This window comes from Crinia signifera, chromosome 7 (genome assembly GCF_055691185.1).
Source record: "Crinia signifera chromosome 7, ASM5569118v1, whole genome shotgun sequence".
NCBI classification, from domain to species: Eukaryota; Metazoa; Chordata; class Amphibia; order Anura; family Myobatrachidae; genus Crinia; species Crinia signifera.
In genome coordinates, this window is record NC_139223.1 from 148150742 (window position 1) to 148222830 (window position 72089).

Genomic DNA, 72089 nt, shown 5'->3' on the forward strand with positions numbered 1-72089 from the left:
ACTGAGCTGCTTGATTGATCAGAACACAAGCCAATGTTTGGGGCACTGTTGAAGTGATAAAAAAAGTTATAAATAACATTTGCCTCATGCTCCGCAGATGACCCTTACACATCATAAAATTTCAACACATAGCCTTTAGAACATGCCAAGTCAATGTATTTTACTGTTTAGAATATTTTGTTACAAATCGAGACACACATACCCAATAACTGTTATAGCATTACTCGTGTACTGGAGTATCAGAGCATAAATAGCATACGCAAAACGTTACAATTTATTATTTATTTATAAATTAACAGTTTCTTATATAGCACAGCAAATTCCATAGCATTTTAAAATTGGAAACAGTGATAAAACAAACTGGGTATTTACAGACACTTATAAAGGTAGGAGAGTCCTGCTCGCAAGCTCACACTCTATAGAGAAATAGGCTTTGACACACAAGGATAGGTGTTAAATATTAACCAATGTCCAGGAAATTATGGAAGACTCCTGTAGTGCTGTGGTTCCCAAACTGTGTGCCGTGACATCCTGGGGTGCCACCCTCAGGACACTTTCAGGGGTGCCTTGGTTTGGTGGATGATGGATCAGGACCAATTCTAATTATTTATGATCAGTGTAATGGTCAAAACCTTACAGAGTTATTTTAGATCAGGTGGAGTGGACGCTTGCCACGCTTTGGTCACGGTGGCTCACTTCGCTCGTCACACATTTATTTCCCCCTGTAGACCAACGTGGACCCAGTGTATCATGGAAAGGTCCTCTCTGCAAAGGGGCTTAAGCTGCTATCTTAATGTTCCAGAACCATATGCCATAATACCAGGTCAGAGCTTTGTGATTATGGCCAGGAGAGTCCTTTATTTATTATTTATTACCAGTTTCTTATATAGCGCACACATATTCCGCAGCGCTTTACAGAGTATAGTTGAACATTCACATCAGTCCCGGCCCCAGTGGAGCTTACAACCTATATTCCCTACCACATGTACACGCACACAGACATTCTAGGATTAATTTTGTTGGAAGCCAATTGTCCTACCAGTATATTTTTGGATTGTGGTAGGAAACCAGAGTACCCGTAGTAAACCCACTCAAATATGGGGAGAATATACAAACTCTGCACAGTTAGTAATGCTAACAATGATTACACCATGCATGCCCGATCAGTCCGCCAGAGCCCTTTGCACTTCAATGGCTCTTTACCCTAGCCAAAATGGCAGAGCCACATAATTCCCTTTCATAAACACCAGGAAGTCAGAGACCCTCATGTTCAGCACTGCAGTAAAACATCCCCTTTTCCTGTATGACAATAATTAAAATAATAAGGAGCTCTAGGGGTATAATGTGCATCAGTAAGAGTGTGCAATAGAAAAATTGGTTAAATACAATGTTTACACTCCTTTGGAGTGGTGGAGTCCCCCGCTGGAAAACCTTACTGTCCCTACCTTCTGGGAGCCTGGCTCGGTGGCTGTTTGTACTTTAGACACAGTTTCTGGTGTGTAGTCCCGCTACTACAAGCAGCTGAAGGAGGAGACCAGATGACAACTGAACATACCTCGGGAATACACACGGGAATACAGACCGGAAGCCATGAGTGAAGTACAAACAGCCGCCGAGCTGTGCCGCAGCCAGGGACCCAGAAGGTTTTCCAACATAATACCCCTAACACTCCTTTTATTATTTTAATCTAGTTTCCTGAAAACAGCACATTTCCAAAAATCTTACTATTTATTTGATATGGTCAAAGTGAGACAATTTGTTATGAAGAGACATGTACATACTAATGTGCTCTCCTGTAAGCAGTTCTGTGCACCTAAATGGTATATTCTTATACAATATTCCACACAATTTATGACACTTAATTTGAGCCTTATTATACCTCTCAACTTTGGCCGCCAGGCAATCAGGACTTGCCGTGTCTGAGACGTGACTATGGCTGAAAAATGGATAAGGTATCCAGTGGGTCGTGTATTGGGAGGGAGGCTTTGGTGGGGGAGCATGGCCTGGCTCTGCAGGTCCCCGTTTTTTGTAATTTCGGGGGTGCCGTCACTGACCATCGAATGATGTGGTGCGTGCACGTATATATAAGTGACTTTTAAGTTACTTACATATGCGTGCATGCTGGCGTGGATATGGATGGGCAGCTGACATCGGGTGATGTCAGCTACTCGCCCCCCCGCACACGCGTCACTGCCTCATTACCATGAGAACACCCAGCGTTCTCATGGGAACGCCCATGGAATGCTGGATGTTCCCATATGGTAATGGGGCAGCCCGGCAGACCCGCTCATCTCTGCCCCTCGCACGCCGCAATGGGTGCGTGCACCCAGCGAACCGAAAGTTCACCGTGGGTACACGCACCCTACGTCTGCACATACGCAGAAACGTGCAACATCGCCCCTCCGTGCAAATGCACAGTGGACCGAATAGATATGAATAACCCCCAAAATCTGAATAATTGCTCTGCTAAATCAAAGAAACTTATTTTAAAGTTATTGCTCTTAAGGCTTGGCATGGCAGTGTGCAGTGCTGCTAGTGGTGTTTCTAAATCTTATTTTTTTAATTGGAGCAATAGCAATAAAGATCCCCTGGCTGGGACCTAAACAAACACAGCAATATTTCAAGTGCTCCTTTGTATCCAAAGATTTGCAGCCATTTATAACTTAAACCAGCCAGGGGATCTTTATTGCTATTGCTCCAATTTAAAAAAATAAGACTTAGAAACACCACTAGCAGCACTGCACACTGCCATGCGGCCATGATGCCATTATGAGCTCCAGGCTCCTTGCCTCCTTCCCTCCACTAGTCTCCTTACCTGGCTATTTTGAGGATCATCCAGGGGGGGGGTCTTTTATTCAAAACGTGCTTCTGGGAGACTGGGACTGGCACAGGAGGACGAGGACCCGATTAAAGCAGGCAGCGGGGCAGACCAGTTTCAAAATCCTGGGCATCCAGATTCCACCGACGTGCCCTGCCCAGTGACCTCACACTGACCGTCACCACAGACAGTCAGTGCGGAACGCAGAGCAACTATGCCGCACATGTGCAGTCAGGTCAGCGGTGCGCAGTGCAGCATAGTAGAGTGCAGACAGCCGACTCAGGCTCAGCCTCCGAGCGCTGAGCCGGCTGACTGCGACACCGACGGCAGCCGGCAGGACCTGGGCTAGCTGGCTGGCTGGCGGACCGTGCGGTCGGGCGGAGACGGAGTGAGTGACAACAGTCTGTCACTCACAACAAGTTGTCACAACAAGCACCGCTGCGGGAGATACCCGGCGGCACGCACGGTACGGTACCGGCGGCCGCGGCGCAGCAGCGCTGCATAGATCAGCCTGCACAACACATACGGCTACGGGGGTGACAACACAGACGGGCCCTGGGGCCCCTCAGATCGCCGGGGCCCGTCACACATGTCCCCTTTGACCCCCTCTGTCGCCGGCCCTGTGTAATGAGGGTTAAAATGTTGTTTTATTAGGGTCTTTATTAAGGTAGACAATTGAGTTAATAGAAAACAATTATTGAATAACAGTTAGAATATTAATTGATTGTCTTAATTACAGTTGAAAGGCAAGATTTGCAGTGCCATATATGTGAAGGGTATGCCACCGTGCACGGACGTACGCTCACTCTCACGATCGGTGACACACGCTGAGTTTTTTATTGAAAAAAGGCGAGACCCGTCCATGCACTGTGGCGTACGCTCAGATATACGGAAGATGTCGGTGTGAAAACGGACGAGACCCATCCATATAAGGTGGCGTACGCTCTGTTGTACGCCAGTTAACGGTGTCTAAGAGGAAACCCGTCCGTATAGGGTGGCGTACGCTCAAGTGTACGCCACTCCCCATTGTCGGTGTTTGTGACCGTCCGTATGCGGCTGTTCTGTTGGCGGACTTTTCGGTCACGAGTATAGTGAAAATAATGAAATCTATTACATAGACCAGCGGTTCCCAACCTGTGGTACGCATACCCCTGGGGGTACGCGTCCACCCGCTCGGGGGTACGCGGTGGCCCGGCCTGTAATGGCGGCCGCGGCAGAGAGGGGAGGCTTTTCCAGTCTCCTAAAAAAGCCTCCAGGCTCCCCCAACCCGCCGGGGGATCAAGCGCCAGCGGGGAGCCGCCGGCTCATCAGGCAGCAGAAGCAGAGAGGGTGGCGGTCACAGAGCTCACTGTGCGCCGCAGACAGTCCCTGAGCGTCTGCCGAGAGCAACAAGTGCCAGCAGTGGGGAGCAGTAACCCCTCCACCTCCACCCAGTGACGTCGCTAGGGGGGTGCGGGCCACACCGGGTGTCACCCTTCTGTGGGGTGACATCAAATAGAGCTGCTCTAACACCCGCACCCTTGCGTCCACTGTCCACCATTAACACTGGCAATTAACACTCGCTGCCACAACTGCATGCGCAGCCGTCAGTCCAAACGCTGCCCGGCACACACCTACTTATGCTCTCTCTCCGCTCTGCAATGCATCTCCCCGACCCTAACTGGCTCCTGAGTCCTGCTTTTCGTCACATCACATTTCCTGACACAGGCAGTGGTGCCGGCAGCCAGAAGAATCAGGGGTTAATCTCCCACAGTCTGACTCCGTCCGCATAGGCTGACACTGCATCTCCTTTGCTAGTTCCTGTTCCTGGCTGCTTGTGTTGTTAGGTCTCTAGGAAGCATGGATTCGGAAGTACTCATGTACTCCGTTACTGAGCCCTCCCCCTCTGCTGCACGGAGAGTGACAAGCAAACTGGTGAGTTTAACCCTCTGTAATCCTGGTTACATTTAGGAAATCGCATGTGTGCATTTATTATACAAACCCAGTATATAGTATTGATCCCAGAGCCACTGTCCAAGCCACCCACTCACCCACCCTGTGTCAGCTCTTTCACCCTGCGTCAGCACTCTCACCCTGCGTCAGCACTCTCACCCTGCATCTGCCCTCTCTCACCTGCATCATTCTGCCCTCTCACCCTGTGCCTCTCCCCCTAATATGTCCTCCTCCCACCCTGCACCCTACGTCTCCCCTCTCACACCCAGTGTAGTAACACATGGTGTATCGAGAGATATATATGTACTGTATATATATCTATAGAGATACACCAGCACCTTGATAAAAAAAGCCTGGGGGGGGGCGCCAGACGATATTTTGGCTGGGGGGAGCAATATTTTTAGTTACACCAGTCCCCCCTCAGTGTGTGCCGCCGTCCCCCGGTGCATGCTGGATATTGTAGTCATCCCTCCCTCCCCGGCTTTTACTTCCTGTAAAGTGACTGCCCCGGTGCTTAAAGTGACTGCCCTGGCGCGTAAAGTGATTGCCCCGGTGTGTTACACTTGAGCAGCGGCTGGGGGTGAGGGAGAACCCGCTGTTCCAGGAGCACCTCACCTCATTTACTTCCATGGACGGTGTCGGCCGGGTCCGCAGCTTACAAGAAGACAAGTCCCCAGCTGCCTTTAAGGTATCTGTTCTACTGACAGGTTAGTGGGGTTGGGTAGGTTACACTTGTACTGGGGATGGCAGCGGGTAGAGAGATATACACACAGGGATACCTCTCTCTCTCCCCCTCTCGCTCGCTCTCTCTCTCTCTTCCTCTCTCTCTCCCTCTCTCCCCCTCTCGCTCGCTCGCTCTCTCCCTCTCTCCCCCTCTCTCTTTCCCTCCCCCTCTCTCTCCCCCTCTCTCTCTCCCTCCCCCTCTCTCTCTCTCTCTCTCTCTCCCTCCCCCCTCTCTCTCTCTCCCTCCCTCTCTCTCTCCCCCTCTCTCTCTCCCCCTCTCTCTTCAATTGAGGCCACACCCCTTTTTAGGCCACGCCCCCTAAAAAATTTCGCGAGGGGGTACTCAGAAATGAAAATCCTAATCAAGGGGTACGGGAGACAAAAAAGGTTGGGAACCACTGACATAGACAATAAAGATTTTGAAGTCACCATACAGGCCAAATTCAGGTACTGTACCACGGTGCAGTAGCACTGTCACTCCCAAGGCAGTGGTGTACCGTCAGTCGGGATTCAGATGGTCGTTTCAATGACACTGGAATCCTGACTGTTTGGAGCACCACAGGGAGAAACGCATTTGAACATCTTGTGGGCACGCTGCGCTCACCACGCAGCGGGCTTATGGCGAGCTGGGCTTGCTCACCACCTGTTCTATTCTCCCACTATGGGGGTCGTGGACACCCATGAGGGAAAATAGCCTTTGTAAATTGTGATTCCGTAGGGCTCATGATAGTTGGGATTCTGATTTAAAAGAAAGGACCATCAGAATCCCGACTGTCAGTGAGTCATCCGGCACCCAGGCACTCCGCCCTAACACCCCCCACCCATCCCTAGTTACAGCCTTGGCTTTACTGAATATTATCATGTTTAATAGATTGGCTAAAAATTTTATATAAACATAGTCAGTCCATCCACTAAAATATAAGGATAACTATTACAATGCTATCACTCTTAAATGAAATGTTTATATGTGTGTATATATATATATATATATATATATATATATATATATATATATATATATATATGTTATAGTATAAGAATGTTCTGCCACAGACTCAGCTGTAAGAGTTTCCATGATATGTATAAATTGTGCAGTACTATTGCCTTGAGGCTATATGCATTTTTAGTCAGCTTAAGATTTACACAAGGCAATTCTTCATTTTTGATAAACTTCTGAAGGCTCCCACAGTAGCCGCTTAAGGTTCATTAAAATGTAATTAATTAATGATTTGCTGCTGAATAGCTGCTGACTGTGGTTTTCTTTTCACTTGTCCAACAGTGTGAGTCACAGTTGCCAAGCCGACACTGAAACTATTTGCAGACTGTAGCACCTATTGATGGGTTTTTCAATCTGCAGTCATTTGCATAGAAAATATGCTGGATTTGTGTTTGTGCTAAGGATACCTACACAGCCGCTAATGACTTGCTCTAGTGGTCATTTTTAGCTAACATTTATGTAATCTGCATAAATCCTATGCAAATGTAGCTCTGACAGTCAGCTTTATATAATGATTCAGACTCTTATGTGACTAATTGCACACTACAGGGCCAACAATTAATGGTTCCTTATATTTGTTTTACTTGCACTGTTTTCTGTCTTTATTTTTTTTGTGTGTGTGTGTTCTTTGAAATGGAAATCAACTTAATGCAAAGACTTCAACAACCTCATTTGGCAGACAACTATAAAGTGTTTTATTGATAGAGAACCATTGTCTGTAGAATAAAAGCAAAGTGAGTACAGCTACTATGCCATATGTTTTTATATTTTGAAATCTCTTTATTTAATACAGAACATAAGATGAGAGAAAAACACACAGTAAACAAAAGCATATTGCAAATATGCGTGCGACACTAATACAACATACTTGAGAACAATAAAAAGAAGAGGAGAAAAAAAAGGTAAGAATTTGAATGCCGTGATGATTTTAAATGTTTATTGGGGAGGAAAAAAAGGGTTAAAAATATCCCAAAGCATAAGCTCAAGGCCAAAGTCAATGTCTTTAATTCTTACCATTGAATAAACAAAACATAAACCAAAGCAGAAAGAAGGGTACTTGTGTATTTTGGCAGCGCCCGATTTCAGCATCGTACGATGAACGTATCGCATCGCATGCCATGTACCCGATGGCATGCGATGCGATACGATTTTGACCCCCCTATGCGATGAAAAATCGTATAAGCACCCTAAAGGGTGCTTTTGAGCACCCTAATGGGTGCTTACAATGTTAAATGCACCCCCACGCCACCCCCCCCACTATAAACGTGAACCCGAAGCGTGGCGAGCGCAGCGAGCCCGCGTGGGGCGGCGGTACGCGTCCTACGACCTTTTCATACCCCCACTATCCACGTCGGCGTGGAGTTGAGAATAGAAAGTGTGGCGAGCCCGAAGCGTGGCGAGCGGACGCGGATACCTTCACAGGTATACACGTCCCCTGGCGGGCTTCACAGGTGTCCGCGTCCCCTTGCGTGGCTCATCACGCGGACACCTGTGAAGCCCTCCAGGGGCTCGGGCTCGGTGGCTCACTGCGCTCGCCACACTTTCTATTCTCAACTCCACGCCGACGTGGATAGTGGGGGTATGAAAAGGTCGTAGGACGCGTACCGACGCCCCTCGCGGGCTCGCTGCGCTCCCCACGCTTAGGGTTCACGTTTATAGTGGGGGGGTGGCGTGGGGGTGCATTTAACATTGTAAGCACCCATTAGGGTGCTTAACATTGTAAAAGCATGCCATTAGGGTGCTTATTCAATTTTTAATCGCATCGTATGGCATTGTATGCCATGTACAATGGCATACAATTTGAAAATTGTATGCCATCGTACACTATGGCACGAAATTGCGTCGCATCGCATACCATCGCATGCGTTATGGTATACGATGTGATGGGCGCCGCCAAAATACACAAGTACCGAAAGAAGTGGCTTTACAGAGAACTAAAATGCGTAATACACTTAAAAGTCCAAAAATTGTAAAGAACTTGTTTGCTTAATTAGAGAAATCATGTCACCTTTTGTATTCATCTCAGTTACCCGGCGGCAAGATAAATATTGGTACTCCCATCCTCACATATAGATTCAAATAATAATAATAATAAAAATAATAATATATATATGTGTGTGTGTGTGTGTGTGTGTGTGTGTATGTGTTATAGCAATAATTATTATTATTTTATGTGTGTGTGTGTATATATAAGCCAGCGGGAGGGGTAAGTTATGTATGGGGTATTTAACTCACAGTGTGTTCACTTTGCTTTTGTCCTGAAGATGGGTAAGCCACCACGAAACATGTAGACCAATAAAACTTCACTTTTGTCACCATTCATCAAGTCTCAGAGTGCCGTCGATGTTACTGGAGCCGTATATATATATATATATATATATATATATATATATATATATATATAGTCCAATGTAAAGAGCACTCACCAGTCTTCCAATCTTACTGCCAATAAAAATTTAATACATCACCAGAGTTTCACAGCAGAATGTCGACGTTTCGAGCCACTGCGGGCCCTTTGTCAAGACAGTGGTGGATGGGTCACAGCTCCAAAAGTACTTTTGGAGCTGTGACCCATCCACCACTGTCTTGACAAAGGGCCCGCAGTGGCTCGAAACGTCGACATTCTGCTGTGAAACTCTGGTGATGTATTAAATTTTTATTGGCAGTAAGATTGGAAGACTGGTGAGTGCTCTTTACATTGGACTATAGATTTGGCTGTACCCCCGGGATCACAAGCCTAAGTTGGCACCCCAGCAGTTGCTAAATTGAAATTTGTGTGTGCTGGCCCTACAGAAATATATATATATATATATATATATATATATATATATATATATATAAGGAAAAAGGGGTGATTGGAGTGCGCAACCTAATAGTCTCTATGGTCACGTGTATGACATGTACCACCCAGTTTGTCCAATCAGTATTCAGAAGTCCTTTCTGAAGGTATTTTCTGTGTGTCCAATATTGAGTTTGTTTGCAGTAATCATGCGATTTTCTTTTTTGAAAAAACTTTTTATTTCGAAAAGCAACCCGACGCGTTTCGTCTTTACGACTTCATCAGGGGTACAACTGGGAATGGTACAGAAAGAAAGAAGGGTACTTTTAAGTACATAAAATACAATCTCTTTATGTTAAAATTTAACAAAATAAAATAATTATTATATTACATACCCGATGTATGATTATATAAATGACAATCCATACAGTAGGTATTGCCGATTGAAATGGATTTAAATATATCTGAAATATTAAAAAATATATATATAATTAAAATAATGTTATTCAATAAGAAAGAGGGGGGAGGGAGAGCTAGCTAACATAGGGTGAGTGAGGTTTCACTTACCAATATGGTATTGAAGATATAGCCAACCTTTTATAAAGAGTTGGATATTCCAAAAAATAGTGGTGGATCTATTTTGGATGTTCACAATTGGAGGGTGATTAATCGGTCACCAGTTTAGATCTGTTTTAGAATAATTACCATTAGAAATTATATCCATACATTATATGAAAAAAAGTCAAAAATTGGAAAGTATATAAAAGAATTTTCCTAATTTACATAAAATATTGGGTGACTCTAAATAATTATATTTAATCTTAAAAATGGATTAGGGTTCTTATCACTCACCAATATAGTACTGTGGGTGTGTCCCACCTTTTACAGATTGTTGAATATTCGTTGGTTTGTGGGTGATCAATCGGTCACCAACTTGGATCTGTTTTAGGAATAGTAACTACCATTAGCAATCTGTTTCTACATTATATATAAAAAAATAGTAATAAAAATATTTAGGAAGGTTTCCCTTATTAACATAATAGAATTTATGGCTTTATGTAAGGATTGTATTCTATTGAATAAGAATAAAAATAAAAAACTGCCCCAGACCACACTGGATATACATAAAAAGTTATTTAGAACTCTAAATTAAATTGATCAGCTCTAATATATAGATTCTTACAATGTATACCATCCATGTGGCATTCTCTAATCAGCTGCAGTATAGTTTACAGGAAGGATCCAAATAATTTCAATAATACAAATATGGAGTGAAAATTCCAGCATGGATACATAGTGCAACAATACATGAATACCTGGGCTCGATAGATGAAATTTGACACACATGTGAGACTTATACACAATGTAACAGTGCATGAGTGGCTAGGTTGAATAAACAAAGCCTGATGTATATACATGATAACATTTCATTGTTAGATACAAAGTATAACAATATGCACTTGTTGGCTTACCAGGAACTCTTCCAAATGAATACCTCCTCCTCGCTCACTCTGGTGTATAGTGAGGGACGTGCTTGCTGTGTATTTATAGCGATGCAGGCTCTAATTACTTCCTGTTTAATGTGAAGCTAATTATGTGCTTTTCCCCATAAATAATAAGTGTGAATGCGTTGGCTAATTGGTGATAGAATTGTCTGATATTAAAGATTCACTGGCTTGTAACATTGCTAAAATAACTGATCTCGCACTCTGTTTTTATTACTTTCTTATAAGTGGAACGCACGCTGGAGCTGTGTGCGTTCCAATTGCCAAATATGGTAGTTCCGTTTCTCAGTATATGGAGCGCACGTCACCGTAACGTGTGCGCTCCATCTATATCTGCCAGGCGCTCTGTCTGTAATTCTCCGTGATGACTTAATATGGGAGGCGCACAGTTTGATCGTGTGCGCTTCAAAATACTTAAATGTGCGTTCCATAGTCCCGAGTTGCCGGGTGGTGTATGGGGTGTATAAACCTATATGACACATATTCATTAGAACTATTTATGCGCATTGCCAAGATATCTCCGCTTTTAATAGCTAATTATAAAAACAATTGCTGACATTAGGTGATGTGTTAAATCTGGTGCTTCCTAAATATAAAAAATACTGGGATTAACGGAGAATATATCTATAACCTGAATAATAGTTCCAGATAAACGGAATAATATAAAATTAATTAATATAAGTGTGATATTTAATAGCGTATTCATATACTCCTACAAGTGCTGATAATTAATATTTAATACGTACATATAATTAATGCCTCAATAATCTGAGTCATACATTCCAGATAAATAGGTGTAAAAAATTAGTAATAGGTGTGACAATTGGTAGTGTATCTTATTCTCTAGTAGAGTGCTCTTGTGTATTAATATACACCTATAATAACTGATAATTACATTTTTTCTATATATTGCTCACTCAGTGAATTTATATAATAGGTCTGTGGTTTAGAGGAGTGGGTAATATTCTTTGGGGTGATCGAGTGCCAATTTCATTTTTACTATATAATTGCTCACTTAATGAATTTATATAGGTCCGTGATTTAGAGAAATAGGTAATGTTCTTTGGGGTGATCAAGTGCCAATAAGACAACCTGTGCATTTACAGAGTAAACAATTACACCTTGTATTTGTCCCATATCTATATATATAAATGGTCTGTATTTGTTCCCAGAGTCAGTCGATGCTGATCTCTTTAGAATGACAAAAATCATAGATATTAATATTAACAATACGTTATTGATAAGGCTGTACAGAGTATATTACATAGTCTGTATCTGTTCCCAGAGTCAATCAGTGCTGATCTCTTTAGAATGACAGAGATCATAGATATTAATATTAACAATACGTAATTGATAAGGTTATACAGAGTATACAGAATAATTATAATATATACCAGTCCTTATGTGCATAGATTCTTATATCCTTAAATCAGAGTTTATAGGATAGGTCATACAATGAATAAAGGAATGCAAGGGCATATTATACCATAAATAAAGGAATACATTTGGTCTATAATTAATAAAGATAAGTGTATTAACTATGTGATAAAGATAAGTGAATTAACTATGATTCAATAATTTCCGTTGTTGAGGACAATAGAAGTGTTTTACTTTTATCGCTACATTATTATAAGAATGAGACTATGTCGATATTCTCATTTAGCCCATTTGGAATAAGTGTGTTCATGGTAAAGATCCAGAAACTTTCTCGTTTTGCCAGGGTTAGTTCTCTATCACCCCCTCTGGGATCCAACTTGATGCATTCAAGAACTGTAACCGAAAAGTTTTCCTTGTCTATTTTAGAACTATGTTTTTCGGAATAATGCCTTGACAAACTATGCAACATGAATTTATTCTTTATGTTGCGCATGTGCTCCTGAATGCGTATTTTTAGCTGTCGTTTCGTTTTTCCTATATAGGAGTGGCCGCAGTTGCACTTAATTCTGTAGATTACGAAGGTGGTATTACATGTACAATTTGAATTTAATTTTAAGGTTTTCTTTTGATCCAGCTTGTGTTGGAATGGACTTTTTTCCAGAAATTTACAGCAAATGCACCGATTACAAGGTACACATCTATTGGAGGAGTTTAGAAACGTTTTCTTCGGTAAGGGATCAGGGTTAGAGACTTTTAATCTGCTTGGGGCAATGATGCTCTTTAGATTAGTGGCCCTTCGGAAGGTTACCATGGGCTTGGCTGGTAGACTCGGTCCTTTTTATTCTTATTCAATAGAATACAATCCTTACATAAAGCCATCAATTCTATTATGTTAATAAGGGAAACCTTCCTAAATATTTTTATTACTATTTTTTTATATATAATGTAGAAACAGATTGCTAATGGTAGTTACTATTCCTAAAACAGATCCAAGTTGGTGACCGATTGATCACCCACAAACCAACGAATATTTAACAATCTGTAAAAGGTGGGACACACCCACAGTACTATATTGGTGAGTGATAAGAACCCTAATCCATTTTTAAGATTAAATATAATTATTTAGAGTCACCCAATATTTTATGTAAATTAGGAAAATTCTTTTATATACTTTCCAATTTTTGACTTTTTTTCATATAATGTATGGATATAATTTCTAATGGTAATTATTCTAAAACAGATCTAAACTGGTGACCGATTAATCACCCTCCAATTGTGAACATCCAAAATAGATCCACCACTATTTTTTGGAATATCCAACTCTTTATAAAAGGTTGGCTATATCTTCAATACCATATTGGTAAGTGAAACCTCACTCACCCTATGTTAGCTAGCTCTCCCTCCCCCCTCTTTCTTATTGAATAACATTATTTTAATTATATATATATATTTTTTAATATTTCAGATATATTTAAATCCATTTCAATCGGCAATACCTACTGTATGGATTGTCATTTATATAATCATACATCATATGTAATATAATAATTATTTTATTTTGTTAAATTTTAACATAAAGAGATTGTATTTTATGTACTTAAAAGTACCCCTCTTTCTTTCTGTACCATTCCCAGTTGTACCCCTGATGAAGTCGTAAAGACGAAACGCGTTGGGTTGCTTTTCGAAATAAAAAGTTTTTTCAAAAAAGAAAATCGCATGATTACTGCAAACAAACTCAATATTGGACACACAGAAAATACCTTCAGAAAGGACTTCTGAATACTGATTGGACAAACTTGGTGGTACATGTCATACACGTGACCATAGAGACTATTAGGTTGCGCACTCCAATCACCCCTTTTTCCTTGTATTTCTTGTTATTCCTCACTAACAGGAGGAATTTTGGAGGTGCTGCATTAGTATTTAGCGCAATACAGAATCCAAACCCCCAATTATATATATATATATATATATTTATATTTAAAATTGGAGGAGGGAGGTGCGCTGGTTTTTTTAGGTTTCAAAGTCTTTCTAAAAAACCACTACACCTGAGTGTTAGGGTCTAGTCACAGTTCACAGTCCTTTCTCCGGGTCTGTAAAGGGGCACTAGATTCTCATTTAGAACCGCAGCTTCCAACTCATGGGGAATCCCTGGATCCAAAGGGATTAAAACAATCTGCAGAAAAGGTACAGAGGGAAGCGCTTCTTAGTGCAACAACGTTTTTTATTTTAAAAGGCAGACTGCCAATTGATAAAAGATTCAATAAAATACATATGCTCGTACCCCACTATTCATCAGTGTGGGCTTGAGTACCACATGATATGTATGACAACCAACAACACGTCACCGTCGGAGTACACAGCTGGGGAACCGCGCTGGTCAAGATACACCGGATGGATGATTTTTACCAGGATCTTTTCAACGGCAGCAGCTCTCCCTCTCCCGATCAGTGTCAGTGCTGGGTGTAGATTCTTGCGTCAGGTGAGGCACGCCCAAACGCGTTTCGTCGTCAAGGACTTCGTCAGTGGGCTGTCTCACCAGACGCACAGCTCACAGTTATACATCTCCCTTGGCAAGCTTCGCTCGCCACCGAGCCCGAAGCGTGGCGAGCGTAGCGAGCGGACGCGGATACCTTCACAGGTAAACGCGTCCCTTCGCGGGCTTCACAGGTATCCGCGTGCGCTCGCCACGCTTCGGGCTCGGTGGCTCGCTGCGCTCGCCACACTATTCTATTCTCAACTCCACGTCGACGTGGATAGTGGGGGTATGAAAAGGTCGGAGGACGCGTACCACCGCCCCTCGCGGGCTCGCTGCGCTCGCCACGCTTCGGGTTCGCGTTGACCGTGGGGTGGCGTAAAATACTTTTGGGGGGACAATTCACTGTTCAGGGGTGTTTTGGGGGGTTTATGGCCCATTTAACATTGTTCCCTATGATGATTTGGGTAAATTGACCCATTTAACATTGTTTCCTATGGGAAATCGGGGGCATCGCGGCTAAATTGAGGCATTTAACATTGTTCCCTATGGGGAAATCGCGGGCATCGCGTATAGACCATCGCACCCGATTTTTTAGTGCTTGCGATGGCCGCGATGTCCCCGGTTTTTCCTCACGATGCCCACGATCATGATCGTTGTGGCCGTGCTAGGAAACAAGTACCTATAAATCTAAGTTCAGACCACTGTGGTCCAAATAGAGGGCACTCACGAGAAATCCAAAGTTTGAAAAGTGTTTAATATATTACCAAACAAAGTCGACATTTCGGACCAGCTGGTCCTTTTTCAAGACAGGCAAAAGACAACTGTGCAGCAGGGCGGAAAGCAGCATAATGAGCTGTGCCTGGGACACCCCTTAAATGGTCTTGCTAATGTGTTAAACCCCTACAGGTGTAGAAGCCAATAATGGTGACCCAAATACACCATAAAGACAACAAATTCTTACACATAACTTGCATCCATAATGCGGGGCATCTGTGAACAGTACACACGACAAAAGTCTTGTACGGTGGAAGTGTCAAGGCCGTGTGGTTCCCCTAGCTGGAAACAAGTGTCGTGAATTCCACAGCACCGAAAACCAGCAAATGGAATGCACGCCATTATACAGATATTTAGTGTTGGTGGCAATTTATACCCCTTTCACATTACAGATAAAACACAGTACTGTATATTGCCGATTTTAAATGGGTTTAAAACGTTTTTTGCTGTAATGTGAAAAGTCCAGAAGAATTTACTGGTTTTAAAATACCATTAATTCAAAATGGGTTAAAAGTAATGTCCTACCCATTTCAGAGCCATCCATTTGTAGTTTGAATGGCTCTGAAACTGTATTTACAAGTCATTAGCAGGTCACAGAGGGTGATAGGCTATCTCCCTGGTGATCTCACCAGGCACAGGCAGGATGTAAAGAGCAGAGAGGAGACTTTTTAACCCAATGCATACTGTGCAGGTGTTGGGATCATTTGGTCAACAGTCCTTAGGTCGACACTGTTGGGTCGACATGCTGGAAGGTCGACAGGTGTCTAGGTCAACATGGCAGAAAGTCAACATGAGTCTAGGTCGACGGGACAAGGTCGACAGGTGTCTAGTTCGACGTGGGTAATGTCGACATGGGGTTTTTCACAGTTTTTTACCCGAATGTCGACACAGTCGACATGGACACTGTTTTAAGTGCAATGCGTCCCTTCAAATGGCTCGCTGCGCTTGCCATGCTTTGAATAGTGGGGTTTATTCTAGTTCATTCTTTCTGACAAAATCCTTCTTAGATGGACAAAACCATGTGCACTGCAGGGGGGCAGATGTAACATGTGCAGAGAGAATTAGATTTGGGTGAGTTATTTTGTTTCTGTGCAGGGAAAATACTGACTGCATGATTTTACACTTCAATATAGATCTCACTTTGAAGAAAAACCCCACCCAAATCTAATTCTCTCTGCACATGTTACATCTGCCCCACCTGCAGTGCACATGGTTTTGCCCATCTAAGAAGGATTTTGTCAGAAAGAATAAACCAAAATAAGGCCCAGTGTTTTTTATTCTCCCACCATGCCCTGGTGGATGGTAGGGCATGAAATACCGCCTGTCGGCACATGTCACCTCAAAAAAACGTGAAAAACTCCATGTAGACCTAACCCATGTCAACCTAACGCATGTGTCAACCTAGACAGCTGTCGACATTGTCCCCTGTCGACCTAGACTCAAGACGACCTTCTGCCATGTTGACCTAGACACCTGTCGACCTTTCAACATGTCGACCCACTAGTGTCGACCATCTTATGATCGACCGTATCCTCCGTGCAGAGAGGAGACTTTTTTTCCTTATTTATTTATTTCTACTTATTTATTTTACCTTACTTTATTTTTATTTTTACCCACCCACTCCTTTTTATGCTGTAAAAACCTCATATGTGAGCCTGTGTCCCAGAAATGTCCATTTAAAATGACATCCACTGTTTTCTATGGGTGAAATGGGTTGAATGTGAATGGTACAAAAACGGTATTGAAATGGTAATATACCAGTTACAACATCCAATGTGAAAGGGGTTTAACTGGCTTTAGACCCGTTTTAAGAAATGTTTACAAAAAAACGGGTTGAAAGCAGGTTTGCAATGTGAAAGCAGCTTTAGAAACATAAGTGAAAAATACAGAATATATATATAAGTTAGGGCTCACCATACTAAAATTACAAAATATAACAACGATGGGCTAAGCCAGTATAATAACACTGACTACTGTTGCAGTCCTATTGATTGAGGCAGAAATTACCATTTAAATGGGCAGGGGCAGATGCACCATGGCAACCAGCATAATCAAGTACAATATTATCCATAATTATTGTGCAAAAATGTACATCGATAAGCAGAATGGTCAATACTTTCATTTGGTTTGACCTTCATACCTACTATGGAATTTGATCCATTTGAGTGGATGGTGGACAATTACCGCTTTGTCAGGAAGTTTCGCTTGTATGCACATTCTGCCAAAATGACTTATGCTAGACCTCCTGGTCAGTTTTCTAGACCAAGTACATTTCATCCCCCCCCCCCTCGTTTAATACCCATATAAACACATTTCAAAGAATAACTGAATTTGATATGAATTCCAAAGTCACGACTTAGCCCAAATATCACAACTTAAGCTTTACTCAGCAGCAGGCATTGACCAAGCTACTCAATAACTCAGTGATTGTCATCTGTCCCACCGACAAGAACGGGGCACTGATTTTACAAAATTGGGGCGATTATGACCATGAGATACTATGCCAACTTGCGAATTCATCAACATACACTAAGTTGGAGTTCAATCTTACAGCCTCTATTAAGAGACAGATTGATAATGTAGTTGATATGGAAACTAAAACATCTTTGTTTCTGAACATTTACTTCCTCAGTACACCAATTATTTACACCCTTCCTAAAGTTTATTAGTGTTTGGACAAAACCCCTGGCTGACTCATTATCTGAGCCAGGGGGTCCTTGTTACAACCCTTGGCACTTTATGTGGATCGATTTTTTGCAACCCTCTGTACACCAGACCCAGAGTTACTGTACCTTCGTGACACACCTGACTTTATAGCCAAGATTAAGGATATTACTCTACCACAGACTGAGACCTGGCTTGTTACAATGGACATACAGTCCCCTTATACAGTGATACCTATTCATGTGGGCATGGAGGCCACATCCCAGCAGTTTATATCCAACCCTCAGACTAAACCCCCCACTGAATTTTTACTCACACTGATTGAGCTGGTTCTTACGCAGAAGTTTTTAATGTATGGGAAAGACTATTATGCCCAAATCAATGGCACAGCAATGGGGTCCAATTTGGCACCATCCTATGCCAATCTATACATAAACTCGGAAGAGCAGACATACAGTATTCTGCCCAGATTTAGCGCCCATCTCATCAGCTATCTACGTTATATAGACAACATATTTTTAATTTGGTTGGGAACAGAAGATACGTTTTTGTCAATGGTTGGCTGGCCTAATTCACCTATGCCCTCAGCCACCACTCAGTGGACATTCTTGATGCCACACTGTTCCGCAATTCTAATAAATTAGGATATACCTTATTTTGGAACAAAATGGATCACAAAATGCTATTGCAGGTGAACAGGCAGCATCCGGTTAGATTAAAAGAAAGCCTTCCCATATCTCCGTTCCTGCGCATATTATGGACTAACTCCTCTACAGGAAATGAAGGAATGATTCCGGGTTAGAGGTCTACTCACAGAAGGTTACTCTCATCATCTACATCCCATGGACCAGGTGGGCAAAGCCAAGGAGACACCGCAGATTGTCAGGGTCAGAAATTATGATCATACCTCCTATTCAGCGCAAAAAGTTTACAATAAACATTTGGCATCGATTGCTAGTGATTCTGCACTGAAACAGCAGAAATCATGTCCACCGATGAACTCATATCAGTGTGGACCTAACCTAAAGCAGATGCTGATGAGACCTACTCTATATCCACTACTCGGGCCAACACAGTATTACAGCCAAAGGAGGATGCTACCATTGTGCTGGCTGTACTATATGTCACGCCATGATCAGCGGCACATTGCTTGGTTATCAACACAATATTAGCAGAATCAAAATCCGACACCAATTAACATGCACCAGTTCTATTGTGTATGTTTTGATGTGCCCCTGTGCATTATATTATGCTGGAATGACCACTAGATCCTTCCTGGACAGAATGGCCAATCATTGGAGCTCTATCAGAGCGGCCTTATAAACAGGTTCAACCGACAAGCCAGTCTCCAAACCATGTACCCAAACCAATAAGGGGTGGTGACCAAGTCCTGATGCTTTGCCGACTTGAGTCCCATTGGATACATAGATTAAGTACCAAATCTCCCAGTGGACATAATGAAAACAATCCTCTCATTTGTTTTCTTGTACCCTGAGTGCTGTTTGTGGATCATGGGTGCCTGTAGTTACCAAGCTAAAAATGTTTTTGCAAAAAATTGTTTGTAATTTTTTGCAACTTTTTGGCATTGACCATCATTATAATATTTACTATTGTGGTTATAGATGATGATTACTGTGTATATATGTTTATACTTTATTTGTGTATGTTTTTCTTAGTATTGTGATTATTATACTGTGCATACTTATCGGTGTACATTATTGTGCATTATATATGGATAATATTGAACTTGATTATATTGGTTGCCATGGTGCATCTGCCTCCGCCCCTTTAAATGGTCATTTCTGCCTCAATCAACATGACTGCATGACTGCAACAGTAGTACTTGGTGTTATTATACTGGAGTAGCCCATCACTGTTATATTTTGTAGTTTTAGTATTGCGAGCCCTAGCTTATATATATATATTTATTATTTATTTACAGTTTCTTATATAGCGCAGCAGATTCCGTTGCGCTTTACAGTAGTAGACAGTGATAACACAAACTGGGTAACAGACAGACTTGGGGGTTAGAGGGCCCTGCTGCAAGCTTACAATATATATATATATATATATATATAAACAATCCACATTGTCCGGCACAGCCTCCTTACGTGGTTTACTGCATGGGTGCCTGCATGAAGATGTAGACTAACTTGAAGAAAGGATGCGGCAAACCATTCACCAAAAACGAGTTAAATTTATTTAGCACAAAGGCAAAGTTTCAAAGCCTATAGCGGCATTTTCATCAGGCTAACAACATATAACAGAACAAATCTTACCTAAAAGCTGGCGCGTTATCGCTGGCGGGACCACGCACCCGGGCGACGGCGCTGGACGCGTGACGTCATCTCTCCGACGCCGATCCCGGCTCCTGTGAGGATGCGTCACGCGGCCGTATATAGGCAACCACCTAACAATAACAACATAGGATAAGAACAGACATTTAAAATACATAAATACATATATAGGAGCAGCAGCATAGAGATAACAATTAAGATATATAACTAGACTATGCATATTGGGGTTTAAATCACCGAAGTGAAAAAGATTACGGAACTGTAACCATACAAAAATATATACACAGAACCAGAAAAGATCATTTCACATTTAGATTTGAAAGTAACAGTACTCCCAAATCCATATAATCATTTAGGACCCATTAGGACTGTAGTTACCAGTACAAGAATATGCACATATCAAACAAAGATCATTGCAGATATGCATTTCAGATTTTTGAATATTTAAAGTGACAGTACACTAATACCAGTGTGGTCATTAAGACCTTTTGGGACTACAGTTTCAAGTCTCAAAATCCATCTTGCTTCTCATTTTAATAAGGATAGACCCCTGTTGCCTCCCCTGATAGAGGCAGGCACATGGTCTATCATGCGGTACTTCAATTGTGCCATCGTATGACCTGCCGGGTAACCGGTTGTTCACTGGTACCTGATGCAAGTGCTGATTTAATTGATGACCTGTGGGCTGCCATACGTTCCTTAAAGGACCGCTCGGTTTTACCTATGTATGACAACCCACTGGGACAGACAATTTGATACACCACATACTTGCTATTGCAAGTCAAAGTATGTTTAATATACATTGGCTTGCCAGACTGAGGATGTGGAAAAGTAGTACCACCAATAAGAAAGCGACAGGTAGTGCAAATACATCAAGTGGGGATGTACACCCTGTGCTTCACTGACAATATTCAAATAATATACAAACACATTGGTTATGATAAAAATTGAAGTAACTTTTATTACAACAGGTTTAACAATATAAAAAGTCAATTTAAATGGCAATGTATAGGTACTGTATTTGTTAAAAATACACTATATTATGCTCAATACAAATAATAATAATAATAATAATGATAGTAAAAAATAATGACTGCTACTACCGGTATACACACACAAAAGGACAGGGGGTCACAGGACAAACATATATAGTCCTGGTGCACTGGCCAAGTGGGTGTAAAAGAGTAGCTTTGTTCAAAGTCTTGTATGCTCGTTTGAGCGGTTAGGAGAAAATACCTGTTCCCAGGGTACAAGGGGTCTGCCGGCAGACTTACCCGTCAATGCCGTGTAGCGCAATCGGCATAGGCGGGATCTCCACATGCATATATATATATATATATATATATATATATATATATATATATATATATATATATATATATATATATATATATATATATATAGCAAATGGGGGAACCCTTTCTGCGCTTGAAAAAGTGGGAGCAGCACCTCTGGGGGGTCCTCTGTTAGACAAGACCCAGAATAGAAATGGAAAAAGGGGGGGTTTTCAGAGGGCGCTATCCAATATCAAACAAGTACAATTCGGATTTAACCGTTTAATATAAAAGTAGAAAAAAACCCTTAATGGGGTATCACAAATTCATATAGTATACACATACAAATAAAACTGCTTAATACAGAAAATGGCGCATAAGCTGTACAGATTCACATGAATATTGTTCAATATTGTTCAATTCAGTAGAGAATAGACAAAGCACTGTTGTGTGAAACGCGTTATATGAACCAGGAAGCCCCCCAGACGGAGACGGAGACATAGAGCAAGCCGCCCGCCAGTGCCGCTACAAGCGCAAGGTAAAAGCCGGCAGGTGACGTCACTTGTAAAAGAAACTCCGGAACTCCGGCAGAACGGTACTTAGCCTGCGTCTTGCGGCACTACATAATTAGTGCAGGGTAAGCCAGCCTAACGCTCTCCTACTCTCTCATACTACTGGACTGCTTCTACAAACTCCAAGAAGGAGTGTAAACATTTAGTTGTTAGCGTTTATTGTTTTTATTTTTATTTTCATTTTTATTTTTATTTGTGTTTTATTTTTATTTATATTTATTTTCATTTTGATTTTGATTTATATTTATTTTTATTTTATATTTATATTTATTTTTATTTTTATTTTATTTTATTCCATTTTTATTTTTATTATTAATATTTTTTTCTTTTTGCTTTATTTATTTACCTTTACTTTTAATTTCTTTATTCTACCTACTCCTCTTACTGCTCCTATCAGTATACCTGCCTCTGTACTCTACTTACGGTACCCACCCACCCTCATCCCTCCAGCGCTTGTAAAAACCTACTATATTTTTTACCGTCCTTACCGTCAGTAGAGAATAGGGGGTTACACACTCTTGCAAATATTCCTCCTCCATCTTGGTCGTTTCTCCTCCTCCATTTTGGTCGTTCTTTCCTCCTCCATCTCCTTCCCTTGTCCTTGATCTCTCTCTTATGAGTGGCAATAAGTTATGTATTGTTTTAATTGATTTTCTGCATTGTTATAACTTACAGTGTCTGCTGGCTATGCTATCTGCCCCTGATGAAGTCAGGAACTGACGAAACGTGTTGGACTATTCTCTACTGAATTGAACAATATTCATGTGAATCTGTACAGCTTATGCGCCATTTTCTGTATTAAGCAGTTTTATTTGTATGTGTATACTATATGTATTTGTGATACCGCATTAAGGGTTTTTTTCTACTTTTATATTAAACGGTTAAATCCGATTTCTACTTGTTTGATATTGGATAGCGCCCTCTGAAAAACCCCCCTTTTTCCATATATATATATATATATATATATATATATATATATATATATATATATATATATATATTATAATTATTGTTGTTATTATTATTATTACTCTTTCAGAACATTCATAAAAAAAATTTGGACAACAATCTTCATTATATTGTATTAAATTCAAATTTGTTATCATTTATTTTAAATCACACATTTCTTAGTGACTAGCTGTCACACCTTATTGATAAAGCTATTTGCTCCTGCATAGCAAAACTGCTAATTTCTAACTATATGCAGTGACTTTTGCGACCGCTAAAATTGAAGGATTGATACAATTGCCATAGGTAGGTTGAATGAGCGGCACTACATCTGTAGTTATCCAGCTACCTCCGTGCAACCTTTTGCCCTAAAAACAATATTGTGAGGTTTGAGGTGTTCAGGATAGACTGGAAATGAGTGGAAATGAATGTTATTGAGGTTAATAATAGCGTAAGAGCAAAAAAAAAAAAACATTTTTAGCAGTTTTTATGATTTAAAAAAAAAAATCAGAACCCAAAACCCAAACCGTTTAGGGGGTGTTTTGGCAAAACCCATTAGAACCCAAAACCTGAATCAGAACTCAAAACCCAAAATGCGAAAAGTAGCCGATGCACATCCCTACTATTTACTGTAACATTCGGTTTCCAGCAGCAGCACATATGTACTTTATTCCATTATTTTGTTAAATACTGTAAGGCCCTTTGAGTATTAACAATTACAATAACAAGGTCATAATCTTCCTTAGGAAACAGGAACACTGTAAAATCCTGCTTTATTGACACTTAAAACATGTAACCTCTATTCATCTTAATTTTATTATATTTTTTTAATCTATCTTCTGTTTTAAGAAATATTTATATATATTTTTCTTTTTCTTTGTATTTTAATTTCAATTCCCTATTTTTTAACTAGAGCTTCAAAATGGGTTAAATACATCTTAATTTTGGAACACAATTGGTATGGTGTCAAAACATGTTTTGTGTTTAACTAAAACTCCAATGAGTATAATTTGAAACAGCAGTTGTTCCATTGCTTGAGGTAACCAATAAAGTTGCACAGCCTCCAGGCATATGAATTCTATAAACCTCAGTCAGGCAGCTGTCCCATCTCAGGCTGGCTAGCTACAGGACATTTTCTGAATACTGCTTATTACCAGCTGGGCAAAGGTGAAAGTACCTCAGCTTATGCGCCTTACAGAATAAACTTTTTGTTTCCTATTTCCTCATCATCACTAGCCATTAGTTATCCTTCTACTTGACTATAAGCAGCTATGCATACAGCACCGTAGTGTGAAAGCAGAAAGGGTATTCATTCACGTGTAAATGCCACTGTGAAATGACTGCTCTGATAATGTCAACAAGTGCTTGAAAAAGCATATTGTGGATTTGTACCAACAGAATGAATGAGCTATACGCTAGCAGCCAAGGAAGTCTTAATCCATGTTACTAGCGAATGGTCTGGTGTAACAGAAACTCCAAGTTAATCATAATCATCATTTGTATAAGTCAGCCTTAAGTAATTGCGACTGAAATCAACTTTCAACACAGCTGCAATATTTATCTGCCAGCAAGTATTTTTAAAAAGCATTGGGGAAGATGTATTAAACCTTAAGAAGAGATTAATGCAAGGGTGATAAAGGGGGAGATTCTCTAAGCTAAAACTGCGGTAAAAAACCCATTATCGGGGGAATGCGATCCCCCACCGCCCCGCACCGCCCCACCGCCGCCCCGCACGGACCCCCGCCGCCCCGCGTCCTTTGCGATAGACAAGTGTCCTTTGCGATAGACAAGTGTTTTATTGGCGCGCCCATACAAATGGTTGGTGTACCCCTGTGAAAGCAGGGGTGTGCTTGGGGTAGGCAGCTTACATCACATGATGTCAGAGCCCGCCCCCATTTCGGCCATCTCCGTCCAGGATAAAAGTGATATAGACTTATTTTTATCCACAAAGGGAGGAAAAGTCATTAGATGGTGACAGACCACTGAATGCTTTTTGCTCCATGCGTCCATATGCAAGTGGATGTGTAAGCGTGCACATCTGATCGCATGCTACTGTGGGGATTCGGTCAGTGGGGGTGAAGACATTGTGCATTTACCTGCTCATTAGACAGTGAATATACGCAAGTCTGAACCAGGCCCATACTTACAAAATGTAGGTTAAACAAATGATTAGGATAATGTAATCTAAAACTGAATAAAATGCATACGTGCTATAACAATGTAGAAACAATGACATAAAGGTACACATGATAAAAGTAATTAAAAAAACGAAAATATATCTATCAAAAGCGTTATTGAATGTTATGCAAATAGTACATGGAGTATGATGATATGGTATGAAAAGTCATCATTCAGCGTGTCAACATCAAAATGTCCACATGTCCTGAATGTCGATATTAAGAATGTCTACATGGATGAGAAGAATTACAACGTCAACATTGCCTGAATGTGAACATTTTGATTGTCATTATCCAGCATGTTAGCCATTCTGTTTCCTATAGGGATGTTAACTAACCCCAAACCTAATCATAGCCAAATGCTAACTCTAAAATTGGCAAAAATCAGATGACGACATTCACAATGTTGACATTATGTCATCACTGTGTAATTGTCAACATTATGGATATAAACGTCAGTCTCGACCACCTGTTCATGTCATACATTCAGACCACGTAGGCTTTATGGACATATACTGAGCCACTATTAGCAATCTACAATACACGTACAGAAAGAGATTTTACAGTAGCTAGTGCACAAAACACAGGTATTAATGTACCATCATACAACTACCTATATTGCACCATACAGTGGTGGATATTTGGCGCACCTTAGATGATCTGCCCTCGGGAGTGATTCTTTCATACTTTTTCCTATTCGCATTGTAACCACATTCAAAGGGGGTTTACAATTAGCTCTGAAGAAACATCATATTTTTCTTGATCTTTCTCTGATATTTTTGGGGGGTTGAACAATTTGGTCCTCAAAACAGACAGGTGGAAATTTATTAAAATGGGAGTTCTCTTTCAGATGGGATGTTGCTATAGGCAACCAATCATATGCTTTCTATTATCTTCTAGAAGGTGCTAAATAAATAAGAAGTAGATTCTGATTGGTTGCCCATGGCAACATCCCATGTGAAATAGAACTCCCATCTTAGTAAGTTTCCCCCACAGGGTCAGTGAAACCTTTTGTCTTTGAAAATGGGACTGATTTAGGGATTTTATTTTGACTGCTTGAGGCAGGTGAAACAAAACTCCTGGTAAGCCATGGCTCGTGATGGCTTATCAGGGTTAATTGAATAGCTCATGGGGATATAGTTACCCATGGAAAATTTATTCTGGTAATTAAATTCCCCAGTGTAACTTCCAGTGTCCTAGTAATTTATGGAAATAGTATTTTGTCACAAAGGAGTTGATATTAAGTCATAGATGAATGCAATAAATACTCAGAAATCTGCACCAAACAAACTGTAAGGGTACCAACCCTTATACACATTACAACAAAAGAAACAAATGTTCCCCAACACTGTCTCATCAGATATGAAAAACAAGTAAAAAAAAACAATTAGTGTGTAGGACAGTGGTTCCCAAACTGTGTGCCGCGGCTCCCTGGGGTGCCTCGGGACACATGCAGGGGTGCCGCGGGTTGGTGGTCCAGGACCAACTCAAATTATTAATGGTTAATTATTTATGAGCAAAACCAGTGCTGGTGGCTGCCAATCATAGAATGTGTACAAACAGAAGCAAATCCTGCCCTTTACCACATAACTGCCGCTAAGAATCACATATAAACCCAATCTACTTAATTTTTTTGGGACCTAGGGGTGCCGTGAAAACAATTCAGATTCTCTAGGGTGCCGTGAATCAAAAAAGATTGGGAACCCCTGGTGTAGGATATTTTGTTATACTGGTTAGACACTCGTTAACACGTATGTGATTGAAGTTCACATAAAGGTTTCTTTATATGTTCCACATTCAGATAGAGATGGATCTAACTCCTCTCCTTCACTCACACCCCTATATTCATATAAAAGTATCTTTGTTGTGGATCCTCTGTATAAGGGCCTCAATAAAATCTTGCCCGAAATGTGTCTCACAAACAACAGTACAGAAATAAAGGTTATAATAAGAATAAAATCCAAAAAATAAAATACAGGTGGCACTTGACATGGGGTACCCGCTGAAGCAAACATCATCCCAAATACTGTAGATCTCACCCGGAATAAGTCCAGAGGGGGATGATGTTCTTGATATAACCAGGAGGTCAGCAGGGCCCAGCTGGTATCCTCCACCAAGTTATGTCCTTCCTCAGGGTGTAGAGGACACTGAAATGGCAACTGTTATATATACCAATACATTAATTGTATGTATTAAAACATAAAACTGAATTTTAAAAAAACATATATCTACATAATTAAAAACAAACTTATCTCTCCATATCTAATACATAACCAATCCTATCTTTCCCTTCCACAATAATTACACTATATGAAATCCCTCAACATGATTGAAAATCATACAATTGCACAATATAATAAATTCCTGCACATTCCTAGTTGACAACCTTTCTATAATGCTGGATGTGTAGGAGCTATGTCGTAACATGACAAGCGAGAGACCATAGTGGAGCTGTGAAATGCCTTCCAGGCTCATACTGTATATGACAAGGGAGACTCTGCAGTCAGCAGTAATATGGATTTGGTCTAGATGCTGCCCCCTCTGAATAGTGATAACTACCCTATACTGTAAACTCTTTCCTGTTAGAATCTTAGCAGGTGCTGTGGTGCTGAAGTAACATTTCTTATTGTCATAAAGAGCAGCGATATGTGATATTATGTAACAGACAAAACTATACTTACCTACCCTCCCGAAAGGTGCAAGAGGCTCCTGATTTTTGGTGTGGGTCCCCACAGTGGTCAGTATTGTATGTTACACATGGCAATCATGGAAGCTGCTGGGAGTTTCCATATATTGTGTATGTGGGTGTTGGGGAGGGGGGGGGGGTAATAATGACACCATGTGACCCCACTCCCTACAGAAAAGTGCCCTGCAGTGTGTCCTCTCCAGGCTACTCCCAAAGAGGAAATGTACAAAGTAACAGGCATACTGCCCTGCTGTACCTCTAATGACTTCACCTCTCCTGCTCTTCCATTGATAATAGGTGTCCCCCAAAATTTTATTCTTGGTCCTCTTCTTCTCTATCTCTATATGTCCTCTCTGGGTGAACTTATTTGCTCACTTAACTTCCACTATCACCTCTATGCTGATAATACTAAAATCTACCGCTCCTTTTCTGATCTCTCTCCTTCCATCCTCACTCATATCTCCTACTGTCACTCTGCTATCTACTCCTGGATGACCCAGCGCTTTTTTAGACTTAAAATATCAAAGACTAAGCTGACCTCTTCCCACCCTCCAGCATAAAACCTGACCATCTCTCATCCTAACCTACTGTTTATGCCCAATTCTTTCCCTTCTGTGTCACCCCGTCTGTCTAACCCTCCCCTTTTAGAATGTAAGCTCTCACGGGCAGGGCCCTCTCTCCTCTTGTGCCTTTCTTAGAATATATAAACCTCTGCCACCCTGATGATTGCTTCAGTGTCCTGTCCCCTGATGCAACTATCCATATTTACCATGTACTTGTCCTAAACTGTCTTGTACTGTAATTTGATATGTGTTTTTGTTCCTAATTATGCTTTGTAAAGCGCTGCGGAATTTGTGTGCGCTATATAAGAAACTGTTAATAAATAAATAAATACTGTATTTTACATTGAGAATAGGTGTATTTATATTTGCAATGCAACGTTCTCTCATCATCCATTTTAGGAAGACAAGGGGCTGACTGTAGAGTCCTTTATTGGAATTACTTACACTACTCAGGTTCTATTTCATATGAGATATTGGGCCGTATTCAATGTCGGTGGTGACAGACGGCGAGTTGGTTAAACAGCGAGGATCGCAGAAAACCAGCGATCCGAGCTGTTTAACCCCCTCGCCGGACGATCATCCTATTCAACGTTCCGGGGGAATCCTCACCATCATGTGACAGCGAGGATTCCCCCGGAACGTTGAATAGGGCAATCAGCGAATGAGCTGCATTTCACCACGGGTTTCACTGCTACGCCTATTCACAGTCGCTCCAAAAGCGGAGCGAGGGGGAATCAGTGTATCAGGGGTTTTCAGTTGAATACTGTGGGGACGAACGTAGACAGTGAGTAGGCAGCTCTGCTTGCTGTCACCGTTCGCCCCCGGCATTGAATACTTGCCATTGTATACATAGGAATAGAACATATGATAATACTGTAAATTGTAATCTCACAAGCAGGGCACTTCTGTTGCTCTGTGTTTTGTTAATATAAATTCTCAATTTATTTTTGTGTGATTACAATTTTGAGGGAACTAGTTATCACTGGTGGCAGTGGGGTGGGGGTAGGGCATTAACCATAATGCCTATTAAAGAGATAGAACACACATAGACATGCTACAGTACAACTCAGGTCAGAACACATTTACTTAGACATCATTTTTACAGGACCCAAATCTTATTATGCAATTGTGTCTGACTACTTGTTCTGTTAAACCTTTAACTGCTTATCAATAACTGCTTATCAAGTATGCATATGTCAGATCTGTGTCTGTCAGAACCACTGAGGTCAGGGGTGTAACTCCTAGAGACAATGGAGTTTTCTGCCACCAGGCTCCGAGCCCTTAATGTGCACCTACATATATATATATATATATATATATATATAGCAGCACATGTGTAGTTCACAGCGGAATCCAAGTGTGACCACAGCTCTTCCAATGGAGTTAATCAACTCTGTCCCAGGAAACACCAATATGGAGCAAGATGTCTCCTGCCTGGTACCTCTCAGCCTGTTCTCCTGCAAGCAATGATGCACCCACAGCTGCTGCTGGACTGAGAGATGGGATGCTGATTCATGCAGCATAGTGTTGAATTTGACCCTGACCAACCAGCCGTTGTTACATCTTTTTCGGGTGCCAAATTGCGGCTTGACTCCAGGTGACTAGGAGGAACTTACGCCTCTGCCTGAGGTATAATTCTACATTAAGCCATTACCTCTGAGCAAACTGTGGAGTTTGACTTGTCACATTCGGAAATCATCCTTACATAAAGTAACTTGTATATCCTACCAATCACAGATGGCTCCACAACTGTGCAATTCTATATTATTATTTATTACTGGGCAGCTAAAGCCATTAACACAATGCTAAGCAGGTTATCAGCATTGCAATCATAAAATGCTAATGCAAAGAAATGACTGTTTACATTGAAAGGATAAATACTGGCTGCATTTGCATGTATTGTAGCTGACAAATACCGGGTAGCTTTATTGTTATGCTGCAATTTAGATTTGAATTTGGGATCATCTCTCTCACATCTAAATCTCTCTTAACATTTTACATCTCCCCTACCTGCAGTACAGCATGGTTCTGCCAAGGTGCCCAGTAACTTGCTCTTCATTGCTTTACTCCCTCCTCAGAATCGGGCCCAATGTCTTTCATTCTCCATGAGAGAGTTTCAAAGAGAGTTTCAAAGTATTTCTATTGCATCCGCTACTTTTGTACTTTCTAAAGTATTACAGAACTATACAGAATCATATACTATCTTTAGACAACGTCAGTAGTACTGTAGAATAAAATATGTGATTTTATATACTATAGAAAAGTACATAGCAGTAGATCTACAATATATCTAAAGGTCCATACACACACTGAGCGATTATACCCATCGTGTAAGGATAGTATGACCGCTGTCATCGATGGGGGGAAAGCCCTGATTTCCCCCTGCCCCGGTGCTGACAGCCATATAAAAAGCCATCCCAGAAATTATGCGGGAGCACGCATCACTGCTCACCGCTCATCGCCAGGCTGTGCACACTGGGCGACTTTGAGCTGAAATTTGGTGTTTTGAGCGGCTTTCAGCTCAAAATCGCCCAGTGTGTATGGGCCTTATGTGTTATATTATAAAGCCATGTTGTTTACATAATCTAGCAAAATATATTACTAATTAACCCCTTACCGACGCAGCATGTTTTTGCCTTCCTGATAGAGGCCTTTTTTTCAAATCTGACAGGTATCACTTAAGTGGGGATAACTTTTTTTTGCTTTTACTTATCCCAGTGATTTTGAGATTGTTTTCCCGTGACACATTGTACTTTAAGTTAGTGATAAATTTTGGTCGATACAGTTTTTTTTTTTTGTGAAAAATACCAAAATGTCGTAAAAAAAATGAACATTTTGCAATTTGCATTACATTTTCTGCTTGTGAGACAAATCATCATACCACTCAAAATAGTTAATAACTAACAAAGACCATATCTATACTTTATTATTACATCATTATTTCAACCTGCTTTTAATTTTTTTGGACACTAGGGGGCAGCAGAGTCAAAATTATGCACATCACACAGTAAACGCTGCTTTTGGCTGTTCACGTTTGAACAGCCAATCGCAGCGATCGCCCATGGCGGGGGGCATCGCTGCCCCCCCTGGGCAATGATGGAAGATGTCTGCTGTCAGGGACAGCAGACATCGTCCCTCTGTCACCGCGTCCCTAGACGCGGTGACACTTTGAAGTCATGACGTACATTTACGTCATGTGTCGGGAAGTACATCCCGACCATGACGTAAATGTACGTCAAATGTCGGGAAGGGGTTAACTTTTATTTTCAATAGCAGAATATTGAATCCCCAGATTTCCATTTCTAATACAGCATTGTCTAAGAATTGTCTATGTTATTATTATTATTATTATTATTATTATTAGTACAGGTTGAGTATCCCTTATCCAAAATGCTCGGGACTAGAAGAATTTTGGATAACGGATTATTCTGTATTTCAGAATATTTTTAGATTTCAATGATGTATCTTGAGGTATCTTACATTTATGTTGTACAAACACATCAAATACATAAAATACACATAAATATATTTTATTTGTGCATAAAACAAGGTTTCAAAACATGAAACAAAGTGTGTACTATCTCAGGCACTGAATTTAAATGCCGAGCAATCATGTCATTGCACATATTTAGTGCCAGTTACATATCATGTCCCCAGTAGTGCCAGTTACATATCTGGTTCCCAGTAATGCTGGTACAGATGTCACTAGTAATGCTTTTAGCACTTACTGGAATGTTTGGTTTTCGGAATAATTTGGATAATGGATATTCGGATAAGGGATACTCAACCTGTATTATTATTATACATGTATTTGTCAGGAAAAGCATCATAGGTACAAGTCTGGTGTTAAATATAAAACTGTAATGTAATTTTTATTATACTTGGAAGATCATTATTACTTTTATTGTGAATCAATATAAGAGACTTTATTTTATACTTTTATTGATACTTTTCAATTCAAGAGACTTCAGTCAATAATGCTGCAGTCAAGAGAGCAGCATTAGCCATCTCCACTGTCTCTATGATGTGGGAAGGGTAGTGTGCTATTGGACATACTCTAGTATTCCTATTCTCCAGGAGGCTTTCATGCTAAAAGTTAAGATGGCCACCAATAACACTACTAGTCATTAGAAGGGGGCATCTTGTTTTTTTTTTTTGTGTGTGTTAGAGCATCACAGTAGAAGACACATGTTTTCACAATGATCCAGTGTTCCTGCACCAATGCACAGTGCCTACATACAATCACTGACTGTGAGCTACAGTATAGTATATGACACCCACTATTGTTTATGGTAAAATATTACTTTTACTTTGTTCATAGCTATATGAAGCTATGGCTGTAAAAAACAGATGATGTGGACTTGACTGTCTGCACTCTAATATTTTTGGCCTCAGCAGGGCCCAAGACCACTTCAAATGATGTGCGTGGACCCCCATGTTTTGATTCTAATTTATCATCATATTTTGGTTCTGTTTTGGCAAAACCAACCTCAAGTGTTTTGGTTTGGATTCGGTTTTTAGTTCCATTAAAGATCAATTAAAGGAAGTTGATAATCATTAATAAAAATCAATAAAAATCGATTAAAACAGCTAAAATCATGAAATTCAACAAATCAAAACCAAAAACCTTTGGGAAGATCTGTAACAGGACTCTATTTGGATTTGGATCTACTCCGAAGATCCGGACCTGCCTTTGGTTTGGTTCAGATCCACAAAATTCTGGTGAATTCAGATTTCCAGAGAATCAAACTGCACATCCCTATTCTGTTCTCTTCTCCAGCATCTCTGGGGCAGGGACCAATGGTTTGTTTGTGCTCACCGGAATCTGGTACTTGGTGGCTCCCCCTCACTTCCCTACCTGTTGATTTACTAATAAATATTTGCACTTGAAAGGCAGTTGGAGGCTGTAGGCAGAGCACTGCATCTACTATAATTGGACAGCAATGATCGTGCTGCTGGGAAAATCTTTCATTTTAATCCAACTCATCCTACAGCACTTATTTAGGGAATTTGCCAGCTATTCACTAGCCATTTTTAGGTGGTAATTTAATTTGCAGATCATAGATATCTGCAGATAGATTTGACAGTTTATTATTGAAATTATTATTATTATTCATAATAATAATAATAATAATAATAATAATAATAATAATAATCATCATCATATTTATGAATAGAATGTACTTTTAAAAAAATGGAAAAGAAAATGTGTCTCTTCTTGGGTCAGGTTTGTTTCCTCACATGTTTTACAAACTCTTAAGGTGCATACACACTGTATAATTTTTTTGACCAATTCCATTGAAAGATATTGATGACCAATTTTTCCTTGAACACAGTGTCCTGGATGAAAGATGTTGACGAAAGACGAAAGATCTACCTACAGTTTATAGGCCTTTTTTAAAAAAAAAAGATATCCAAATGCACAGTTGACGAACAACCTTGCTGAAAAACTGGGTACTTGTGTATTATAACGGCGCCCGATTTCATCCAAATCGCATCCGATATCGCATCCGATTTATCGGCCGATTTGCGGCCGATTTTCTGCCGATTTTGGTCCGATTTGATCTGCGATACGATTTTGCGTCCGATTTGCGCCCGATTTTCGGCCGATTTTTTGCCGATTTTTGGCCATTTCCTGATGATTTGCATGTTATTCCATCCTTGCACACCCCCAGGTACTATGCGATGGTATGCGATGTGATTTTCGGGAAAATGCCCCTGATTGTACAATTAAATATCGCATAGCAACGCATAACAGCAAGTGGCATGCGATGCGATGTGATTCGCAATGTTAAATGCACCCCCATTGTTAACGCCACCCCCACTATCAACGCCAACCCGAAGCGTGGCGAGCGCAGCGAGCCCGCGAGGGGCGGCGGTACGCGTCCTCCGACCTTTTCATACCCCCACTATCCACGTCGGCGTGGAGTTGATTTTAGATAGTGTGGCGAGCGCAGCGAGCCACCGAGCCCGAAGCGTGGCGAGCGCAGCGAGCCCCGCGAGGGGACGCGGATTACTTTACATGTATTCCGCGTCCCCTCGCGGGGCTCGCTGCGCTCGCCACGCTTCGGGCTCGGTGGCTCGCTGCGCTCGCCACACTATCTAAAATCAACTCCACGCCGACGTGGATAGTGGGGGTATGAAAAGGTCGGAGGACGCGTACCGCCGCCCCTCGCGGGCTCGCTACGCTCGCCACGCTTCGGGTTGGCGTTGATAGTGGGGGTGGCGTTAACAATGGCGGTGCATTTAACATTGTAAGCACCCATCAGGGTGATTGTACAATTAGAAATCAAATCGCTTCACATGCATCGCATGGCATGCATCACATGCCACTATATTGCATGCGATGCACTACGATGGTATTCGGGGGTGTGCAAGGTGTGCAATAATGGAACAGCATGCAAATTGGCCGTAAAAAGTGAAAAATCGGTCGAAAATCGGCCGAAAATCGGCCGCAAAATCGGCCGCAAAATCGCATCCGATTTTTTCATGCGATTTGCGGCCGATTTGCGGCCGATTTTCGGCCGATTTCGTGGGCGCCGTCAAAATACACAAGTACCAAAAACTGTGTCGTTCATCGCATACACGCTGAAAGATATTTTGACCAATATTGTTCAGAAGGGCCAAAATTAACGAAATTGGTCAAAAAAATTCTACAGTGTGTATGCACCTTTAGATCAGGCTAATGTGATCTTCACTTATAGCACCTTTAATTTCCCTTTATAATTGTTGTACTTATAATTACATCTCATGCATGAAATCCAGGGGTTCTCCCCTAAGGAGTCAGATCCATAAAGAGGTAAATAATAATAATAATCACAAACCAAATACTGAGTTAGTTAGTATTAACTGGACAGGCAGTAAGGTTTAGATTTAGGAAAGTATATCCACAAGAGAAATGTTGGGTAATAGCAATATGCCAGTTCTTACTGTAGGTACATTGGCACCTGAATCTAGGGATATGTAATCACAATGTTCTCACATTAGCCCACTCCATATGGTCTCTCCTTTTACTTCTGCCTCCAGATTATATGCTGCGGCATTAATACACATGAGATGACTTGGGAGAAATATAAGTCTATGAAATTGCTAAAAAGATTCAAGCTTATAGAGAAACATTAATTTCCAAAAACGTTTGCCAATTTAAGTGCAAGACTTAAGGAAGTCAAAAAGATAATGTTGTGTAGAGCCCTCCTCAGTAACTTTGAAACCCACCAGAGTAGTAATTTGTAAAATTCATCGTTGTCAAGTGCAGCCACAATTTTGAACTTTTAGATAATTAGGTAAAGAAGTTGCACAGCAGCAAGACATTCTATTAACCATGTTCTATAAATGTCAATGTCACCAACACATTATGCTATAAAATGAAGTAAAGCATTAATGGACTACGTAACATAAAAAGCACTGTATGGTTTCTCTGAGAAGTACTGCAATCGCAGCTATCCTATTATTTGCATGCGATAATTCACCATAGGGCTTATCACAAATCCTCTTCCCCTACACCGAGCAGGTGAAAAGATGGTGTAATCCCTATTTTGGGTAAAAATATCAGGCCTTGGTTCTGAACCTCTTGGCTACCCACTAATTAGGCACTTTGACCATTTTTATTTAGCCAATAAAGAGATATCAGTTTTAGGGGAGAAAAATTTCAAAGGGATGGAAATGGGTGTATAAGGTGTGAGACAAATATATTGGGGTGCTTTATGAGTTGTACAAGTGATTTTAGGCTTGCAGGTGGGAGTAATCAAGTGTTTTTGCAAGCTTTTTGAAAGTACCTTTAATTGACCCAAAGACCCATTTCCTTGTCCCCCGTGTCTTATTTTTTTTCCATTGTGTTTTCAAATCCACATATTGCAGCTCCATTTAACACATTTTAAGTCACCAATTTTTTTTTTTATTATGCATTCTAATATACTTCTAAACTGTAATTTTGCTTTTTTCAGGGGTTACAGCCTAGTCTTTCCATTTCCTGCTGCACTTTTCACTGGTTAACACACATCACAGGCCACCCATTTTTGCCATATTCAAACAGGATAGGTCTAGAAACGAGAAAGCACATACCTGCGATAAGTGGCTTTTTCTGACGATAACCTTACACGTGATCAAAGGTCGATTTAATTATTGCCACTAACAGGATATCGCCCTATGTATCAGTCATATCAGCCACATCTACAAAGGTACTGTAGTGGTATGTGATACTGCTGAAATTGGTGGTGTATTTTGGGAGTCTAAGTATGCATTATCATACCATGCTCTCCACTTAAGAAAAGAAAGACAAGAATAAGTACAGTAGTACTTATTCAATTGTAATTATGGGTTTCTATGGATTGAGATTTAGGTTGATGCTTTATTCCAGGTTCATTTTACCTGGTGGTTTGAGAATATCTACATAAAGAATGTACAGGAGTACTGGAAAGAGCGGAGCTGAGAAAAGTAAAGGTAAGAAAAGGAAATAATAAATAATAAACATACATTAAATAATAAATACAGGCAGTTGTATTTTACAAAATGGGGCAGATTAATAATGGTGGTGGATGGAAAATCAGCTCTAGGATTCTCCATAAAAATTGTCATCATCATGCCAGCATATAATGGCTGGTCCTGCTGTCTCCAGACCATTCACCATCTGCTGCTTTTTAGTCATTGCTGAGAAAGTGGTAAGTGTGTCAAGAATACACCATGGAACTTATTCTTGTCAAAGCTGCGAATTTTGCAGTTTTGCGTGTGAGCCTAAATGCCGCCTGTCATCCGCACTACCGGCAGCCCCCTCGCCCACTGAATATCCCTGTATGCATGCAAATGGATATTTTGCATGTATATCTATTCGCAGGCTTGCGTGCGGGGAAAAAAATCAGGCAAAGAGTATTCTGAGGGATCCTTTGCACCCTAGTGGAGAATTGTTCTCTTTATTACCATCAAACAGAAGATATCGCTCAATTTTGTGTAGAACAAGATGGTTTGGAGAGAGTTTCTTCCCAGTGGCAATTCGTGCTCTGAATAATTAGCGGGAATAGTTGAATTTGTGCATTGATCTTGTACTCTGATGTTGTTTTATTTTATTGTTCTCCTACGCTGTACTGTCCATATTTGAATTTCGTGTTCACTGCATGTGGGCATTTGATGACAATAAAGATATATTTGATTAGATTTTGATTGATTTTGTAAGCGCTTGCGGATCTAAGACACCTCTGTGGTGTCTTAAGTCTGTGGGCACCCTGTACGGGAAGCAGGTGGGCAGCTCACATTCTCTGAAGTCAGCTGCCTACCCCCCGCACCTGCATCACTGGTGCATATACATGGGAACGCCCAGTGTTTTCATGGGAATGCCGATGAAATGCTGGGTGTTGCCATGGGTGCGACCTCACGCCCCCGCCCCCCACCCACACTGCTAGGTGCAAACGGGATGGAGAAACATAGAATTTGACGGCAGATAAGAACCACTTGGCCCATCTAGTCTGCCCCTTTTATTAAACATGTTACTTCAAACCATATTTGATCCTTATTTTTTTGTAAGGATATCAATATGCCTATCCCAAGCATGTTTAAATTGTTCTACTGTATTTGCCTCTACCACATCTGATGGGAGGCTATTCCACTTATCCACTACTCTTTCTGTGAAGTAATTCTTCCTCAAATTTCCCCTGAATCTTCCTCCCTCCGGTTTCAGTGCATGTCCTCGTGTTCTGTTGCTCCTCTTCCTGTGAAGAATGTCTCCCACCTGTATCTTGTTAAAACCCTTGATATATTTGAAAGTTTCGATCATATCCCCCCTTTCCCTTCTCTGCTCTAAAGTATGCATATTAAGATCTTTTAATCTTTCCTGGTACGTTTTGTGATGTAGGCCATGCACCATTTTAGTTGCCCTTCTTTGTACAGTCTCAAATTTTTTTAAATCCTTCTGGAGATATGGCCTCCAGAAATGAACACAGTACTGTAGATGAAGTCGTACCATGACCTATACAGTGGCATTATGACTTTTCTTTCTACTGCTGATACCTCTCCTATGCAACCAAGCATCTGACTTGCCTTCTTCATTGATTTGTTACATTGCCTACTTACCTTTAAGTCCCCTGAAATAGTGACACCTAGATCCCTTTCTTCCTCAGTAGTTTCCATTATTTACCAGTCTGCGATGTGGGACAAGGTGAACAAACATTTCACTGTGGCCGCTCACCCCCAAGAGCCTGCGCAAGCACAGATACTAAACATTGCTCCCCTCTGTGATGGGGAGGGATGAAATCAGAATAATCCCCCCATGTTTCTATTCGACTCCTCCTGCCATTCCACTTGTCCACCAGCCAAACCACCCTAAATTGCAAGCAGCATTTCAGGTTGACTTAAGTACAATCATATAGTATTGTTGTCATAGCCATTCACTGCTTCTTTGTAGCTGCAAGATGCCAATGAGATGCTCCTAACTTGTGATTTCCATCAAATCATTAGTAGATGAGAGAAAGAGAGAGAGAGTGCACTTGTCTCCTCCATTCTAGTCCATGGGATTCATAATTATCTAGAGGAAATTGTTAAAATGGGGAAAAGAGAGGCATGTTACATTTAATGGGCATGTAGAGAAGGATTGCTGGCACATAGAGGGCATTTTGGGGGTCTGATTAGTATTATAAGGGCCAGTGGGTGGTGTTAGGGAATGTAGGGAGATTTGGTGGTGTAGTGTTGGCATGTGGGGGATCCAACAAGCATAATAAAGGCATGAATGGGGATCTGATGAACATTCAAAGAAAATGGGAAAAAAGAACATCTGTGGGTTATTAAGACACTTAAGAGGCATGTGGGTAGGTACAGTATAATGGAATGTTTGAGGCTCTAATTGGCATTTATCAGGAATGTGAGGGAGTTTATTGGCATGTGGGGAGAACTGGTGGCTATTTAAGAGACATGTTGGGTAATTTGATGGTGTGTAGGGATGACTAAGGGTGTATAACGTGTATATGGGAGGAGTTTTGTTGAGCATTGGGATGGTCTTATGGCATTTAGGGATATTTGAGGGTCATTTAAGGTTTTGAGGGCATTTGAGGGATCTTATGGACATACTGTATACTGTAAAAGTCATATGGAGAGGTCAGATGGGCAGGTAAGAGATGTCTGAAGGCCTGATAGCATACAGGAAAGTCTGAGAGTCACATCCGCTTACACATCCACTCACATGGCAGAAAATCCATTCGATGTTCGCTAATCATCAAATTATTTTTTCCTTGCTTCGTAGATAAAAGTCTACTATAAGTCTACTATAAGTCTATACTTACTTTAATCCTGGACGGAGATGGCCGAAATCAGGACATGCGCTGACGTCATGTTACATCAGCCGTATTTGCAGGGTTACGCTCATAAATGCTGCATCTGCCCCCTGCCTGCCCATCAGTGAGTGAACACCCCGGTGCGTGTGAAACTCGCCAAATACGTTTAGTCCTGGGGTTTGAACATGCGCATATTTGCGCATGCATAAACCCCAACATCACCTGGGGTAGTGAATTCGGACACAAGCGATAAGATCTGAATCACCCCCTAGGTGCAGTATGGAGAGAGTGTGTAAGCGTCCGATGAAGGAAACAAATGGATTTGACTAGGATAAGAGTTGAAGGGTTAGGGAGTAAGGTAAGGATGTAGTAAATTGTTATTAATTGAGAAAATATCTTCAATCATGTATCCATAATAAGATATAAGATAAAAACTATAATGAAAACCAATTGCTAGAAATCTAAATAAAGGAATCAAACTGTGTATGAATTCAAACAAAATTTGCCTTCATGTGCAGCTTCCTCAATGGGTACTCTGTAAGTCAAATAGTCATATTGCTTTACATTTTGATTAATGTGAAATTGAAGTATAACCACACCAAAGATGCCAATCCACAGGTCCACCTACAGTGCTCCATAACTAGAATCGAATAAGTGGTACTTGCAGAGGTGTGTTACTGTATGTCGGGGCTTAGAAACCAGGCATTCTGTATCAGGCTATTGTTATCTAGCTTGTGCATAAATAACATGGATACTGTATCGTCAAACCTAAACTCTGTTAGGGTGCCTTAAGGATCGAGTTTGGACTGCTATAGTCAATGAATATCCTATCGGAGCTGTACTAACAGGACAGACGGTTTATTAATATAAGCAGTTTGAAATGAAAAGAGATCAAGCGCAAGCAATTCTATGTCTATTTGTCTCAGTATGTTTTCTGAGTGCTTGTACAACATAAGTAGCATAAATTGCTTACGTTATTCAATTGCTCCCATTTATGTTTTTAAGCCTCTTTCAATAAGCTATGTGGAGAATAAGTACGGCAATATACTTATATCACTGGCTCCATTTTTTTTGTACTAGTATTCAGTCACATTACGGAAACATTGCAATAAAGAACACTTTATGTAAATGTTTTCTTCTCTTTTGATACTCAAGACTTGGATCTTTTACTGACCTTAAGAGTCTCTTTTCAGCGCTGTTTCATATTTTTTGGCATTGCTCTGATGGCTTTTGTGAGCTTAAGTCTATTTCACTTTACTTTGAAGATTAATGTTTGTCTAGTGTTTACAATTCTGTGCTCCATTCTATAAATGCTGCACTTAAAAAAAGAAATTGGATCATAAAAATGACCAAGGGCTATGGGGCAATGATAATTTATATGTCTGTAAAGCTGTGCTAGGCTGTCTAATGCACAGGCCGACATTCTCTGAACATATACCCATTGCTCGTATTGGCAACATTAAAACAAACTTATACCACCTTCTGTGTCTGTTCGTGCAGTATTTTACACTTGGAAATGATTCAGTCGTTCTTTTTGCTTTCCATTTATGAAATCACAGAAAATAGGCGCAGTGCTAAAACTGCTCCACTCAACTAACAAGACATTCAAAATGCATCTGTCAACAAGGGCTGATCACCAGAATGGTAAACTGCAAAACAGATGCATGTTTTAGGGCCTAATAGTTTTTTATTAATCCCATTTAATGCCATATTTTCATGACAGATTCCCTTTCTGAATACTGGCTATAACTTTATATATATATATATGGGGCCTGAGTCAAACAAATCTCCTTCATGAGCACAAATGGGGAGTTTCTGCATTCAGTGAAGGCACATTTATTTGCATCTGCATCCAGTGGTGTTATTACAGTGGGGGAGGACATGATGTGGGCCACTCCCAGGAGGCACTTTCCGAGTGATGAAACTAAAATACTAACTCCTTCTCAATGACAGGTGCCAGGTGTTGCGCGGTGACATTATACAGCACTCAGATTTGTTACTGTGTAGGAACTGGGATTCCTGCCAATTTTCACTGTTAATGCTTCCAGAGTGATGTTTGTGCAAGTCCATGCCCCCGTTTCCATGAGGCCGCTCCCATGTCCGCATTAAATATACTGGGCAGTATTCAATGAGCATTTTGGCGATGTGCAGCGAATCCTGTTTAGGATTCGCTGCACATTCGCCACTGCTCGCTGCGTTCCGGAGCCTCGCTGGCTCCAGTATTCAACGAGTCAGGGGCTCGCTGCCCCTGACTGGCGAATTTTAACTCCTGCGGCAATGCCGCAGGGAGCCCGAGGACGGCGGCAGGCAGGGAGATGGAAGTCTCCCTGCCTGCCCCAGAACGTTTGTGGGGGGGAGGTGGGCTCCCCGGGTGCCAGGCAGCACAGGCTGCCAGCAGGTGACCGGGTATATTCACTACAACCAATCATGCATATGTAATGATCGGGTGCAGTGAATATATGAATATCTAATGAGCGGCTCGGCTCCGGCCCCCTGCTGGCTGGTCTGTGTAAAAAAAAATATTTTTTTAAATTAAATATATATTCATGTGCTTACAGCACATGAATACAAATAACATGCCCCTCCTCAGAATAAAATTCCTGATTTTTTTTACACCAAATGTAAAAAACAAAACAAAACACTTTATTTTAAAAGTTCACATTCCACTTCACCATAAAAAGATAGCGATTGCTACTCGGTGAATCATGGCGAAAAAAACCTTTAAATTTATTCGCCAACTTTTCATTGAATAGGGTGATTCACCGTTTTAGTCAAAAATTTGCCTTACAGCACAAAATCGCCATAAAAACATGGCGAATCATCCTCATTGAATACCGCCTACTGTCTTCATCCTGTTAGGAGTCAGAGTCAGACAGAACTTGGCCAGAATTGTCTTTCTGTAAAATCGGGTGGTAAAAATGTAATCAAAGGTAACTAACCAGACTTGTGAAAGTGTCATGGGAGTGTTGTGGGCACATATCAAAGGTTCTGTGTGTATTGGGAAGGGAAGCCTGTTTTTGACTTATCTCTTACAAGTATTATACTTTGGGGCACAAATAATGTCACCAGTGATAGCTGATGCAAAATCAATAAGAGGCATGGGCTCACACACGGACTGCCACATTAGATGTACGCAATCTTGAATTAGCATACAGTCTGGCTCCTGCAGTCACTTTAAGTGAGACTCAGAATCAGCCACTTTGAGTGATTAATGTAACTACAGCAGATGAGGTATAAGGTATGTCACTTTGCAACTATAAAGATGCTAATGTTCTCGATCCATAGCTTCAGTCTTATGATCGGGCCAAGGGTTAAAATGGGCCATAATGGTAAATAACTGCTTTACGTCAGTTGTTTTTGGAGGTGGAATTAGTTCCACCTCATCCAGCCCAACTTCCCTGCTGTATCTGCGGTATAACCAGCGCCGACAGTTAAGTAGAGCACCACAGGAAGGACGGAGCCACTTAGCCAGTGGGCATCCATGTAGACAGCACCTTCAGCATTTGAAATGTGGCTTCGGAGGCTAGCCAATTGCAGCTCATGGACCAGCAGTCACTAAGGCGCAGCTGTTGATCCTGATTGACTACCATGCCTTGAGCACAGGCATTACATTTGAAATGCTATCAGCACAGACAGGTTCACACATGGGAGTGGTCAAGGGTGGCCCGGAAAGGGAGCCACATTATGTTCGTAGTGTATGAGGCTGGGTTGTACTGAGAAAAACTGCATTTCCTCACAGCCATGTGGATCCTCCCCTCCGGAGTACCACATCTGCTAATGCAAGTACAACCACACTAAGCTGTCAAACATTTTAAAAAATAGACCTGCCAGATCTCAGAAGAAAAAATAGTGAGAGCAACCAGACATATTTTAAGTAATAGGAACATATAAAGAAATTTTTAAAAAAAGAGAGAAGCAACTGAAAGTAGGGGTAGTTAGTGATCAGAGTGAGAACTAAGAAACAGGGTGAGAGAAACAGCTAAAAGAGGAACAAAATGAGGATACAGAGAAATACAGTAGAAGGAAGAAATGTTCTCTATGCCATTGAATAGACGGTATCATGAATGAAGGAGTCTGCTGTCCTGTAATGCCAGGAATGAGTATATGTATATCACAATGATACTACTTGTCCCAAAGATACTATTGATTACATACAAAACTATAAAATTCTAAATCTCGAAGCGCTATAGGCTCATTTTTATGGAAATGAGCACAATGTTTCCAACATACTGTACATGTCTATAGATGATTATTGAATCTCAGCTCCCAGTTTCCTTAGTATTGAGTAAAGCACTGCATGGCTGATTCTGCATCTCATAGGCAGTTAGATTACTCTGGGCATTATGTATGTACATGGCACTGCTACATGGGCATTATGTGTATAAGTGGCACTACTACTTTGGGCCTTATGGGGGTGATTCTGGTTTAATCGGTCCCTACACATTCGCACAGGGGACCGATTTTTCATGACTGCGCATAGTCAGTTATGCGCAGGTGCAGCTGCTGTGTGTGAGAGCAGTCAAGGTGAATAGAATAATCGCCGGGTGTTCGCACACAACGTTGCAACCGCGAGCATGTGGAGGCGGGCCGGGGGATTTGCTCATGGGAATGCCCAGCGTTTGATTGGCGTTCCCATGAAAATGCTGGGTGTTCTCATGGTAATTCCCTAAAGACGTGAGTGCGGGGGGGCAGCTGACATCAGCGGATGTCAGCTGCCTGCCCGTTTCCTGCACATGGCGCCCACAGATCAGATCTGCAAGTGCTGGAGAAATCATTTGATGGTCGCCAACCATCGAATGATTTCTCCCCCCCGCACCCAAGGCTGCGAACAGATGTTTATGCTGAACATCCATTCCCAGCCGTGCGGGGGATCACAGCATGCAGGGGGACTCGCAAGGCTGCAAAATTCGGAGCCTTTCGAGTCAACCAGAATAACATCCTACGTGTAAAAGTGTCACTGCTACTAGTATGGGCATTGTGTGTATAAGCGGCACTGCAGCTGTGGGCATTACTGTACAAGTGGCAGTGCTACTGTGAGCATTATTAGTAAAAGCGGCATCGCATGTGTTTATGTGGTTCTGCTAATGTGGGCATTATGTGTGTAAGCGGCACTGCAACTGTGGTTCTTATGTGTATAAGTCTCACTGCTAATGTGGGCATTATGTGTATAAGCGGCACTGCAACTGTGGTTCTTATGTGTATAAGTCTCACTGCTAATGTGGGCATTATGTGTATAAGCGGCACTGCAACTGTGGTTCTTATGTGTATAAGTCTCACTGCTAATGTGGGCATTATGTGTATAAGCGGCACTGCAACTGTGGTTCTTATGTGTATAAGTCTCACTACTACTGTGGACATTGTGTCTATAAGTGGCACTGATACTGTGGTTCTTATGTGTATAAGTCTCACTGCTATTGTGGACATTGTGTCTATAAGTGGCACTGCTACTGTGGTTCTTATGTGTACAAGTCTCACTGCTATTGTGGGCATTGTGTGTATAAGGGGCACTGCAAATGTGGGCATTATTGGTATAAGCAGCACTGTAACTGTGAGTATTATGTGTAAGAGGCACTACTCTATGATATAGGCCTGATTCAGACCTGTTAGCAAGGCTGTAATTATCGCAGATGGACAAAACTATGCTGCACTGCATGTGGTGCAAATGTAACACTTTTAGTTACATTCTGTTTTTAGTGTAGCTGAGATAATACATGGGCAATACATTACAATGGAACATTTAGGTTACGTGGCTTTTCTTATTCTAATTTTAACTTACATAAAGTAATTCAACCAATTTATATCCTGTGGTAGACATAAAGGATTCTCAAAACATGCCAATGTGTTGGAGATATGAAGGGGGAAATTTACTAAGATGTGTATTCTACTTCACATGTGATGTTGCTATGGGCAACCAATCAGATCCTGTCTACTATCATCTAGAGTGTGCTAAATAAATAAGAAGTAGCTTCTGATTGGTTGCCCATAGCATCATCACATGATAAGTAGAATGCACATCTTAGTAAATTTCCCCCGAAGTGGGATGTGAATAGAGAAAACTGTTCTCTATATTTATTTCAAATCATAGTTATTATAAGGTTCGGCACCAGGCTCATATTTTATTTGAGGTTGTATCAAAGAAAGAGATACCAGCCAATTAGCTTCTAATTCCCATGTTATAGGCTTTCTAATTGCCATGTTATAGGCATTTTCAAAAATGATTGGTTGGCACTTTATCGTTCTTTCTCTACAAAGTATAGTGCCAGTTGTATCAAGCTTCAAAAAGTGATAAAACGAAGTGTGATAAAAAGCCAGCCAATTCGCCCCTAACTGTCACGTAACAGGTTGGGTTTGATATATTACATGTAGGAGCTACTGTTTTTATTCACTCTCCAACACTTTTTGAAGCTTGACACATCTAGCCCATAATAATCTCTCCCCCAAATAATAATCTCTCCCCCAAACTGAGAACAGTTTACACACACATATATATATATATATATTTTACATATATAGAGAGAGGTCAACACAATTATCAGATGTATATGCCTTGCATTGTACTCCTGAACAGCGCACTGAGACCCCTACATTTGTAGTTTTGCCTCACACCCATAGAGGTGTGCAGGAAAATCTGACATAATTGGCAAAAATACTGCATGCACAGCAATGATGCTCAGACGCACATCAAGCCTAACTGAAATGACCCCATAGGCTAACGCTCTTTTAAAAACACTACATTTTGCTAATATTTAATGCTGTCAAGTGATAATTGGATCTGCAAATATTTTTATTGTGCTAATTTGATTACATTCCATTTACACTTATCAGTCCATACAGTATGTAACAGCATGCAGAATTACAGATCTGGCAACAGAAATTATTCTCTGTTTGTGCAAATTGGGGGTAATTACAAGAGGAAAATCTCTATGGGGGAAATTTAGTAAGATGGGAGTTCTATTTTGCATGGGATGTTGCTATGGGCAACTAATCAGTATTTAGTACCTTCTAGAAGATAATAGCTAGTATCGGATTGGTTGCCCACAGCAACATCCCATGTGAAATAGAACTCCCATCTTACTGAATTTCCACCTATGTGTTTGTGCTTGCATGTATACCTGGTGAGAGAGCTGGTAAAAGTTACTTTGTGATTTTTAAAAAATGTCACCTCTAATCTATTACTTTATACAAATTCTACTGCTGCAAACAATTTTCAGAAACCATCCACTTGCTACATTTGTAAAAAAACAGCTAAGCCGTGTTTTACATGTTGTGACAAATTGAGAAAAAAGACAAGATGTATGTGGACACATCTGAATGCTTCTTTCATAGATAATCCCCATTATATTTGAGCTTGAGGTTCAGATGGAATGCTAACTGCTTTAATACTAATTGATGATGGTAACTAATTGAACCTGCCACACGGGGGAGTATCCAATTACTCCCAATAAAACATTACGTAGGTTTTTTAATTGTTTGATAATGTTTTTTAGTTGGCTATTCAATTAGATCGCCCCCCCCCCCCCCCCCAAAAAAAAAGACATATTTTCTCCTGTAAATAAATAGCTTAAGTGAAGCCTTAAGTGAAGTCTGTGTGCTATTGGCCACTGCTTTTGGTTGCTTTCAGGGACTTTACGTCAGGCAAGCAAAACAAAACCCCCGATAAGCTGCAGCACACAGAGGGGGAGATTCTCTAAACTAAAAATGCGGTAAAAACCTGTTATCGGGTTTTTACCGCATTTTGGGGTGCTCTAAGCTACCCCCGCCTGGTTACCGGGATGGGGGACATCGGCAGAAAAATCTGGTGATGCCCCATAGAAGCCTATGGGCTTCTACCGCAACCCACCGCTGCACCGTACTGACCCCCACCGCCCCGCACCGACCCCCCCCCCCTCACCTGTGTTTGGGCAGCACAGCCTGTGACCTCCTCCTCCCTGCACTATGATCCTCTTCCGGGTACAGGGAGGAGGAGAGCCCAGCGCAGCAGCAGCAGCACCAGGTAAGGGAGGGAGGGGGAGCCGCTGACTCTCACCGCAAAGGACAGCTCTTAATGCAAGGGCTGTCCTTTGCCATAATTATCGCATATGTTAGAGCATATGCGATAATTATGTATGCGATGGGCGGCAAAGGGGGCAGAGATGGGGTACGGATGTTAGAACACCCCGCCCAGAGGCTTATCAGGGCTAATTGGATAGCCCCTGGTGAGACAATTACCAAAGATCAATGACTACAGGTAATTGGATACCATTGAAAGAGTTGTTTTGTGCAGGGAGCTCCAACATTGTTACAACAAAGTAATCAGTGTATTATACTCTAGGTCAGGCTTTCCCAACCACGGTCCTCAAGGCACACCAACAGTGCAGGTTTTGTAGATATCCAGGCTTGAGCACAGGTGACTTAATTAGTATCTGAGGGATTCTGATTAAACCATCTGTGCTGAAGCCTGGATATCACTAAAACCTGCACTGTTGCTGTGCCTTGAGGACCGTGGTTGAGTAAGCCTGCTCTAGGTACTTGGCAGTTGTGTTGTACTATAGTTATGTGAAAGACCGGAGAAAGTTGACAAATCACTTGCCCCACCAATAGACAGCCAACATTTAATAACAATAAACAGCAAAACATATTATTTACTGTAGTATAAGAATAAAAATGTATTTTTTCTACCATTGGAATCTGGAGACAGGTGATCTATTTCAGCATATTCATATGTAATGCTTCTGAGCGGTTCGAGCATGGTGAAATATTAACTCTCTCTCTCTCTCTCTCTCTCTCTCTCTCTCTCTCTCTCTATATATATATATATATATATATATATATATATATTCATAATAATATATAAATATGGCTTTTACATTTGTGGGTGGGGGAATTGTAATTGTTTTTAATATAGGTCTTACTGAGAGTTGTATTAGTGAGATTTTATCTTTGATAGATAAACCTGGAGAAATGAACATGAAATGTGAAAAACGGGATAAATTCTGCTATATACTCACATCAATATTTAAAACTTATTTTTTGCAAATGTTTTAAATATATATATATATATATATATATATATATATATATATATATATATATATATATATATATGTCCTAAAAACTCCATTTGTGTTTTTCATAGGTTCCAGCATTTAAGGATGTACAAAAAGACACATGCAGTGTAAAGTAAGTGCTGTGACAGCTGACGTGTTTTAATTAATTAAACGTTAACACTTTGTTTCAAAACTGTCTGTCATTTGGTTTCAGTGGGACAGATCAGCCTGATAAAACATTCATTTATACAAAACACACACATATGTTATATAATGTCCACCTAATACATATGCATATATATATATATATATATTTATATAGATATAGATATATATATAGATATATATATCTATATATATATATAAATATATAGATATACACACATATACTCATCTATAGTCTCATTTTCAAGAAGCTTTATAATTAAAACCACTTTGACAATTCAGCAGTATGTTCACAGCCTGTGCTTTGTAATCTGCTGTTTCATAACACTCTCTTTTACATTTTTGCACAAACCAGCAAATTAGGTTATTGATATTCTTTCTGGAGGACTTTCAGCTGAAAAGCAGCCGATAGATCTGATTGTACAGGTAAAGAGAAGAGATTTCTGTTTGTTGAATTTTACTTGCATTTTAATATCCTTTGATAAACTAAAAGCATTAAACGTGGCCATTGAAAGTGGAAGGAATCAGTTACAAGTACTGAGAATGGTGAAGATATATACACAGTACAAAACTTTGTCAGTATATTGTTGAAAACTTTCCTATATACACATTTGGATCATACAGGATCACTATGTTTATGCTTATTAATAAGCAAAAAAAAAAAAAAAAAAGATGATGAAATTTTAACGTTATGTGCAACAATTTCCATTTTCGGTAATATTGGCTAGTTTGTAAATATCAAAGATGCACTTATTATTATGCTCGGAGCTGATTTGCATGCTGATGGAATGTATGTGTGTAGCGGTGAACTGTAGGGTTATCTCGAGTGGACCAGTGGAGAGCTAGAGAATCAGACAGTTGAACGTCTGACCGACTCAAGAGTCCACGCTGAAGACCTCTTCTATTCACTTTCTTCACAACAATTAAAATATGCAAAGTGATAATTTTCCTTAAGTAGCCTTAAATGTGCGATCTATTTAAATGTGAAGAAAATTGCTCGAAGCTTCTGGTGTGAGGGACAAAAAAAAAAAAAAAAAAGAATAAATTATGTAAATTGAAGAAAAAGGACTCTACCACTTGAACGCCTAATATTCCTGTAATAGGCATACTGTTTCATTTAATTTTTTCCTGCTTATTAAAAGTGACAGTTCTTTTGCACTGTATGATGGTTGTATCTGACACAAGCTAGGGGAATGACTGCCAGACTAAATGCTAAAGCATTTTGGTAGCTTTTTTAGATGATGGTTATATTCACAAAGTAATTATGCACTAGAGAGTCGAGAAATAAGGTTTAATTACACAGTAATCGCTTCTGATGGACACAGCAGAAGTGTGAACACCGCCAGACTGCAATCCATCAATGACAAACCCCTGGCCACTTTTAATTCCTCCTCATTTGCATCATAACCTCCGCAGCAAGTTGCACAAATGCTGTTAAATGTTAATAGGAGCTGTCTTTCCTCTCAAAATGAATACTTAAGCTGTTTCATTTTTCCCCCCTCTCTTCTCCACCTCAGACCTTCAAAACTAGCTCCTCGGCGAGAGCAGGCATTAAGCACCAAGCATGGTATGTGGTCACTGTTGTGCTAATTGGGAGCAACACTTAAAATTTTATCTCTGAAGCGCTAATAATGCACACTGCTGACAAACCATTGAATAAGTAATGGTTTTGGTGGAGCCAGGGGGGGGGGGGGGAGACATGCACGGAATAAAATATGTGGAGAGGACGGTTGTATGGAGGCTAGCTATTTGATTAGAGGGCTGTAGTCATATTGAATCCATTTCCTTGGGGACCGCAGACAAAATTACATCTTCATCTCATCATACATTCAGCCATATTTAAGCATTCAGCTGATCAAGCTTTATTGTTCCCTTTATGGCTGTGCGGAGACAATGATACCCCCTATCCTGCTTCATAAACATTGTATAAAAAATACAGACATATCTTCTATTTTCTGGTTTACCTACAATGAATACATATTTACTGTTGTTTTATAAAGAGATAAGAGATTTTACATCACAGAATTGTTTGTGTGAGTTTTTTTGTGGCAAGTCATTTCCCACATTTTTTTCCATATTGTCCGTTTATTTATTTTCAATTGAAATGGCTACTTAAATATTGCATGTAGCCATTTTATGATGACATTTGTCCCCAGTTAGGGGACTCATAAATACTAATACAGCTAACAAAATGGCTTCTTGCATTGTATGCAGGTAGTGGGTGGAGATCATTTTATTACTGTATATGTAGCCAATATATTGGATATTATAAAAGCAATAAATACAGTAACTAAAAATATGCTTATAATAAAAAAATATATTTATATAAACATTCATCTGTTAATGTGAACTGTAAATATATATATATGTAGAAAGAAATTGGAGAAAAATTTAGGACATTAATTTGATACATGTCTGCATAAAAAGAATTGGTCCAGCGTTGAATACACAGGATAGCCACCAAATTAGTTTAGATTTCACTGAATCTGGCTGTTACATTACATCCTTAATCCCCGCTAAGGAGTGTTTTCCGGGGACATTCCCTGAAGAGTAAGGGCGGACAGTTACTCCAGCTCCAGGAATCATCAATATTTGCTGTAGCCTTTCAAAAGCTAAGTTAATCACATCTGGATACTTATTGGAAGAACATAAACTATTTCCCCTGATGAAGTCTTTATAAGACGAAACGCGTCGGGTGATTGTTTGAACTGTAGAAGAGTTGAATAAAGAACCTACTTGGAAATCCAACATTTCTGGTATTATGAACTTCGGTGGGATACATGGACTAATACATTTAGTTTAGGCGCTATACCACCATTTGGGAAGTATATATATATATATATATATATATATATATATATATACAATATTGGTACCAATGCACTCACGGTTTATGTTTCTTCTTAGCGGTGCTCCCGTCAGGCACATATAACGAATATATGGTCCAAGTCCATAAAGATTTAGAACCAGGGCACTCACCAGACAGCAGTTTTAGTTATTTATTCCTTCATGTCAAAATCACACAGTAAGCCGACGTTTCGGACCCAGCATGGTCCTTAATCATGGCGTTTTTGAATCCCACACCAAAGTGCAACTGACCTCATGTCTCAAGCCACAACCTTAAATAGGGCTATGATTATAATGACCTACTACACCTGTGTTCCCAGGTCAGGTGTAATAGACACTCCCCTATTCAATCACCGCTTATACATAAAGAGTAATCACAAAGAGCTACCTCCATATTTATGCACAATAACCAACCTCCTAAATATATCCAACATAGTACACAAAGTATCAAACCTGCATTATTCATCCGTCATCAAAGTATCCAAATGTACACACTAGTATCAGGGTGGGCGTGATCCCGTCCCTCAGACTGCCCCTTTACCTATGACTAACCTGTTACACGGCCGTCACCTGGTGCACACGTGTCCAAACATTGAGAGTGTCCGTCTCCCAAGTCGCGTCATCATGATGTGCGTCCATACTCAGGACCGCATCATCACGCACATCACAGCCTGGAGCACGGACGTCTATGTCGGGGTGAACGTCCGTGCCATGGTGCGCGTCATCATGTGCCTAACAACACAGAGCGCAACCCATTCATAGGAAGCGTCTCTGTGTGCCTAGCAACAAGGTGCGCGACCATTACACTGAATGTTACATCCCTTGTCTGTTACAGCAAATCATGCCCATCTGTCAGTGTACATATTTCAATAGTTATCAGGCACCTATTTTAGAGTAAGTCCACTCAGCCCAACATTTTTTACAAGTACCTTATAAACATCAGTAAAAGACGGAACAAGTATGTTATAGAGAATTAATATAGAGGTCATAAAGTATCAAATATTAGCAAAGGTAGTGGAGATTCAGGAGGTCAGCTGACACCAGGTAATAAAAAACAACATATAAACAAATACATACAGACACACACTATATATATAGTAATTCATTGGGTCAAGAAGTGAAACAATGGTTAGCATAATGATAAATTCACAATATTACATATAGATTAAGTATAAGTAATGTAATATGCAACCATGGTTTTACACCACACTTATCAGTGTCATGTTTGTCATAAAGTACCATCTGTCAGGAAGAAGCACATTAGATATCACATATCATCCATCAAACAAGACCTTTTAGGGCTCATATGAAACATCTGAATGAATAATATTCATTTAAGCCCCTAGGGCTGATGGTGTCCAGAGAGTATATCCATCTCGCTTCCTTCTGTAACAGAAGTTTCACCCGGTCCCCACCCCGTTCCAGGATCGGGACTTGGTCAATGATGATACTCCTCAGTGTTTAAAGAGCATGTTGTTTTTCTAAAAAATGGCCTGCCACCGGTTTATCACAGGATTTTGTACTTAATGCCGCCCTAATACTCGAGCAGTGGTTCGCCATTCACTCTTTAAAGGAGCACATCGTCTTTCCGACGTACGTCAGACCGCACGGACATTTCAATAGATATACAACATAATCAGATGAACAGGTTAATCTATGTCTGATATTGATTTTGCGTCCATTGTGCAGGTGGTAAAAAAATCCACCAATATTCATTGATTGGCACGTGTTGCACCCTGTGCATCTGCAACATCCTGTGCGTGTGGTCCTCAACCACTGACTGACGGATTTTTCTCTGAAGTTTAATGTTGGTCTCATTAGCATATCTCGGAGGTTTTGTCCTCGACGGCATGCTATCATTGGTTGCGTGTTGCCAAATTTTAATTGTTTGTCCGTTGCAACAATGTCCCAATGTTTATTGATACTCCTTCTAAAAGATGGTGCCCTGGTGTCATGTGTAGTCCTCCGATCATTCTGTTGCTTTACTGTCTGAGACTTTTCTTTTTCATGTATATTTCTTGCTCGTTTCAAACTGCTGTCAACAATGTGTGGTGAATTGCCCCAGTCCAAGAATTTGTATTTCATCTCATCAATCTGTTCACTGGAATTTTCCATATTTGAATTGGTCCTGAGGACCCGCAAGAATTGTGAAATTGGCAACCCATTCTTCAAGTTGGTGAGGTGGTAACTCGTATAATGTAGTAATGAGTTCCGATCAGCGTTTTTTTATACAGTTTTGTCCCCATGTTGTTGCCATCTTGATAAATCGTTACGTCCAGGAAATCTATCGACACATCACTGGCTGAGTGTGTGAATCGAATGGGTGACGGGAGTGCATTCAGATCTTGTACCATCTCCTCGAACGCCCTCATGGTTCCTCGCCATATCAGGAAAATATCATCAATAAAACGGTAGTAGTTCATGATGTTATGTCCATAGGAACCCAAGATATGTTTTTCTTCGTACTCTGCCATAAAAATATTGGTGTACCCATGGGCTAAATTGGAGCCCATGGCTGTCCCTTTCCGTTGGATGTAATAGTTAGCTCCATATAGGAAGTGATTATTAATCAAAACCTGTTCAATCAAGGTACAGATAAATTCAATCAGTGGTGTTTGATGTTTAACACCGTATATAGGGATGAGACATCCATGGTTGCAAGCATTACATTACTGTCAGTGATATCAACATTCCTTATCTTTATTAAAAAAAGTCGGGGGTATCGCGTATATAGCTAGGTATAGTTTTTACCACCGGTTGGAGTATCTGGTCCACAAATTGCGCCATTTGCTGCATTACAGATCCCCTGGCAGATATAATTGGTCTGCCAGGGGGTCTGTCCAGCTTCTTGTGGACTTTGGGCAAAGAATACAAAATAGGGCAGATAGGTGAATCAACTATTAGGTACTTCAGCTCATCTATCCATCCTATCATAGAGGCCTGAATGATGAGTGTATGCATTTTCTTTTTGATTGAATACATCGGATTTTTTATTGACCCTTTCATATACCATGTTGTCACTAAGTTGTTCACAAAGGTCTTGGTGATAATCAGCATAATTCATATCCACCACCGCGCCCCCCTTATCAGCGGGGCGTATAACTATTTTATTATTCTATTTTAGTGACATAATTGCGGTTTGTTGTGGGGGTGTAAAAAAAAACAAAAAAATAATTCGTGCTAGGGTTAAAAATTCCTTAAGAAAATGCATATGTATTATATTAAGCAGAACTGGTCATCCTTTAGAGTTTCTGCATTTCAGCAATTTGCAATATGATTAATATAATATTCACAGTACATTCTGCTCAATAAATGTGTCAACACAGGCAACATTAAATCTATATACAGTATATTTCATTGATCAGGCATATAGTGTATTTTACATAGTATAATTCTATTCATGGAACCTTGAGCTATATTTAAAGTTTCAACCCTCTATTCAATTAAGAATCCAAAGTAATTAAAGAATAGAAATGATGAATTATATAATATATTCTTTACGTATAACATGACTCTTATCCTTGAAGCAAGTTGTGCTTATGTACAGTTGTCTTGTCAAACACAAGAAGAAGCAAGCATGGATTTCAGTAGGGTAAGGGCACACTTGTTAAGAAATCATGTAAAACATGGAAATGAATTTACAGATGGAGTGCCATGGCTCGCCAGAATGCCCCTGCTGGTGATCGCCAGTGGAGAGGTGCTCCATCTGACTGTAACATGCGAGCACCCCACATGCATGCACATCCCAGTTTTCGGGCGGTGGGAGAGTGTGGTCTTGCTGGGAAGGGTTGTGAACACACAATAGTACCAAATCCAATTCCATCACACAGTAGTAGTAGTATGTTTATTTATAAGGCGCCGCAAAGTGTCCGCAGCGCCGTACATAGCAAACAAAAAACAAATTACAAGGTAACGTACAGGGTGTGTTGAAAAATACAGTATAAATAGGGGTATAGCTGGTAGAATTAAAATCAGCATCAGTTCAGAAGTAGGTGTCAAAATTGTCGAGGAGACTGAAGATGAAGTAGAGGAAGGGAAGAACAGGACAAGAGCACAGGTGAGGAAAAGAGGTAGGGTGAGTACGTGAGGAAGGAGGACCCTACTCCTAAGAGTTAACATACTAAAAATAGGTGGGTGGACGAACGAAAAACAATAGGATAAGTAGGAACAGAGGGGAACGGAGGCAGGATAGGAGGATCAAAAGAGGTTAGTAGGAGGGATAGGCTAGTCGAAAAAAGTGGGTTTTGAGGGAGCGCTTGAAGGAGGTAAGGGAATCAGAAAGCCTGATGGGTGGTGGGAGGTTGTTCCAGTGCAGGGGGGCAGCGTGAGAGAAGTCTTGGACACGGGAGTGGGAGGAGGTGATTAGGTGAGTGTTCAGACGGCGGTCAGCGATGGAGCGAAGAGGACGGGAGAGAGTGTGGATAGAGATCAGTGAAGAGAGGTAAGGAGCGGTGGAGGAGGAGAGAGCCTTGTAGGTGGTGTTGAGGAGTTTAAAGAGAACTCGGAAAGGAATGGGGAGCTAGTGAAGAGATAGACAGAGGGGGGAGGCGGAGGTAGAGCGGCGGGAGAGGAAGATGAGCCTAGCAGCAGCATTAAGAATGGATTAGAGAGGTGCGAGGCGGGTGAGAGGTAGCCCAGAGAGAAAGATGTTGCAGTAGTCAAGGCGGGAGATGACAAGAGAGTGAATGAGAATTTTGGTCGGGTCAGTGGAGAGGAATGGTCTGATGCGTGAGATGTTGTGTAGGTGAAAGCGGCAAGACTGTAGTGCATCCTTTTTCACATTACATTACATGATAGTGTCCCTTATCATGTTATGCCACACAATAGTGTCCCTTATTCACATTACATAACATGATATTGTTCCATATTTATGTTATGCCACACAGTAGTATATATCTTTACCTTATACACATTACACCTATAACCTGTTGTCAAGGTGAGCTGGCCTTATGCTTGGAATGCATGCCCATAGGTTGTTATGGTTTTGGGTGTGAACACACAACCATGAATGCTGTTTAGCTATGGCACACCCTAAACTGACTCTGTTGACCTCCTCAGGCAGGTTACTGTCTTCTACAGGTAGCTAGACTTCTCCTGTAGTCGCCGCATTCGAATGAGCGCTCCAACCCCAATGCAACCAGGTTTTAAGTGATGACAAGACTACGGCGACTGTCAGAGGTAGTGTCAAGAGAAGATCTCACTAACTGGCGCTATCTGGGAGGAACACCCTGCCTAGCGGCACCCGGCCAAGAACAGGGAGCATGACCAAGTCACAGACACCAGATACAGCAGATGGGCCGGGGTGCCACCAAACACAACACGCCAAAGTAAACACTGAGTACACAATAATTTGCGGTACCCCAAAACAGGCATAAACCCACAACCGTAGGCCTCTCCACACCTGGGAGAGCCAGACCAAAGTAAATACAAGGTAACGAAGGAAACAGGGCAGCTTGCCCACAGTAAATAAAGAAAGGTATATGGCAGCTTGCCAGAACCTTACAAATAAATAAAGAACAGAACCAGGCTCCACTGGAGCATTTATGTGACCTGAACCAGACTAGAGTGCAGGCTGGGAAGGACTAGACAATACAGCATCGCTGATCTGGACAGGTCCAGGACCAATACAGAACCAAGACAGGACCGGACCAAGACTGGACCGCAGCATGGCCAGGACACACTGCTAGGAAGCAATGAACTGACAGGTAACCAGCAGGAAGCAAAGGACTGCAGCTCTCTGCAACACGAACAGGAAACTATCACTGGCAGGGCAGTGCTGGAGAGAATGCCCTATGAAGGGCTCAAGTGATTATTCACCTGGGAAAGATCCAGACAGCGCCCAAGCTGTGATAATGAGCTCATTACCTCTCAGCCTTGTGCATAATTAAGCTCACAAAAGATTGAGCTGTAAATGCACAGACTCACCACCGGAGGCAACCAGAGAGTCAAATACCAGGAACATACTGAACTCAGCTCACAGAGGAGTGAGCTGTATTGGCATAGACTCACCACCGGAGGCCACCAGAGAGTCAAATACCAAACACAGACTGAAAACAACACAGAACAGACATGACAGGACTGAACCATACAACATGGCTCCTGACATAGGCATTCTAAATGCCCTAGGCAATCGCCTAGTTTGCCTATCCATAGGGTCGGCTCTGCCTGACCCGCAATCTCCATACCAGTTCACCCTAAAGGTGCTCAATGTGGTTGAGGCCATGTCTTTATAGTATTTACTTTGTGACTGGGGCACAGTCATATTGGAATAGAAAAGGGCCTTCCCCAAACTGTTGGCAAAAAGTTGGAAGTATAGCATTATTCAAAATGTCTTGGTATGCTGAAACATTAATTAATTATTAACATTGCCCTTAACAGGAGATAAGGGGCCTAACCTAAACCCTGATAAATAGCCCCATACCATTATCTCTTCTGTACCAAACTTTACAGTTGGCATAATGCGATTAGGCAGATAATGTTCTCCTAGCATCAGCCAAACTCAGACTCGCCCACCTGACTGCAAAACACAGAAGCATATCACTCTACAGAACAAGTTTCCACTGCTCCACAGTTCAGTGTCGGTGTGCTTCACACCACTCCATATAAGTATTGGCATTGTACTGGGTTGTCCAAAAACTTGGGCTTGAGCTGATTATGTTTGGCAAGACAGGGAACCAGACCTACGTATAAAATGCAATGATAAAAAACAGGATAAAAATGCAGAGGTACAGAGGCACAATCAATGTTAGGACCTGTTAAGCAAAAATCAGTCAAGAGTAACACGAAATCAGTAATAAAACAAGGTCAAAACAAAAAGCAAAGGTCAGGGCAAGACAATAAGAGGTTTAGCTCAAAAGTCTGGCATTTAACAGAATCATGAGTGCCATTCACTCTGTGTCCTGGACCCATTTACAGAATGTATACAACACCGATTAGGTGTCACATTACTGCAGGAAACGCTGCTGTGGCGCCTGTCAATCATTCACCAGCCACCATGGGTGAAATCAGGTTATTGAACTATTTTTACTGCAATTTGGAAACACCAAACTTAGAACAAGATACATTTATGGTCCAATATGTGTTCTTGGAGGAAAGGTAATTTGAATAGACACAACTATTGCCATAATGATCATGTCAAGAATCAACCATTCACTGTGTCTGTGAAAATTGGTGCAACTGTACACTCAATATCTATGCATTCAATCTCTCAGACAGTTATCACTCAGATAAAGATTTTCCTAAAATATCACAAATCATTATTATCACTTCAAGTTCTTGCTCAAACAATATGATCCCTAATTCTTCTTCTCACTGATACACGTGCTATTATTTAAATAATATATCTTACATACTGTACACAGAGAGAGTCTAGCAATAAAAATGTTACACTTTTCTATTGTCAAACAGTAGGGGTTAGTGATACGAATAGTATTTATCCTGTTAATGCTACTGTGTTTGTTTAAAGCAGTTGGAAGCAAATACTATCTTTTAAAATTAAAATACGGGATGCGGTCATTTGGTCTACTGCATTATGGTAGAAAGTCATTAGGTCGAATCCATTAGGTCGACATGCTAAAAGGTCGACATGACTCTAGGTCGACATGGGAAAAGGTCGACATGATTCTAGTTCTAAAGGTCATTAGTTCGACAGGTCATTAGTTCGACAAGGTCATTAGTTCGACATTGTCTATGTCGACATTCACAAGGTCGACATGGAGTTTTTCACTGTTTTTTGAGCCAACATGTGCCGACAGGCGGTATTTCATGCCCTACCATCCACTAGGGCGTAGTGGGAGAATAAAATAGTGTGCCGAGCGTAGCGAGGCACCGTGCCCGACGCATTGCGAGCGCAGCGAGCGATGCGAGGGGATGCAGTGCACTTTAAACTGTGTCCATGTCGACTGTGTTGACATTCAGGTAAAAAAACAGTGAAAAACCCCATGTCAACCTTGTGAATGTCGACATAGACAATGTCGAACTAATGACCTTGTTGAACTAATGACCTGTCGAACTAATGACCTTTCGACCTAGAATCATGTCGACCTTTTCCCATGTCGACCTAGAATCATGTCGACCTTTTAGCATGTCGACCTAATGGATTCGACCTAATGACTTTCTACCATAATGCAATAGACCAAATGATCCCAACCCCTGTATTAATTATCAACTATGCAGTGCTTAAAAGAAATAACAAGTTCAAAAATAAAAAAAAATTACAAAATGGCTGAAAATATAAAGGTAAACATTTAGGTATATAAAATTAGATCTGAGCAATTTAAACATGCTTGGGATAGGCATATTGATATCCTTACAAAGCAATAATGATCAAATATAGTTTAAGGTAATATGTTTAAAAAAGGGGCAGACTAGATGGCCAAGTGGTTCTTATCTGCTGTCAAATTTTATGTTTCTATTGACGCATGGGATGTTACGTCACTTCCGGTCATAATGTTCGGCTGCAGCTTTAGGCGTTCGAACACTTCTGGCTGCGGCTCTTACCGGATGTAAAGCATGGGATGCCGTGTCAGGGTCATGGCATTCGGGACGGATCTCCCACTGTTTTAGGAAATAATTAGTGGGGGTATAAATATATGTTATGGTCCATTTATACACTTCTGATGAAGGACCCTAGAGGTCTGAAACGCATATGTGTGTTGTGATCAAGGAAGGACTCAGCTGCAGTGGTTTTCTCCATTCTGATGTGTGACTCCTGAGTCGGCACTTGTGGTCCATTGAACCGATCCCAGGTGATATCGTGGGTGAGAAGGGGAATTGTGATCAGCCCAGAAGCTTTACCTTATTGGAGTTGTATATGCTTATATTTACTCTGAATTTGTGAGTGTGATTTATATAATTAATTATTCTGTATGATCTCCAAATAACACCTGTGGAGTATTGGAGATTTTCTATCTATAATACTTCAGGTCTATTGTGATCCATTGAAACTGAACCAACCTTGATTAGCTTAATTAGTCATTCTATTATGTTCACTATTCACATTATTTTATAGTGTTTATAATACGGAAACTGAGAGAGCGCTATTGGGCACTTGGTTATTTTAAAAATCCTGTTTTGCAGATGGACAAAACACCAATGCTATTGTGACCATAGTTGCATATCTTTGCCTGCACTTGGAATCCAGAGATTGTCTTTTTATTTATGTTTCTATTGCGACAATTTCTGAATTAGGCTCACTGTGTGATCAGTAAAGGTCATAGTTTTGGAAAAATAAATGGAATCAATAATTTGTCCACTCTAATAGTCCTCCAATGAAAGAAGGCACGAGGACAAACAACTTTTAAAAACCACTGTTTATTATGCAATGCCCTTATCTAGCGCTTTCGGGGTCGCAGGTATTCAGGATATTAACCCATCAAACATGAATGTGCACATTGTCCTTCAAACTTTGCTTTCATCAAAGAAAGATTGTTTTGTAGCAATTACAGCTCTGCAGACCTTTGGCATTCAATCTGTTGAGGAGATCTGAAGAAATTTCACCCCCCCCCCCCCGCTTCCTGAAGTACCTCCCACAATTTATATTGGCTTGATGGGCACTTCTTGCATACCATACGTTCAAGCTGCTCCCACAACAGCTCAATGGGGGGTTGAGATCTGGTGACTGCACTGGCCACTCAATTACAGACAGAATACCAGCTGCCTGATTCTTCCCTAAATATTTCTTGCATAACTTGGAGGTGTGCATTGGGTCATTGTCCTGTTGGAGGAGGAAATTGGCTCCAGTCTAGAATTGTCCACAAGGTATGGCATGGCTTTGCAAAATGAAGTGACAGCCTTTCTTATTACAAATCCCTTTTACCTTGTACAAATCTCCCTCTTTACCAGCACAAAAGCAGCCCCAGACCATCACATTACCTCCACAATGCTTGATAGATGGTATCAGGCACCCTTCCAGCATCTTTTCACTTTTTCTGCATCTCACAAACGTGCTTCTGTGTGATCCAAACACCTCAAACTTCGATTCAACTGTCCATAACACTTTTTTCCAATCTCCCTATGTCTGTCCTTTTGCCCACATTAATCCTTTCCCTTTATTGGCCAGTCCCAGATATGGCTTTTTCTTTGCCACACTGCCAGCATCCCAGAGTTACCTTTTCACTGTAGATTTTGGCATTGGCATTTTGTGGGTATCATTTACTGAAGCTGCCAATTGAGGACCTGTGGGACATCTATTTCTCAAATTAGAGACTCTAATGTACTTGTCTTATTGCTCAGTTGTGCACCGGGGCCATCCACTTCTCTTTCTACTGTGTTAGAGCCTGTTTGTGTTGTTCTCTGAAGGAAGTAGTTCACACCATTGTTGGATTTGTTCAGTTTCTTGGCAATTTCTCGCATGGAGTTTTGAAGAACAAGAAAAGACTGTTGAGTTTCACATGGAAGTATTTCTTTTTCATAAATGTGATGCTCCAGATACTCAACTAGCTCAAAGGAAGGCCATTTTTATAGATTCTCTAATGAGCTAACTTTTTTGAGCTAACATAATTACATAAAGGTTTTCAATGGTTTTCTAATCATCCATTAGTCTTCTAACACAATAAGCAAACACAATGTAACATTAGAACACTGGAGAGATGGTTGCTAGAAATGGGCCTCTATACACCTACAGTATGTACTGCAGATATTCCTTTAAAACCAGACTTTTGCTAGTGTATGCTCAATCTTGCTAAAGATGTGCGCTCCCACACATCCTTAACAACCCCCCCATTGTCATCTGTGAATGCAGCCCAATCTGAGAATATTGTCAGCGACAGCATGCACAGCAGTGGGCCCAGTGACGTCACTAAACAATTAAATTGAACAATATTGTTCAGTGTGTATGCGCTATATTGTTTGCCTAGCGGCACCACCAATATTTTTTGCTATATCGGCGGTGCTGCTAATCACCTAATGTGTACAGGACTTAAATGATCATGCAGGACCCATTCTGCTCATGCGCAGAACTGGTCCTGCGAATGGGAAGTTCCCCCACTATTGGATTAGTACTTAGAACATGAAGTAGGCATACAAATTCAAATCATGTCTAATGTACACTGCAAGCTAAAAAGTAACATGACTGACACTTTCACACAGAGGCAGAACTATCATTGGTGAAGCAGGTCCAGTGCACAGGGGCCCCTGAGGACTAAGGGACCCATTGCTACCCTTGTCACCCTCTTCCTGTCACCCACTGCCTCCCCCTGTCTTTTCCTGTCTCCCTCTGCCTCTCTCTGTCACCTACTGACGTGTTGTGATTTGTGAACTTGGGTTTGGGTGGAGGAGGGGGCCCAAAATTTGTTTTACACATGGGCCCACAAACCACAAGATTTTCCATTGCTTGTACATACTGTGTAACATCCAGCTGGGCACACTGACAGGGGAAAGCATAAGATACCTTCATGTGTGCAGCATTTATTAAATAGGTGAAATAGCAAGAATTCCTATATTTAGACTTTTGTGCCCCCACCACATCATATGATGTAGATATCCTTATATGGAAGTTAATAACAGGAAAGGTAGAGGAAAAGGTGTTGCTGGAGTAAATACTTGAGAGAAGTGAAAAAGTGGAAATTGAGATATTCAAAATCGGCTAGTCTGGAAAAGTTGTGACTTGACCTGAATAAGAAATGTGCAAAAAGCATTTTGCTCTAAGTCAATATCTTCTGTTCTGGCAAGACACCTAAAGTTTCACTTTTTAGATGAAAATAATGAAACATATGAAGAAGCTCCGATCTAGTTAAAATTATGTCAGGACGTCTTAGAGTGGTTCACTAATATACTTTAGCATAGTAAAAAGAGTACGAGCTTGTCCTAGTGCAACGTTACTGACTGAAAAAATCCCTGATAACTGGCCCATTTTCATGGTCACAATTGTGAATAGTGTGTGTTTTCACCCAAAAGTGATTTTTTTTTTTTTTGGTGAGTATGCTCTGTAATTGAAGTGACCAAGAAAAAAAAAACTTGGGGCAAATAATCAGGGTAAATCCCTCTTGTTGTCCTTAATAGAAAAGTGCACCCCTGTGTCTTCTAATGCCCAGCTCTTTACTGAATGCTACAGTACGTTCAGTAAACAATGCATTATGCTCTGTTATTTAGATACAGTATTCTAAACTTTTAAACACTTCTGCTTATTGTCTTTAATTGTGGCAGTTTATTTTAAACATGAATTGGTCTGAAAAAATGTTCTTCCCCCCACACACAGCACAGTCTCTGGCACCCCCACCCCCCCACACAAGGTCATGTAGGAGCCCCGGGAAGTTGCAGGGAAGGAGATGATGGGGTCTCCAATCAGCTGGAGCTGGTGAGTGAGACTCCAGCTAGCATGGGAGGGTGGGGCACAGCTGGCCCAGGGATGTGACTACACATACCCTCCAACATGGCCCATTTCATTAGGTACAAAATGTTCTGTTCCTGGACTTCCCTGCCAGTGGCAATTGCAGATGTGAGCCTGCAGCACAGTCCAATATTCAAAAGGGGGGGGGGGGGCACATATACTGCCACCCTAAGCATCACTGTCCTGGACTCACTGGCAGTTGATGTGACTTCCCCTCTTTGAATTTTGGACTGTGAGGGAGTCCAACCTCTGTAACTACCACTGGCAGGCAAGTCCAGGAACAGAGAATTTTGTACCTAATGGAATGGGTCATGTTGGGGGTACTTGCCACCAAATAAAAAAAAAACCTGTGTGTCCAGACCAGGGCCCCCCTGACAGGCCCGGGTAAATTGTACCTGCTCCCCCCCTCTCTCGGCACCCCTGAGCACAGTGCTGGGAACCAAAGGATGGTACCAGCCCAGGACACCCATTCCTGCAGCCTGGTCAGTGCTGGGATCAGACAGTTGATCCCTGCGCTGGTTAAAGATGCATCCTGTGGAGGACACAGCTCCATCTGTCCCTGCTGCTGCTTCAGCGCTGTCACAGCACCGAGGCACACCTTTTACACATTGTCTGCACCTGCAGTGCAGCATGGTTTTGTCCATCTGCAAAAATTGCAGCCTTGCTAACAGGTCTGAATTAGGCACTTTAAACTTTTTGACTAAACGACAGAATGATCCTTTTTGCACTTGGAAATAGGACCTACTGGGCTGTGGTTAAGTGCAGCCTAGACAACAGCCTATTAGCATAATTCAAATAAATGGTCCAATTTGGCTGTGGTAATCTATCCCAGTGCAAACAGGACTGGACCATACAACTCACCCATAATTAGCTTAGCACTAGTCCCATCCAGCATCCCCTTTACCTGAGTTAATATCTCACTGCACTCAAAAGTCAAGTGCCACCCAAACACTTTTGCACACCTGTTGGGTAAAAGTACATAGTTATGACATTTCCAATGAAATAAAAAAGTTGTACAAACCACAAGTAAGGTGGGCATGGTGGGTAGAGATCACACTGGAAAGAGGAATATGGTCATCTTATGTTAACTGCAGGTCCAACCCCTTAAAAATAGATAGGCTAGCTAATATGAATAGGTCCCTAACTGGTGATTTAACCCTGTTTAATAAACTTTACCCACACTAAATCAATAATTACATAAAAATATGTATGCCCTCAAACCTAATTGACCACTTTACTGCCTTTTTCATTATTAAATGGGCTTCAAAAATAGTCTTCTTTTATTAAATTAAATGAACAACATAAATATAAATTCTTTATTGAAAAAAAATATGATAAAGGTGTGTCTCACACTACCCAGTGTTCACAAGACCCAACTGTCAAATTACCCCTTACCCCCCCAGTGGTAATAACTCCACCCCCATTAAAATAGATCTCCCAAAGTGCACAATTTTCAGGTACTTTAAACAGCCTTGGATGTCCTATATAAAGTAAATAAACTGAATTTTTATTTCATGTTTACCACCAAACTTTGTCTCAGAAATAATATAAAATTTGCATTTATAGACTTAAAATAATAGAACTATTACTACATATACTGTATGTTTTCACACATCTTTGCTGCAGTCATGCCAAACAACCCCTCTTGGTATGCCAGGTTGTGTGGGAATCTTGTAACTTTGGCCATCTTTTTTGCGAGTTTTGTGTCGGAAATTCGTGTTTTTTTTGCAACAAACTTTGACTAAAGTCAACTTTGGAACTCTCTTCCTGGAGAAGTGGTGTCGGCAGACACTATAAATACGTTTAAAATAAGGTTGGATAAACATTTATTGGTTAAAAACATCCACGGGTATGAATAAGTAACATAATCTGTCTTTAAAATATCAGAACATACTATACAACAAGGGATAAGCTACTATAAACATAGGTTGAACTAGATGGATGCAAGTCTTTACTCAGCCTCACCTACTATGTAACTATGTAATTATGACTGTGTGATTAATATTACTTGTATATGTGTGTGCAAACCGAGTCTCTGAATCTGCATACAAAGTTCTACGTTGTAGCTGCAGAAGCTTTTTTTCCAATACAAGTTACAGTATTTTCTGCTCAACATACAAACTCAGTCACACACAATATGAAGACAATTGGAGACACTGACGCTCTGACGCAGCAGGCCGTCATGTCCTGCGTCAGAGCATCAGTGTCTCCAAGGTAACCCGGCTCGCATTGGCGTGCGGGCCGGAAGTGCGTATGTCAGCTAAGGACCATGGGACTTGTAGGAACACACTGATTAGGGTCCAGCTGGCATACGCAATTAGGGTATATAAGTGTGAATACTGCCTATGGTCAAGTACACCTTGAAAAAGTCCTAACAGGAGGACGAAACGCGTTGGTGAACTGTGGCTGTTATACACACTATCGCTGTGGGCAGACGGTGAACGGAGGACTGGGGAGCAGGTGCCAGGAATCCAGTGTCAGCACCACTGTCAATTTGTGCTGCAAGCGCTGTAAGGAACGGTTTAACGACCAGTTCCCACCATACCTGGTAACTATTCCATCTGTATCCCTGTCTGGATATCTGAATTCCGCAACTGCACACAGCACTTTATCAATTCTTGTGGATATAACTTCTATATTGTTTACATGTAATTGTTTTTATGCTATTGTTTTTATGCTATGTTTTTATATATGCATTTTATTCATTAAAAGGGGAGGGAAGCGTGTTTAAAACTTGCTTCACTATTGTTGCTTTATTTCCTCTTTTATATGATCTATATTGGGGAGAGATACCCTGGTCACCTTTAAGTGGAGCGCCTGAGAGGTCACGTTTGTATTTTTGTTTTTGTGGTGACGGTGAAGGGTTTGTGAGGGACCCAGACAAACGAGTTCCACCCGGCAGCTCCAAGCATTGCGCCTGTATATCACATCACTCACCCCTGTTGTTGCTATTGTATCTTTTCTACCTCATTTGAGTATTGTGATTAATTGGCAGCACAAAATGTTCTCATTAAGAGAAGGAAGGAGAACGAAATTTGAATATGTCTTCCGAGAAGAGGGAGATTCCATCATTCTAATTGATGAGAATTTGGAGGGGGTCATGAAGAAACTAGAGGTATCACTGTTGAAAGAAAACAGAATCTGGTGGGAGGTGGTAACTTTAGAAAAGTACCTGTCCAATCAGATTGTCCCCAAAGGTTTGTTGATTTATAAAGAAGCCTCATTCTCATCAATGGATGATAAATTCCCCCAGGAATGGCAACACATCCTCAAAACGTGCTCATTGTCATTAATGAGATTGATTGTTCTAGATAGAAAAAGGGATCTGGAACAATTGGATGTAGAAATAAAAAACCTTAGAGAATTAATTCAACCTTTCACTAAATTACCCGAGTATAAAGATCTAGAAAAACGGGTAGAAACAACACTAAGGAAAAATGAGAACGCCATTATAGAAAGAAAAGTACGCAAATTTAATAGAGATAAAAAGAGGGAAGAAACCGGGGAATTAGAATCGGAAGAAATAAGGGATAAAGACCACAATACCAAACCAGAAAAAAATAGTAGGAAAAAAGTAAATAAAGGAAACATAAAAGGTAAAATAATTAATCAGGAGAGGAATAATTACCAAACCCCAAATAAATGGATACCCCCCCATAGAAGGAGAAGAAACGAAACTGAAGGACATATAAATAATGGGGGATATATAGAGCCCAGACAGGAAAGATATGAACAATTGCCCATTGAAAGACACTTCCAGAGACGACCATTTCATAATAACCAAAGACGAGAGGGGACAAATAGTCACTATGACAACCATCAATCAAGTTATGCACGCCCCAACTAGAGAAGGTTTGATTGGAGGGATAATCCACCCAGGCATACTAGAGAGCCCCCGCCCCCGAAATGGGAAAATAGGGACAGATACAATTCATGGGAACAGAAAAATTATAGGGGTGAGAACCATAATAGGTTCAACCCATTAAGAGAGGAGGTGGATTCTACACCATCTTTTTTATCTCAGCGACGGATGTCATTCCGACCGAGATAGATTATATAAAAACAAAAAGGGGGAAAAGAGGAGGCCGACCCAGAATACATGCCCAGAAAAAGAAATTTAAAAAGAAAAAATCTGATAAAAAATCTGACAAAAAAGACACAGTCTCTGATATAAATTCGGAGAAAGGAAAAATCAAAATATTAAACCTAAGTAGCCATCAACTTGAAATAGCTGAGATTGCGGTCCTAGAAAAATGACTAAAGTATGCACCATCCCTCCCACTTAATAAATTTAATACATTTGTGGACCTGAATAAATATATCAGGAAACTCAGCTTAAAGAAATTTTACCTTAATCAGACCTCTGAACCTTTGAAGGAAGAAAGTAAGACCCCATTTAAACCTAAATCAGTGTTTAATCCAATACATGTTAGGGGCAATTATATCGAAACTTTTTTAAGACTAGTGTCAGATGATATTAAAAGGATGGGGGAAAACTGGATAACTGTAATCTGACGTTTAAGGAACGTACAGCCCTTAAGAAATTAAGAGATAATGAGGAAATCGTTATAAAACCAACAGATAAGGGAGGGGGGGTGGTGATTATGACAAAAGAGAACTACGATAAGGAAATTTATCGCCAATTAGAGGACAATAACACCTACACTAAACTCAGGGGGGATCCTACCAAAAAAACTTTGGATAAAATAAAAAGCCTCCTCAATATACAAAAGAATGAGGAGGTAAAAACTGAAATAGAGTATGAGTTTCTTCTGAATGAAGAACCATCCATCCCCGTCCTGTATGTCCTCCCGAAGGTCCACAAGGACCCAGTGTGCCCCCCCCCCCCCCCCCGGCAGACCCATAATTTTGGGAATCGGGTCTGTAACAGCAAACTTATCCGAATATATAGATTTTTTCTTGCAACCTCTGGTGACAAAGAACAAATCGCATCTCAAAGACACAAGGGATGTACTTAACACACTGAAGGGGGTGGGATGGGAAGAGGGACTGATGTTGGTTACGGCCGACGTCAAGTCCCTCTACACCATCATAGATCACCAAAAAGGGCTGCAAGCATTAAAAGAGGCACTTAGGGATAGTGAAATTGAAACCCCAATACAACAATTTTTACTGGAAGGGGTACAATTCATTTTAGAAAATAACTATTTTCTGTTCAATGGCAATTTTTACCTTCAGAACATCGGCACAGCTATGGGCACCAGGTTCGCCCCAAGTTATGCAAATATATTTATGGGGCAGTGGGAAGAAGAATGCATTTGGAACCACTGTCCCTATGGGGCGAACCTGGTGCTCTGGAGAAGATATATAGATGATGTGATTTTTATCTGGAAGGGGGGGGGAAATCTTATTGGAAGAATTTTTTAAATATTTAAATACTAATGATCTTAATATTGAGTTCTCGTTCGAGAAAGATTTTAATAAAATTAATTTTTTAGACATATCCATATACATTGAGAATAATAAAATTTTGACCATGAATTACAATAAGCCCACCGATTCTAGTGCTTATATACAGGCCTCAAGCTGCCACCATCCTGATTGGCTTAGGTCCATACCGGAAGGACAGTTCCGCCGGTTAAGGCGTAACTGCACAAAGGTAGATGTTTACAATAATCAGGCATCCAATATGAAAGACAAATTCACCTCATCAGGTTACAAGGAAGAAAAAATTGACACAGTCAAGAATAAGGTGGCGGAAATGGACAGGGAAGACCTGTTAGCCATTAAGGCCAAAGAGGAAAGAAACACCAATAATAAATTTGAATGGTCATTTGTAACCACATACAATAGTCAATACAGAGCACTAGAAAAATCCCTCAAAAAACATTGGGGGATTTTACAAAAAGACCCAGTCATTGGAGAACTCCTTCCGAAACACCCTAAATGCATTTATAAAAGGGCACCGACTATCAGGACCAGCTTGGTCAGGAGTGCGGCCCCTCCGACCAGGCCTATGACCACTGTTAAATCTAAAGGTTTTTTTCGGTGCGGGATGTGCCTGGGATGCAGGGCGGTTCCGGGCACATCATCCAAAATTACAGAGGTCATAATTAATAAAAAGAATTTTGCTATTAGGGATTTCATGACGTGTAATAGTAGCAGCGTCATTTACGCCATCGGTTGCAGCTGCAACCTATGGTATATAGGTCGGACTTCTAGGCCACTGAAGGTGCGCCTAGGAGAACACCTTAGGAATATAAGGAAAGGAATGACAACTCATGCGTTATCTGAACACTTCAGGACGCATCACCAAAGTGACCCAAAGGGGATAGTTGCTTTTTGTGGCCTCAGACAAATCAAAGAAAACTGGAGGCACAAAGGTCTATCAAAACAATTAGCTAAGGCTGAGATGCAACTTATCTATGATCTGGGTACACTGATCCCTGGAGGATTAAACTCAGATTTTGAAATTAAGTGGTTTCTGTAGTGGTTTTCAAAATGCACCTAGCACTTTCATACTATTATGCACTTTCTGGTGGTAACGGGTTATGGTCCAGAATGAACATGTGTTTTATAATGGGTTACTAATTTCTCTATATTTGTACTGCTTCCACAAGGGCATATGAGAACAGAATATTCCTAACGGGCGTCCTACTGGCAATATACAAAGCGCCAGAATCCGGAGTAATAAGAATGTGACAGCGCTTCTAAACATCACCAAGGCAACCCGGAAGTGACGTATCGCAACGCCACTTCACCTTGGTAACTAAAAAAGCCAAGAGCCGGGGACGGACGATTACCAGAATGCGTCCAAACATCACCTTGACAACCCGGAAGTGACGCGCCGCTAGAGATGAATCCCGGAAGCTAGGGAATGGGACATGACGGCCTGCTGCGTCAGAGCGTCAGTGTCTCCAAGGTAACGCGGGCGGGCTGGAAGTGCGTATGTCAGCTAAGGACCATGGGACTTGTAGGAACACACTGATTAGGGTCAGTAAACTGTGGCTGTTATACACACTATCGCTGTGGGCAGACAGTGAACGGAGGACTGGGGAGCAGGTGCCAGGAATCCAGTGTCAGCACCACTGTCAATTTGTGCTGCAAGCGCTGTAAGGAATGGTTTAACGACCAGTTCCCACCATACCTGGTAACTATTCCATCTGTATCCCTGTCTGGATATCTGAATTCCGCAACTGCACACAGCACTTTATCAATTCTTGTGGATATAACTTCTATATTGTTTACATGTAATTGTTTTTATGCTATTGTTTTTATGCTATTGTTTTTATGCTATGTTTTTATATATGCATTTTATTCATTAAAAGGGGAGGGAAGCGTGTTTAAAACTTGCTTCACTATTGTTGCTTTATTTCCTCTTTTATATGATCTATATTGGGGAGAGATACCCTGTGGAGCGCCTGAGAGGTCACGTTTGTATTTTTGTTTATATTGCTCTCTTGAGGCAAGATGTACAGTATGAGTATGCATCTGTATATTCCCATGCATGTAGTAAAGTACATCACAAAAAATTTTCTACACACGTGTGTCCTCCTGTGGCATATAGTTTCGTAAAAGTGTCTGGCATCTATGATGATTTTTTTCCCTTCTCTTTCTAGTTACTTAATAGAGTTGGTGCTATGTAGAATATACTTTCTCTATACAACATTTTGCAAATGTAGGGCAGTAAATTGGTATACAGTAGTTCCAATAACCACAACCAGGACACATCTATTTACCCAAGGGGTCTGGACCTAAACTACTGTTCTTTAAAATTGTTTCTAGACTTCTACTATGGCATAGGCTTGTTTGGTGCTTATTTTTTAATTTCTCACCATTCAGTAAGGTAATTAGGAAGTTCAGGTTGGGGGCACTGATCCTCTCTAGTTGTTGTGATAAGGCCAGAAACTACAGAACCAATTCTGTCAAACAAGGAAAAAAGTAT

At 40.9% G+C, this 72089-nt stretch overlaps 1 long non-coding RNA gene across 1 annotated transcript; it reads left to right on the forward strand.

The window, feature by feature from the left end:
* Positions 1 to 7263: 7263 nt before the first annotated feature.
* LOC146019565 (uncharacterized) lies at positions 7264 to 50580 on the forward strand. The gene is made up of 4 exons (XR_014450603.1): positions 7264 to 7372; positions 48933 to 48976; positions 49364 to 49434; positions 50526 to 50580. It is a non-coding gene; the product is annotated as an uncharacterized LOC146019565 (long non-coding RNA).
* The last annotated feature ends 21509 nt before the right edge of the window (positions 50581 to 72089 follow it).